The sequence below is a fragment of the Vicia villosa genome, linkage group LG5, assembly GCF_029867415.1.
Source record: "Vicia villosa cultivar HV-30 ecotype Madison, WI linkage group LG5, Vvil1.0, whole genome shotgun sequence".
NCBI lineage: Eukaryota > Viridiplantae > Streptophyta > Magnoliopsida > Fabales > Fabaceae > Vicia > Vicia villosa.
Window position 1 is genome coordinate 67166383 of NC_081184.1, and position 72089 is coordinate 67238471.

The following is a 72089-nucleotide window of genomic DNA, read 5'->3' on the forward strand; positions in this document are numbered from 1 at the left end:
CAATGAGGATGGATTATCCGACGTAGTGACTTGCAAAGTTGTACATTGAGAAGATTCTGAGTTTGTATGATATTCTGTCGAGTATTATTTCGGATAGAGATCTAAGGTTTAGTTCTAGATTTTGGGAAGGTTTTCAAAGTGCTTTGGGTACTAAGTTGCGTTTGAGTTCGGCTTATCATTTGCAAATTGATGGTCAGACTAAGAGGATGATTCAGTCACTTGAGGATCTTTTGAGGGTTTGTGTTTTGGAACAAGGAGGGGCTTGGGATAGTTAATTGTCGTTAATTAAGTTCATGTATAATAACAGTTTCCATTCTATTATTGGAATGGCACCTTTTGAAGATTTGTATGGTCGAAGATGTAGGACTCCTTTATGTTGGTATGAATCTAGAGAGAGTGTTGTGGTTGGCACCTTTATTTCCTTATTTAATTATTAGGTGTTTATGTTATTAATTATTATTTGTGTGATAATTAATTATTTGTTATATTTTGGTGGTTAATCGAATATGTGTGTTATTTAATTAATTAAGTGAGATGTGAATACTAGTATATATTTAGCAATGGGCTTAATTAATTAGAATATAGAATTAGGTGGGTTAAGCCCAATATGTTAAAATGAGTTAGTAAGGGAAACGAGGATTTTAGAGACATAACAATTTTGGGGAAAAAGAAAGAAAAGAGGCTAGAGAGAAAGAGAAGAGAAGAAAAAAGAGAAAAGAGAGGAAATTGGATATTCTTGAAGAAGAAGGACTAGAGATTCAAGGTAAGGGTGTGAATCCAAGTGATTATAGGTAGATATAATTGGGTAATGTGTGAGGTTAGAAAATGCATGAATTTAGGATTTGGGAGATTACTATTTCATGAGTTTTATTGTGGAATTGGTATGTTAATCCATAAATGATGGGAAATCTAACTTATTATAATGACTCTATGTATTATTCTTTAAATGGGTATGAAGATAGCATATGATTTGATGGATGTATGATGAATTTGAGAAAAACCCTAACTTTTGAGTTTGTGTAGAAATCCATGAAATTATTGATAATTGGTGTGTTAAATGTGTTAGAATGAGTACCCATATGTTAGAATGATAAGATGTAATTAGAAACTATGTGTATGATGATTTGTGGTGATGTATGATGTTTCTAAGAAGGAACTTCGTATGGAAATGGATTAGAAGTGCAGAAATTCTGCATATGCTATGTAGCGGTCAACCGCTACAGCAGGCAGGGTCAGCGCGTGCTAACCCGAGAGGGCAAGGATTCTGGAAATTTATGCGAGCGGTCGATGACGAATCTATGTGTGTTTGTAGTTGTTGTTTCTACTTTAAAAATGTTGTTACGTTGAAATGTTGTTAAGTGGTTGCTATGTTTGTTAACCGTTATGTCGCAAAGATGCCAGATGAATAACATGTTTTTTTGGTTGAATCATGTTGTGTTATCGTTATGTCTGGATGAGTGGTAATCGAAGTGTTGCCTAACATGAATTTGAAGGTCAGAGAGTAGGATGCGAGAGTAGTATCCAAAGATGTTTGTATGAGGTGAATTTTCGAGGATGAAAATATTCTAATTGGGGGAGAGTTATAATGCCCATTTATTCTAATTAACTATTTAATTAATTGATTGTGAATTATTTGATGAATTTGTGATGTATTTGCGAATTATTGGTATTTATACTATTTTAGTATATTGTTGAATAATAATAATAAAATAATTGAGTAAATAGTTAGTTGGGCCTATGATGTGTTAGAATAAGAATTAGTAGGGGTGTTGTTGAGCCCATTAGTGTGACAGAAGTTAGTGAATGGTTAACTAAAATAAGAGAAAAAGAGAGAATTAGGAAAATTAGGGATAACGTAAAAACAGAGAACGTAAAAGAGGAGAAGAGGCACGAAAAGGCTAAGGCAAAGATTCTGTTGTAGGAGGATAGAATCATTAATCCAAGGTAAGGGTGGGGTTCTAACTCTATAATATTGGGTATGATGATTTGTATGTAAGAATGAGGGTTTTGGGTTTGTATTGATAACTTAGGTTTTGAAAAGAAATTCCCATAAAATTGATAAATGGATGAATGTTTGATGATGATTTTTATTGCTATATGTTGTATGTGTATTGTATGGCTTATATTGCATGAATTATGGCTTTGTTGTTGTGTCTCATGAAAATTGGTGTTTTGACCGTAAATTTGGTGTCGAAAGTGATGTCGTGGAATTGCGATTTTATGATCCCAAAAGATGTTATATGATTGGAGGAGCATGAATATATAATCCTTTCGTAAAAAAGGACTATCTAAGATGGATTATTGGTGGAATTAGTTGTTGTGGTAGTAGCGAACTGATAACACGTAAATGTATTGCATTTGTAGCTTGATTTACTTAAATTATTTTTCATTTTTAATCTAAATTTAATTGCTTTGTATTGGTATTACACTGGTATTTGTCTTATTTTGCAGGTATCTATTTAATTAAAGACTTTATGAGGAAATGAAGAAAAGGGGTACAAAAATAGCAAAAAGGAACAAAAGAACAAAACAAGCAGCCCAAGCCCAATGGAGTGAGCACGTGGCCCACTTGAAGAAGCTTGTGACGAACGTAACGAGTCCTTGAAGGGAGGCATAGCATTGCTTGACGAACGGCACGAGGGATTGAGACGCCCATCTCCTACCCTTGAGGGCCACATCATGAATCAATTGAGACTTCTTCAAATCTCACGTTAATTCATTCGCTACATTTTAGGAAGACTAAGACCATGACTTCCTACAATTTGTTAGAACAAGAAATGTTCTGATCAATATTCTTAGTTTTGATGATAACATTATGTATGAATTTTGTATAAGACAATGTGGTACTCTAATCCTTTAAGTTTTCCATTTTAGGAAATACATAAAGAGTATGCACAAATCAGCGTTCAGAAGCAACTGACCCAGAAAGTTCTGGATGGCTTCATCAAAACGTGCTATGGCAAGACATCAGAAGATGGTCCTGCAGAATCAAAACATGAACTGGAAAGCATCAGAAGATGGAATTCAGAAGTACAAGCTTTGAAGCTCTGATGGTATCACGCTCAAAGCTCTTTAAAGCCAGAAGACAGAAGATGCTCTGCACCAAGCTGATGACTCTGATATTCAAACGTTGTTATCTACAAATCTGAGTCCAGAAGAAAGTACAAGATGAAAGGTTGTAACGTCAAATCTCGGACTGACAAAAGGAACGTTAGAAGCTACAAAAGGCAAAGTCAATAAAAGCAGCAAAAGCGTGGCTCGAGGTAGTTGACAATAGTGTGAAACATTAAATGCAACATTGTACTATTCACGCAAAGCATTAAATGCTCCCAACGGTCATTTCCTCTCAAGCACCTATATATAGAAGTTCTAATCAGAAGCAGCTAACAACACTTGCGCAAATCTTACAGAAACGCTGTCAAATTCAAAAGCTAAAGAACTTCATCTTCAACCACACAAACATTGTAATATCTTAGTGAGTGTTAAGAATAGAACTTAAGAGAAATATCACAGTTGTGATTACAGCTTTATTAGAAGCAAATCTAAACTCTTGTAAACATTTATTTTACATTGATTGTAAAAGGATTCCTAGAGTGATCAAGTTGTGATCTATAGACTATAGAAGACTTAGAGGGTATCTAGGTGGAAAACCATTGTAATCAGTTGGATTAGTGGATTAAATCCTTAGTTGAGGTAAATCACCTTGTCAGGGGTGAATTGGAGTAGTTTGGTTAACAACGAACCAGGATAAAAATAATTGTGTTCATTGTTTTTATCTTCCAATTTTTTGAGTTACACTTATTCAATCCCCCCTTTCTAAGTGTTTTTCTATCCTTCAATTAGCATCAGAGCGCCGGTTCCAGGTGCAAACACTTAACCGTGTTAGATAAAAGATTCAGGGAGAAAAACACAAAATGGTTTATCCAATTATTCCAACTACTTCTACTGAGCAAAACAGTAATGGTAACAATGGAAGCAGTAGCTTCAATGGTTATAATAGACCACCAGTCTTTGATGGATAAAATTTTGAGTATTAGAAAGATAGACTTGAAAGTTATTTTCTATGTCAAGATGGTGATCTATGGGATCTAGTGTTGGATGGTTACACACATCCTGTAAATGCTCGTGGAGTCAAGATTTCAAGACAAGCTATGAGTGATGGCCAAAAGAAAGAGTTCAAGAATCATCACAAGTCAAGAACTATATTGTTAAATGCTATCTCTCATGCTGAGTATGAGAAGATAACAAACAGAGAAACAGCTCATGACATCTTTGAATCTCTAAAGATGACTCATGAGGGAAATGCTCAAGTTAAGGAGACAAAGGCCTTAGCTCTAATCCAGAAGTATGAAGCATTCAAGATGGAGGAATATGAGAACATTGAAGCAATGTTTTCAAGGTTCCAGACTCTGACTGTTGGATTAAGAGTGCTTGACAAAGGCTACACCAAAGTTGATCATGTAAAAAAGATCATCAAAACCTTACCCAGAAGATGGGGACCCATGGTGACTGCATTCAAGATTGCAAGAACTTGAATGAAGTGTCTCTTGAGGAGCTGATTAGTGCCTTGAGAAGTCAAGAGATTGAGCTGGATGCAAATGAGCCTCAAAAGAAAGGTAAGTCTATTGCATTAAAATCTAATAATAAAAAATGCACTAACGCTTTTCAGCCTGAAGAAGAAGATTATGACAAGTCAAAATCAGAAGAATAAGAAGAAGAAGAAGAAGAAGAAGATGAATTGTCTCTAATATCCAGAAGAGTAAATCAACTCTGGAAAAGCAAGCAGAGAAAGTTCAAGAACTTCAAGAACTTCAAAAGACCTGAAAAGGGAGAATCTTCTGGACACAGAAGATCTGACAAGAAGAAGGTGACGTGCTATGAATGTAAAGAGCCTGGACACTACAAGAATGAATGTCCAAATCTTCAGAAGGAAAAGCCCAAGAAAAGATTTGAAAAGAAGAAAGGCTTAATGGCTACTTGGGATGACTCAGATTCTTCTGATCAAGAGTCGGACTCTGAAGATGAGCATGCAAACATAGCACTGATGGCTACTATTGATAAAGAATCAGAATCTACATCAGACTCAGATTCTGAAGAGGTATTTTCTGAACTTTCTAGAGATGAGTTAGTTTCCATCTTAACTGAACTTCTAGAAATCAAGGGTCAACTTAGTATCAAATACAAAAAGCTGAAAAAGCTCTTTGCATCTGAAACTAAGAGACTTAAAATAGAAAATTCTGAACTTAAGGAAAATGTTTTAAAACTAACTAAAGGTGATGAATCATCTTCAAGTTCAGGAAAGTCTATTCCAAGCATTAACAATATTCTGAAGGAATATGACTTGAGTTTCAGAAAGTTTCTATCTAGAGGTATAGGCAGAAGTCAGCTAGCCTCTATGATATATGGTGTAAGTGGAAACAAGAGAATAGGCATAGGCTTTGAGGGTGAAACCCCATATAAACTTGAACCTATTGATGAGATGATTATCACATACAAACCTTTGAGAGAACAGTTCAAGTATGACCATTCTCATGATATTAGGCACACATCACATGCTAAGAGTTTCCACATAACACACACAAGGAAACATGCCATTACACATTCTGGAAAATATTATGTGAAACCTCATCTAAATCTCAGTTCAACCAGGACTTGAGAAGGACTAACCCAAAAGGACCCAAAAGAATGTGGGTACCTAAGGAAAAGATAATTCCTGTTGCAGATCTCCTTCAAGGCTCAAAAGACAAAGGTAAACATGTCATGGTACCTGGACTCTGGATGCTCATGTCATATGACGGGAAGAAAGTCTATGTTTCAAGACCTGGTACTTAAGCCTGCTGGAGAAGTAAAGTTTGGAGGGAATCAGAAGGGAAAAATCATTGGCTCAGGAACCATTTGTATTGGTAACTCTCCCTCTATAACTAATGTTCTTTTAGTAGATGGATTAGCTCATAACTTATTGTCCATAAGTCAATTAAATGACAATGGTTATGACATAATCTTTAATCAAAAGTCTTGTAAAGTTATTAGTCAGAAGGATGGCTCAATCCTATTTACAGGCAAGAGAAAGAATAACATCTATAAGATTGATCTTTCAGATCTTAAGAATCAAAAGGTTACTTGCCTTCTGTCTGTTAGTGAAGAGCAGTGGGTCTGGCACAGAAGATTGGGTCATGCTAGTTTGAGAAAGATCTCTCAGATTAACAAACTCAATCTGGTCAGAGGACTCCCTAATCTGAAATATAAATCAGATGCTCTTTGCGAAGCATGTCAGATAGGGAAGTTTTCAAAACATGCATTCAAGTCTAAAAATGTTGTCTCTTCCTCTAGGCCGCTAGAACTTCTGCACATTGATCTTTTTGGCCCAGTCAAAATAGCATCAATCAGATGGAAGAAATATGGATTAGTCATTGTAGACGACTATAGCTGATGGACATGGGTAAAGTTCTTGAAACACAAGGATGAGTCACATACTATGTTCTTTGACTTCTGCACTCAGATTCAATCTGAGAAGGAATGCAAAATCATAAAGGTAAGAAGTGATCATGGTGGTGAATTTGAGAATAGGTTCTTTGAAATTTATTTCAAAGAAAATGGTATTGCCCATGATTTCTCTTGTCCTAGAACTCTACAGCAAAAAGGAGTTGTAGAACGAAAGAATAGGACTCTACAAGAAATGGCCAGAACCATGATCAATGAAACCAATATGGCTAAGCATTTTTGGGCAGAAGCAATTAACACTGCATGTTATATTCAGAATAGAATCTCCATAAGACCTATTCTAAGTAAGACTCCTTATGAATTGTGGAAGAACAGTGTAACAACGTGGGAGAACTGACTTTTAGAAAATGTTACAGATAGCATGAGTTGCCACCGACTTTTATTTTATCCAATAAGAAAGGCTAAAAGAACGGAAAAAACCCTTTTAAAAAACTTTGAGTTCAGGGGGTAGGTTATACAAAGGGAAGGTGTAAGCACCCTTTGTATCCATGGTTATCCATGGGCTCTTAATTGCTTAACTCACTTGTCTTCAAAATGTTTGAAGTGTAGTGTGTGAATAAGAAAATGTTTGAATAAGAACTTTATCTTGTAAATAAGCGTAGTCTTTTTGAAAAGATTTTTTGAAAAGAAGTGGGAAAAGATTTTGAATTTTGAATTTGAATTTGAATAGAGCAAGCAATCAGGAGCACCTATCCTAAGTTAGAAAAATTGTTCTTTTAGCTTTTCAGTTTGAAAGGGCTATCCATACCATAGGAGGGTAGGAAGTCCTTTCATTGGATGTAAAGGGTCATCGAGGAAGTATCGTTCGCCATAAAACTGTCCATTAAACAAGGCTTGCACTCCCTAGGATTACTAACCACGCAGTTAAAAATAAAGGCAGAAATAAAAGTTCCTACGCTATTATAATAAACACCTGTGGGCAGAAAAATAAAGGCAAGAAAATAAAACCTACAACTATTACAAGAAAACTTATTGCGACCTATACATATTTTCTAATATTTTAAATGGCAAAAATTAAAATAAATTAAAATAAAGGCAGGTAATTAAATAAAAAGGCAAAAATAAAAATACAAAATTAAAAAGGCAAAATATTTAACAGAAGACATTCGACAATCACAGAGTATGGGATGAGGAAAGAATTCGCGCATAAAATACCTCAACAATTATAAGGTAATAGATAAAAAATTAAAAGGGTTAGGGAAAACAGTGATTAATAGTCATGATGAAAAAATAGCTAGCCAACAATAAAACCAGGGTTTGAAAACCTAAAAATAATTAATTAGCCTAAAATTAAATTATTACCCTAAAAATAGAAACGAGGTTAAATATTACAAACCTAAAAGTTAAACTAATTAGCCTAAAAACCCTAATTTGATTAAATTAACCTAAGTATAAAAATGTTATTGTTGAATTAACCTAAATTTAAAAAATTAATTATTTAAACCTAAAAATAAATATTACTCTAAATTATTAATTTAAATTAAAAAACAAATTAATTTTATAAAAAAAAGATTTTAGAGTGATTTATGAAAATAACATGAATTTTATGATTTGAGAAAAAAAGATTAAGGTTTTAGTGAAAATTTAAATAATAAAACAATAAACCAATAATTAAAAAAATGAATTAAAGAAAAACCAGGATTTAATCTGATATGGTGTGGCTGGAGGTCCATGGGATGCCAATGGGATTTTCGAAGAGGCAAAAGCTTTATGCCCTAACAATGGTAAATTCAGGGTGCAGTTACCGTGCATAGATAAAAATCTATGCACCATGCATAGATTATTATGGACCCTTGGATCAAATTCTAGACATCAATTGTTATTACTCAATACTCAATACTCAATACTCAATACTGGATTAAAAACATGATCAAATGACTTATGTAGGCTTATGCATGGTGCATAAGTAAATCCTTATGCATATTAGCCAATGTCGTAAATTCAGATTCCTGCACCGCTCCTCTTTAGCCAAAAGAAGTACATGCAAAAATAGGATAATAATAAGAATAAGAATAAGAATAATAATAGTAATAATAATATAATAAAAATAATAATAGTATAATAGTAATAATAACAATAATATAATAATAATAGAAGCAATTAACAAAAATATTACTAATAATAATAATTATAATAAAAAAATAATAATAATTATAATAAAAAAAAGTTTAGTAATGATAATAGTTATAATATATATATATATATATATATATATATATATATATATATATATATATATATATATATATATATATATATATATATATTATGAAAAGGGTTTGTCCTCATATAATCTACAATTTCACTAAGAAATAAAGAAAAGTTCAGAAAGTTACATCAGAGTTAAAAGGGTAAAAATCCCCAAAATAATTGCATTATATTATAGAACAACAAATTTTCTTATATTATAGCAGTATGTTACAATTGAATAAGTAATACACTTTATCCGTGTATATATATATATATATATATATATATATATATATATATATATATATATATATATATATATATATATATATATATATATATATATATATATATATATATATATATATATATATCCTATTTAGATTGATAACATATATTTGTGAAATGACATCAATAACTAATAATTTTTCTAATATTTATTTATGCAAACATTATTTTAATTGTATAAAATTCATTAATGACATATATTAATATAATAATATTTTGAATTATATAAATTAAAGTTAATGATAAGTGACACACATTTTGGTATTTTTAAATTCATTTTAATTGAAATATTTTTTTAACTAAAAATATTATTATTTTCTTAAAAAAATATTGTATCTTAAAATAAAAATTATTTCAAATTATATTTCTTCGTTATTAATATTCAATTACTAAAGTTAATTTTTAAAAATTAAATACTATTTTAAATGTAAATTAAAAATCATTTAAAATGATCATTATAATATTTTTATCAAAAAATAATTTATTGGAATATTTTGATTAATAAATTATTAAAAATAATAATAATAATAATAATAATAATAATAATAATAATAATGTAATAAAAAAGTGAAAGGTGAAAATTGAAAAGTGAGTTGGAAAAGTAAAAAGCAAAAAGTAAAAATTGAGTTGGAAAGTGAAAAGTGAGTTGGAAAAAACCAACAAATGACATTTTTTGCCCTCAAATTTATAATTTAGACTAAGATAACAAAAAGGTATTTTTGTGATTTCCAGACCAACAAATTTTCTTATATTATAGATAAATAGATACATATAAAAAAAACATTTATAGGATAAAGCAATAAAATCTCATCATATTGGGATAATTATTATAATATAATAATATATCATATCAGAGGACAAAATAGATCTAATTAATTCAAATAAAATTAATAATATTTTTATGATCATGTCTATTAGGCAATATAAGATTGTACAAATTAAAGAGAAAATATAAATTATTAAATTGGCGAGTGTAAACCAGAAAATAAAATGACAAGATTACACTGTCTTTAACAACAAGGGACTGAAAGAAAAAGTTCCTTATTGTTACACCACAAAAGTAAGTTTTTTCTTCCAATTTCAAAGAAAGAAAAATAAAGCCTTTCTCTATATGTTATATACTCTTATAATTATCTTTGCCAAAATTTATATATTTTTCAATTCACTTTTATATACTATTATCTAATTATACGGGAATAATTTTGTTAAATGATAACACCAACAACACACAAGAATTATGTTAACATTAACAACACACACCAAGAACTAGAAGCATACATTAAGAATCATGTTAACATTAACAAGACACACCTTAACTTCATAAAACTTACAATTCATTTAGTTTCTTTAGAGGAAGAAAACTTAAATTTGACAAGAATCGCAACGATATGAAGAAATGTATATAACTTTCGAATAAGTTTAATCACATAGCTATTCAAATTACTTAATCGCTCTCGATTATTTTTTTTTATGGCAAACATATTTCATTAAGAACCAGAAACAGAAGAAATACAAGCAGGGCTACCAAAACTTGGTATATGCCCAGTCCAAGTCCTAGATCCCATAGCCTTACCAATACCTACCATTCTATGGGCATCAACATTAATAGATCTACTAATAAACATGATTGAAACATTACAGAAATTAGAAATTGAAATTCTGCAGTCATTAGCAATAGGTTCCAAGTCAGAGTTGGTCGACACGCCATTGATACAGTCAACCACTGCCATAGCGTCGGACTGAACGACAAAGTTTTGAAGGCTCAAATCTTTTGCGAGTTGAAGAGACCACCGGATAGCCAACATCTCAGCCGTAGATGGAGAAGCCACGCTCTCAATTCGCTTGGTGGCTGCTAAGAAAATGCTAGCAGTAGGATCCTTAATAATGCAACCAAACGCTATCGTTCCATCATCATAACAACCTGCATCAGTTTGGATAATCCACCCTGCCTGCTTTTGCGTACCTGTATCAGCTCTATTGCAATCCGTATCCACACATAATAAGCCCACAGTCTCTTCATCGATGGTGCGACGTAATTCAGCAGCCACAACCTCCATCATTGGCTTGACTCCTTTAAAGACCACGCAGTTTCGTAACTGCCAGATTTTCCACCAACAAATCGCAAAGATTTGACCAAGCATCATGTCCTTTCGGGAGAAAATGTCGCTCAACAGATCCTCAACGCCACCATTTGAAGGGATACGAATTCCCAAGGAGCAAGAGAATAAAGTTCTTCTAACAAATTCACAGCGAAGAAAAAGATGGGTGGAATTTTCTAACTCTTGTTGGCACAGAGGACAGAGGCCATCACTAGGCAAACCTTTTTTCAAAAGATTACTCTTTGTGGGCAGGATATCTCTAAGGACTCGCCACAGAAAGTTCTTAACTCTAGGATTCACCTGCAATTTCCAAACTTGCTTCCAGATTCGCGGTCTCCCATTAGTCGAGGGTCCAGGATTTAATTTGCGACGTTGCTCCCCTAACCAGTGGTATGCCGATTTAACCGAATATAAGCCATCAATTTCGTGGTGCCAAACCAATTTGTCTTCAGGGGGTTATGAGAAAGAGTAATGCTACTGATATGAAGGACTTCGATAGGGCTGAAGTTTTCCCGCAGCATATCCAAATTCCAACAGGCCAAATCTGCATTGATGAGGGCGAAACCATGAGCGATTGAGATTATTAAAATAAATTAAATCCATAAAATAAATTCCAATGAAATTGAAAAAGAAGAACTTTCTAATTTATGAAGAGAGAAAATATAGAGAACGAAACCATGAGCGATTGAGTGAGAGAAACTTCTGCGAGCAATCAATTGAGAGCGAGAAAAACTTTAGAGAATAATCAAAAGAGAGCGAAGCAAAATAGATCATGCGAGAGAACAAAATCTTGTGCCTTTTAGGGAGATCATGAGAGAGCATGGCGTTTCAGGATGAAGAGGTTAGTCTTCTTAATCAAGCAAAAGATATGGAGAGTTGAATTTAAGTCTTGTTGTGAGAGTTAAATTCATGTCGTGAGCTGAATTTGTTTTACGTTTTTGTCTCTAGTATTTCTTCTTTTTTATTTTATGTCTTTTCTGTTAGAACATAGTTTGGTTCTAATCATATTTTAGTGTTTTGATGATAACAATCAGAACTTGACAAATATGCAAAGCTGGAGAAACTCAAGAGATACTCAAGTCTTAAGGCAACTTCTGATACTGCACCAAACCGCTGTGAACACATCTATAACAGAAGCTGAAATGCAAGGCTGAACAGAAGATCACGAAGACTGATTCAAAATAATGTCGTTAAAGACATAATCATTAGTAAAACGGCTGCAACACTCCAAAAGTGCAATTCATAAGGTTGATTGAAGAAGCTATCCACATGCAAATCCTTGGAGAAAACAAAAGCTAAGATAACACGCAAACCATTTAATGTTGCGTACAAGAGTTGAAGTTAACGGGCAAAAATCTTGAAGTTATATATATTCATGATCTTTTGAATCAAACAACAGCTATCACACACGAGAACATCATTACTCTGAAAAAAATCATCAAGGGTGAAGAAAACTCTCTGAAGCAAAAACTCTCATATTCATATTCTTAGTTCATAACTTTGAACTTAATCTTAGTGAAATATCACAGTGGTGATTACAACTTTTTATAAGCAACCCTATACACTGTCATCAGAAGTTACGTAGTAACTGAGTTCTTGAGAGACCGGTTGGGTTAGAAGTCTCAAGAAGTCTATGACTAGTTGAGTCTTAGAAGTCAGTTAGTCACAAACGGTTGGTTTGTGCATGATTGTTAGTCACCAGCAGTTTGGCTCGTGCACTGTATTGTGAGTCACGACGGTTGGTCGTGCAAGTGTAATCAGGTTCTGATTATAGTGAATTAAGGTCTCGTTGAGAGAGGCAAATCACCTTGTTGAGGGTGGAATGGAGGTAGCCTTATTGAGAAGGTGAACCAAGATAAAAATAACCGTGTTCTGTCTATCTTTCCTTCAAACGAAAAAGAATCACTTATTCAACCCCTTCTAAGTGTTTTCTCAACCTTCATTTTCATTCTTTTTTAAATTATCTCTACTTTTTATTTTATTTTAGTCTTTCGCATTTTTTAATTTTTAATTTTAATAATATTTGTCAATTATGAATATAATTTTTATCCGAAACATTTAATAGTTTTTTGTTTGTAATGTGTGGAGGTAAAGTGAAGTAGAAAAAACGTATATCTAAATTGTACCAAAGGCCTAAGCCGTATTTTAAGAAGATTTATTTAAATTTGTCACATTTACCTGCAATTTAACAACGATTAAACCATCTATATTTAAAATATTACTGACACACCAAAACCGTGGGTAAAACTTGTGGATAATTTTTTTAACCAAAACCGTGTGTAAAACTTGTGGATAATTTTTTTTTGTAGTGTAACACACTTAAATGAAATTTGAGAACACAAAAAGAAGTAATGAAATGTACACAAATTTCATAATTATAAGTTTTTTTTTTGACAAAAGCAAGCTCAACGCATTTCATTCAAGATAATAGATTGAATACAAGGAGGATTCACGTTTGTAACACTACATCTAGACCAAGAATTGGCCACCTTCACAAGGGAGTGGGCAACCGAATTCACTTGACGCTTAACGAACTTCACCTCAAAGTTTGAAGAAATATGTAACAAGTTTCTAATATACATAATAATTAAACTAAACTCAGAATCACCCTTATGATTAGAGTGGATGGCTTGAACCACATGCCGAGCGTCGCTTTCAAAGATGACATTTTCCAAATGCAAAGCTATAGCACTTTCAATAGCTTCTTTAATGGCTGAAGCTTCCGCTTCAAGAATGGAGAGAGTACCAATATCCCAAGCAACTCCTGCAACAACAAAATTTCCACTTTTATCCCGCACACACCAACCTCCGTTAGTTGTCCCCCACTGTTTATTAAACCTCGCATCCACATTGCACTTTAACCATCCTTTCGGTGGCGGGTTCCAACTAGTGACATTCTGAAGATTTTCATTTCTCTCCTGATTTCTTTGAGCCATAAACCAATCATGCCAATTATGAAACGCAATCAAGCCCAACTTGGATGCTTCCTCCTTCTCATTATGCCAAATAAGATCATTTTTATTCTTCCAAATTACATTCATCACAACTGCAAATCTCCCTGCAACCTTCCTATCCTCCAAGCTACAAAAATCAAGAATAAGGGATTTTGCATCGTTAAAATATCGAAGTCTAGGGTTGAGGAGATTGGACAAACCTACTGCCCTTCAACACCGGATAGAAGTATCACACTCAAAGAAAATATGCCAATCATCTTCATCGTGATTCTCACAAAACTAACACGCTGACGGGCAAGGGATGAAATGTTGACGAAGTTTGATACGCGTTGGTAAGCAACCCCTACATATTCTTCACAACAAATGTTTTGCTCTAGCGGGAGCTTTTATGTTCCAAAGACTACTCCAATCCTCCTTTATACTGTCATTATTATGTCTCACAAAAGACCTCCTCCACAATCTGTATCCCGAACAAACACTATACACACCATTTTGTTCTTCTTTCCAAATCAACCTATCCTTCACTACCTCCTTCAACAAAGGGACCTGTAAGATGTCTTCATAAGCTACATGATCAAATAAATCTCTTATCAGTCGCATATCCCATTGTTTCTCATTTAGCAACATCAACTTTTTAACGGTAATATCATACGTACCTTGCTTTTGGGGTCCAATAAGACAACCTTCTCTTCTTCCCCTAAGCCAAGGTTCATTCATTGCCATAATTTGACTACCATCTCCTATACTCCACCTGCAACCCAACATTAAGACTTCTCTAGCCTTCCACAAACTTCTCCAAACAAAACTAGGATTAAACCCGATATTTGCATCGAAAAAAGAAGTATTAGGGTAATACCTTGCTTTGAAATTTTTTGAGACAAGCGTGTGTGGTTTGCTTATCAAGTTCCATCCTTGTTTTGCTACCATAGCCATATTGAAAGCTTTCAGATATCTAAAACCCAATCCACCTTCCTTCTTTGTATTTGTTAATTTATCCCACGACATCCATCTTATACCCCTAGTATTATTATTTCCTCCTCCCCACCAGAAAGAATTCAACATCTCACTACAACACGGAAGGGCTTTTAAAGCGCTATTTATGGGCTTTAAGAGCGCTTAAAAGCGCTGTGAAAGCCAGCGCTGGCGTAGGTAACAAAAGCGCTTCAAAAAGCGCTCTGGTAGGCCCCCCCTTTAAGAGCGCTTTTTCAAGAAAAGCGCTCTGATACCCCCCCTATGAGAGCGCTTTTTCTGGAAAAAGCGCTCTGATAGCCACCCCTATAAGAGCGCTTTTCCAAAAGCGCTTTCGTATGTTGCGTTTTTTTTTATGCTTTTTATTATTTCTAAACCTGCACTTTTGGCAGCAATATTTCAGAACCTGTAATTTACTATTTTTTGGCAGTATTTTTTCATGAACCTATAATTTATCATTTCAAATCGATATATACCATTATAATCGATATCGATTATATACAAAAAAAGTATTATATTATATACCATTAATGTAAATCAAAATACATATATACATATTTCTAAACCAAAACAACTAAACCAATTCACATATTTCTAAACCAAAACAACTAAATGGGAAACAACTTCCGAGTTCTTATGCAACCAATGTACGCTTCCTGTATTATCTGGAGCTATGTTGTATTGATGCTTTAGTGGAGAACCAGTAGTCACCTGAGCTATGTTGTATTGTGTCACAGAATATGAATCAAATAACTGTACCCCGAACGATCCTGCCACAGAAGACTTCGGGGTACATTACTTGATTCATATTCTGTGGAACATAATCGGCAGGGGCACATTGTGTTCTATCCTTTACCAGTCCATCCACTGTTTGAAGCTCAACCTACAATAGAAAAACGTGATTATTTACACAACATTCACATTCTCAATATTTTCTCTATCAACCAAAAATTTCCTCATCTCCGAACAAAAGACAAAATAGTTAATAAAAATAGTGCTATACCAGAACAACAACCAATTTATAAGAAATCAATTAACAACCACATGCACATAAAAATAGTTTTTGATAAAAGAACAAGTCAATTGAGCCAACAACCAAAAACCCTAAAAAAAATCAGCCGTAGAGCCGTAGAGCCAACAACCAAAAACCCTAAAAAAAATTCTGTTCATCATCTTCGAAAAACCTCTCCAGAAACTATAAATACATTGTTCATATTCATCCAACAACAATCACAATACACAGCCGCAAACACTAACCAAAACCCTAATTGTTCATCTTTCTCATACACGCAAACCATTCATCAGAAACAAAACCATTCACAAATCATCATCAAACATAACCAGACAAACACTCATCAAACCCAAACATTTGTTCATCACTTTCCTAATCAAACAAACCCTTCAGAAATTTGAGAGAGGAAGAGAGAATAAGAAATAAACTCAGAAAGGTCTCACCCGGTTTTGGTTTGTAGATTCAGAATCGAAACCGAACTCAACAACAACACGAACCTCAACTCACCATAAACTCGTGTGTTTTGGATCTGAAAGGAAGAAGAACGGCGGAGGTTGCTAGGGTTTCGGAGAGAGGACGGCGGAGCAACGAAGGAAGAAGAAAGATCTGAAACAAAACGCGTGTGTTTGTAAAATATATAATTTTTTAAATGGGCTACCAGAGCGCTTTTCAAAAGCGCTTTAATAACACCCCCTACCAGAGCGCTTTTATCCCAAAAGCGCTTTCGTAGCACCCACCCTATAAGAGCGCTTTTAAAAGCGCTTTCATAACCCCCTACCAGAGCGCTTTTTAAAAGCGCTCTCATACCCCCCCTACCAGAGCGCTTTTTAAAAGCGCTCTCATAACTCCCCCTACTAGAGCGCTTTTTTTGCATCATTTTTCCTTGTTTATTAATTTTGTTTTTAGCGAGCCCTACGAGAGCGCTTTTGCTAAAAGCGCTTTAGTAGCTGCGCTGCTACAGCTTAAATTTGGCGTAGTGTCTTCTAAATATCATTGATGGTTGCATCTGGTAAAATGAAAATGCTCATAACATATGCTAGAATAGATTGAAGCACAAATTTTATCATGATTTCCTTTCCTACTTTTGATAAAGATCTTCCTCTCCACGAGTTAATCCTCTTCCAAATTCGGTCCTTGATAAAAGAAAATGTTGCCTTCTTGCTTCTACCAATCATCGATGGTAATCCTAAGTAATTCTTGGTCCCCATGACATGATGGACTCCCATAATTTTTGCAATGTCTTCTTGCGCCGGTTTGCTCATGTTACGACTAAAGAACACTTCAGACTTATTCAAGTTAATCTCCTGTCCTGATGCATCAGCGTATGTCCTGAGCAAACCCATGAGGTGAGTTACCTCCGATAAGTTAGCCCTGTAAAATAAAAAACAGTCGTCAGCAAAAAGCAGATGGGACACACTTGGTGCCCCTCTGCAAACCTGGATCCCGTAGATATCGCCCTGTGCCACCGCTCCCTTCATTAAGGCTGAAAGACCCTCTGATATAAGAATAAAGAGGTAAGGGGATAGAGGATCCCCTTGCCTGAGTCCTCTTCCTGGTTCGATTGGTCCAACACGATCTAAGTTAACAAGAACAGAATAGTGTACCGAAGTAACGCACATCATAACCCAATGGATCCATTTCTCCGCAAATCCCATTCTAGTGAGCACACCCCTCAAGAATCCCCAATCAACTCTATCATATGCCTTGCTAATATCAATTTTGAGAGCCATCTGAGCCTTGTTACCTCTGGTTTTCCTTTTCAGGGTATGAATAACTTCCATAGCTATCATTGCATTATCAAGGATTGACCTTCCCTCTACAAAAGCCGACTGTTCCTCATATACACACTTTTCCAACAAAACTTTTAATCTATTCGCAAGAGCTTTTGACACAATTTTGTAGGCCACATTACACAAGGAGATGGGACGGTAATTCTTAATATGGTGCGGTTGATTACCTTTGGGAATCAAACAAATGTTGGTATCATTTAGAGAAGGAGGGAAAAATCCTCGTTCTAACCAGTTCGAGGCTGCATTCCATATATCATTCCCACATAACTTCCAGAACCTATGAAAAAAAGCAGGGTTGAAACCGTCGGGTCCCGACGATTTATCAGGATGCATTTCAAAGGCCGCTGCTTGAAGCTCAGCTTTCGAAATAGGCAGCAACAGTCTAATATTTTCTTCAGCAGTAATATAAGGTTTAATAATATTAATCACTGGATCATACACTCCGTTTTTGCTAGCATAAATATTCTCAAAGTAATTTCTAGCTATATCACACATCCCTGCCTGATCTCTAGTTTCATCTCCCTGAGCATTAACCAACATATCAATCTTCTGCTTGTTTTTCCGAACCGTAGCGGATAAATGGAAGAATTTTGTATTACGGTCACCCTCTCGCAACCAGTGCATTTTAGCTCTTTGTTTCCAGTAAGTGTCTTCACGGATGAGAGCCTTGTTATACTGAGATTGTGCTTCGAAAAAACGGGACGTCGATGCGGGGTCCTGCTCTCCTCTATACTGTTCCATAATGCGTTTATAATTCTGAAGCTCATCCTTATTCTTTCTGTTATGGTTCCTGTTCCATTCACCCAGGTCCTCAGCACAATAAGATAAACGTTGTTGCACATCATGGGTTTCTCCTCCCTGCCATCCATGAACAACAACATCATTAATACCTTCTTCATTCAGCCAGAAATTTTCGAAAACCCACAAACAACAACACATGGCAAAAGACAACACAAGAACAATCATTAACACATGCATATAATATAGTACAAGAAATTTGTCCAAGCGATACTTAAATTATCAAATTTGACATAATTATACTTTTTAAATAACTATCGATAGAATGACATTGTAGAATAAACAACCAACTGATATTTTGTAATCAAGTATGTTTAGAGTAATTTTAAGTTCAAAATCCCTATTTGAATGTATTTGGATTAGATTTTTTAAATTTAAAAAATACTTCACAAAATTAATCAAACAAAACAAAAATAAAACCTAAAAGCAAGCAATAGAACAAAGGGTAAGCATTGTAAAAAAACAAACAAACAAAGGGTTAGCAACATAAATGGCCAAGGAGAGCACATCTCATCAAAAATTTACCATAAAAAATTAAAACCCAATTTTTAGAATTATAGGTTAAAGAAAATATCACAAACCTTAATGTGTGTAATGTTTGTAATTTCACTTAGCGAAGAATTTCATATTTCACATGACGAATTTGATAAATTTTCAACCTTACACACACATCACTTTTCTTGCTCAGCACGAACCATGTGTCACTCAAAATTTTGGGAGCTTGCCATGCAATCATAAATGACACATGCTTTTGGATTTCGAGAGAAATAACATTTAGTTAGCAAGTGACTTTTTAAAAACTATAAATGTGAATATTTCCTATCACATTTTCTAATTTTAACCAAAATTCTTTCTTTATCTCTAAAACAACAATCTTAAGACTATATCTCTCAGGAAATTTAAGTTTTCTTACAAAAATATCTCTATCGAAACACGTTTAATTATAATTGAGGTGTTGTCAGTAATTCACTATAAGTTAGAGCTTTGATCCAATAAGCAAGTAATGATTTTTTCCTCTTAAAAAGATATTGTTACCATAACTTCATTCTATCTATTTATTGTTTCCAAATTATTTTAAATCATCTACTAAGTCACTAACGCTCGCTTTACATTCTAATATTCAATAATAGTTTCTAACGTGCATGAGCTACACGAGGGTTCAATAGCTAAAATATATTATGGTTCTCGGTAAGTCTCACACTCTCTCACTTACCATACATATGTGTAGTAAAACTTATGATTTTCTATTTAAATAAAAATTAATCGCCAATGTTTTATCATGTCATATTTTCTATACTTCTTGATTTTTAATCTCAAGATAAATTTATATTATTTTTACTTTAAGTTACATTTTTCCACTCTTTGAAAACAAAAGTGTAACAAGGAGTCAATAATACATATAATCCACTACAAGAAAAACACTCGCTAGCCACGTGAAGTTGTGACGTGTTTATCATGTGGGTAAAAAAAGCCACTTGCGACGTGATAATCACGTCACTAATTTTTTTAATATTAAAATAATATACCTAACGTAAACATTATGGGTGTCAGAACTTTGTTTCTTTAAAAAAAAATTGCGGCGTGGGAATCACGTCGCAACCATAAAATAAAAATAAAAATATTAAAAAGACAATGACGTTCACATGGGGGGAGTTTGAAAATTTTCAAAATTTTAGTTGTGACGTGGAATTCACGTCGCAACAATTTAAGAGGGAAATGGTCTGACTTGAGCAGGTGAGAGAAGCAACTTTTGCAGGTGAGAGAATATTAATTATGACTGTTGAGATGGTTGCGACGTGAATATCACGTGGCAAAGTTGTGACATGATATTCACGTCACTGATTGGCTTATATACAAATCATGTTTCACTTTCCCCCTAAGCTATTCATTCCCATTTTTTCCCTCTTCTCTTCTTCTCTTCCAATCTCATACCCACCATATCTATACATTCAAATCTAATTTTTTTTCCACAAATTTCTTCCAATCTTGTATCAAAGGTAAATTACATCTATTAATTTTTATAATTTCGTTTTTATAATTGCATCAATTAATATTTTTGATTGTTAATTTAGGATTTTTTTAAGGTTTTGAAGAGAAGAATATTGAAGAAGAGTTGAAGGAGAAGAAGGTTGAAGGAGATTGAAGGTTGAAGGAGATTGGAGAAGAGGTATTTTTGACAATATTTTTTATAAATTTAATAAAATAATTGATATTTTTGTTAAAATATTATGTTTTGTTTTGTTATAGATTAATTTAATACAAAATTATATAATTTTTTTGTTATAGACTAGGCTTTTAATTTATATTTTGTAAAAAAAAAAGAAAAATAAAATAGAATATGATAAAGAAAATAAATGGTATAAAAATATTATATAAGATAATTTTTTTTAATGAAACTGTATATATTTTGTAAAACTATTGTGATTTATTTTATTTAAAATTTAATTTTCAAATAATAATAGTTTAATATATATTAGTTTCGTTGTCAAACATACATTTATATATATTAGCTGTCAAACATGACATTGTTATTAGTTAGTATGTGATCATGATATCAAATAATATTTAAAAAATACCAATATTAAAAACACTTTACTGTGCATCTATCATTCTTTTTTACTACAACAAAATCAAAAGCTTTATAATACAACAAAATGACTTCAAAATTTATTTATAGTATATTTAGTTTATAAAATTATTAATTTATATATTTTGAGTATATTTATTTTATTATTTTAATTTATTAATTTAATTGATATATTTTAATATATTTAGTTTATTAATTTAATGTATGAATTTAATTTATATATATAAATTATTAAATGGGTTTCAGAAATTATTAAAAAAAAAAAAGAAATTAGTGACGTGATTTACATGTCACTAATTAGTGACATGGAAATCACGTCGCAACTTATCAATTATTACAAAACTATAATTATTACAAAACGTTTGAATTTAAAACTATAATTATTAGTGACATGATTTTCATGTCACTAATTAGTGACATGAAAACCACGTGGCAAATAAAGCTGTTTTTCTGAACTCCATCTGCTGCGCCTGCTCTGACTTAAATGTTGAGAATCTCTATGCAAACATTTGCGACGTGATTTTCATGTCACTAATTAGTGAAGTGAAAATCACGTCACAACTTAGTTGCCACCCGCTCTCCAGCGACGTAATTAGTCACGTCGCAAAAAACAGTTTGTGAAGTGATTTTACTTGTTGTGGCATGAAATTCACGTCACTAATGAGCATTTTTTTTGTAGTGATCGTTTACATTATTTTTTGAATGGTTGAAGTCCACAAATGTATATTAAAAAATGGAGAAAGAATTATCTACCTTTACTATTCTACACCTTTGATGCCTTTAGTGCATTTTGAAACATTATTAAGAGAGATAGAGATTTAGAAACACAGTTAAGAGATAGATAGAGAAAAAGTATATAAAATATGAAAAACTAAAGCTAGTTAATCTTGGTCCTAAAAAATGTCATTTCCAAACTTCTTTCCTTCTTATCTTCTTATCAAGAGATAACTTCTTTTTTTTAATAAAAAGGGGCAAAAACCCATGAAATATAAGAAGAAGGAAGGTACAAAAATGAGGGGGACAAAAACCAGACCTCAGACCTATCTAATTTTATAATTTGGTAAACCTATCAAATTTTTGTTTAAATCCAACATAACATCTGGGTGAACCTCGTTCCACCAAGTAAAGCTAGAAATTCTAAGACCGATATTTGCTAATTTATCAGCACAATGATTACCCTCCCTAAATATGCGAGAAGCGAAAAATTGAAATTATGCAACTTAACCAAACAATTATCTCAAGCAGAGACAACTAAAGAGGAGTGAGATTCCAACCACAAATTAGACCAATTCTTACCGATAGTTATCTCCATGGCCAGAATGATCCCACAAGTCCAGCAAAAAGAGATTTCCATATCCCAAACAACAATCAAAACTTCCAAGATGCTCCCTTAGATTGTTCCAGTATATGCCACCGCATGCAGCCAACAAAGGCATGCCGCCAAAAGCCACATCAATGTTGACCTTAATCCAACCAAACCGGGGAGGCGACCACAAAACTTCCTGGACCGAAAGAGGGCGAGGGGATGAAGATTAACCTCGAACTTTTCAACAAGACAAAATCAGAGAACTTGAAATATGTCGGGTCCACACAATTTTATTTTATATACAACAGTTTTATATTATTCTAAAATTCAAATTGAAGAAGTTCTCCTCTCTCGCGTAAAAATAAATTCTCTCATGTTTTTTTTATCATGATGATCGCAATTGACCATCTAATCTTTGAAGATAATTTTGATATGTTTTTTTTATATATATAATTTAAAGAAACTAAATTAAAACAATTCTTAATTTATTTTACTTTCATTTTTGTCAAACAACTAAACTCACACAATTAGTTATTATTAAAAAAAAAAAAAACACATAGTTTGAATATAAATAAGTCACGCACAATTAGTTTATCCTGTACCATTTACTTATTTACAAAAGACACAAAAAGTTCATATTTTTTTTTGTGGTGTAAAAAAAAAGGTCACACTTACTTTGCAGTGTATATATTTAGTTTTCTACATACCTGGATTTATCACTAGGGGTGGAAATAGGTCAGGCAAGCCTACAGGGGCTTATGACCTAGCCTATATAAGGTCAGATCAGACTTATTTAACAAAAAAATCAGACTTAGGTTTTTTTAAAAGCCTATTTAATAAAACAGGTCAGACTTGGGCTATTAAAAAAACGTATGAAGCCTTATAGGCCGATCTATATTTTCATGTATATTAAAAATAGGTTAAATATATCGGCCTATATTTGCATGTATATTAGAAAAAAGACTTAATAGGCAAGCCTATATATGCATATATATTAGAACAAAGGCGAAATATGACGGCCTATATATGCATATATAGAACGACTTATAAGGTTTCTTAAATAATATGGATTAATTGAAAACCATAATGAAAAATAGGCTTTTAAATAGACTTTTAGACCATACCAGAATTTTAAAAAGGCCAGACCAAAAAAGACAACCTATTATAAGCCACAGACATTTCAAATTTATCTTAAGCCATACCCAAACCTTATAAAGCTTAACCTAGTCTATTTTCACTCGTATTCATACATCCAAATATTGATCTTTTTTCTATAAGCCTCTTTCCGTCTTTTTTTTCTATACCCCTATTAAGGAAACACGTACCAGAAAAAAATCCAAAGAGTAATGTAAAACAATATTTTCAAGATATTGCAGTAAAAATCATAATACAAAAGTAATCATTGAGAATATATTCATCAAGAAATACAAATAATATTTACTATACATATTAATTTCATAAAAACCTGTTTTCCGGAAATAAAATAGTTACTTAAAATAAAATTTAAATTAATTGAACGATTCTTTAAAAATGATATTTTTTTACTCATATTTATAAATATAATATATGTAATTATCATTTACTTTTTATAAACCAGTATTTTTAATATTTAATATTAAGGATTGAATAGAATAACTTTTCATAAGGAAGGAGATTTAAAATTCAAATTCCATATTAAAAATTGAATATAAAAAGAATAAAATTCGATTAAATTAATCATATTTATAGTTGGTTCATATTAATATGAATTTAATTGAAATAGTGTAAAAAAATATTATATTTCAATTAATCACATCTGTTAATTAATTTGAAATATTTGATTTTTATTCTATTTTTTTTAAAATAATACATTTAAATAATTATAATGTATGGATGAAGTAATTTTTTTTACATGTATATTAATTAAATTTTATTAATAATTTCGATAAAAAAAAGTTGACACATCAACTCATTTTATATTGAACTCGGTCATTTTCCGATCAAATAATTTTATTTAATTTCATATTATTTTATTTTAAATTTACAAACTATTTCAGTTGAAGATTCATAATCTTATTAAAAAATAGTATTAACAAATAAAATATAAAATAGAAAAATTTCTTTTAGTCAAATAGTCTAGAAATTAAAATTCATCTCTTAAATATAAATAAATAAAATATTGCAAAATCAAATTTTTACTTTTCGATTTGATTGTTTTGCATAGCTATCACTGAAAATTGATCCAATGACACATATATCGAAAATCTTTAAAGATAATAAATTATAATTTTGGTAATCCAAATATTAAAATTGTTGAATAGGATAGACTCACCACATGAATAAGTGTAGAAGTCTTTAGTAGGCTTTTGAGGTATGAGTCTTACTTTTTCGAAGGCTTGGTTAGCCAGTTAGCCTTCATAAAAGCTTATTTGTTTTAGATATGTAAATAAACAATTAAAATAATGTTTCAATAGACTAACTAACTAAAAGACTAAAAATTTATTTGCATTGACTTATTTTAACTTATCTATTAGCATAAATTTTGTGAGACTATTTATTTAAAAAACTTATAAAAACAATGTCTATTAGATATTTTCATATTATTTTCACAAATTCTTCAAGATAACCAAGTTTTATTTATGTATTTTAATTAAGTATACAAAACATAACTTAATGATAATACAAAATTATTATTATTTATTTTAAAAAGTTTTTTTTGAGGCGTGAGGAGTGAGACATAGCCTTTTTAACTGAACATGCTTATAAAAAAGTCTATACTTTTTCTATTTAAAAAAAATGTATAGCCTGACTTAAACCTATATAAACTAACCTATAGGTCTCTGTTATCGGCCTTATCTATTTTCACTAAATGCCTTAATTAACCTGATTTCCAAATTAATAATAAAAAAAATGAGGAAATCTATTAAATACTAGCTGAACGCCCTAAAGTAAAAAAAAAAAAAAAAAAAGAAACTGATGCTAAATGTATGTAATGAATAAAAAACACAAAAGGTTTCGTTCTGTTAAAGCCCACAAGCGAACTTGCAAAGCGGGAGAGGAAACACGAAGATATATCATATCATATATATTCAGAGAGAGAAGAAGAAGCTTCACATACAAACGATTTTTCTCCTTCTATTGATTCGTCAAAAAAGAGTCTCTTAAACACACAATTTTCTTCTCCACCCATACTTTTCTCGATCTGTCTCCGCTCCGATTACCACCACCGTCTTCGATTTTTCTCCGATCCGTACTTTTCCTTTTCTCATTTATTTCTCGGTAATTTTCTTCTCTTTCTTCTTCTTCTTCCGCGTCGCTCTTTTTTACTCTTCCGTTAATTTTCTTATCGGGAGCGAGAAACTTCTGTTTTTGACGTTTGCGAATGTGTTGGAGGTTACTCGTGTTTCGATAAAACCCTACATTCGGTTTAATTGACTAGTTTTTTCTTCTTGTTGTGAATTTATGGAATTTAGGGTTTTGAGTTGGAGCTGCGGGATTGAGGAAGGAGAATGAGCATTAATAGTCCTGGCGAACGTATTGATTAGGGTTTTCTAGGTTGATATTCTGGAGTCCAAGATTGCAATGGGTGATGGAGGCGTGGCGTGTATGCCTCTACAGCAGCAGCAGCAACAGCGTGTTATTGAGAAGTTGCCGAGTGCGGCGGAGGAGACGATTTGTGGAGGGAAGAGTGAGAATGGTGTCAGTTCTGAGTTGGTTAAGGTTCCTGAGAAGAAGAAGGTGATTAAAGTGAAGAAGGTGAAGAAGATTGTGAAGAAAGTTAAGAAGAAAATAGTGCCTGTGAAGAAGAAGGAGAATGTGAACGTGAAAAAAGAATTGGCGTTGGATATAGTGAGCAGCAATGGTGTTGAGAGTGGTGAAATATGTGGGCAGAAGGAAGAAGTTGAAGAGGGTGAATTGGGGACTTTGAAGTGGCCGAGGAATGAATTGGAGAATGGAGAGTTTGTGCCTGAGAAGCTGCTGCCGTTGTCATCCTCACCACCACCACCACCACGGAGTAATGAAATTGAGAATGGGGATATTGCCACTGAGAGGTGGAAAAAAATGCAGGTGGAGAAGGGCGAAGTTGACATATGGAGAAAAAAGGAAATAATTTCTGAGAAGGGCTGGAAAGGTGAAAATGAGAAAGGGGCATATGGGTCATGGAGAGGTGGTATAAGCAGTGATGTTGAGAAGGGAGAATTCATTCCGGATAGGTGGCATAAAGGAGACACAGGTCAGGATGACTATGGGTACAGTAGAATCAACAGGTACGAGTCATGTCGGGACAAAGGGTGGAAAACTGAACGTGACTGGGAGTGTACACCATCTTCTGGGAGGTATGCAGGTAATGATTTTTATAGGAAGAAGGAATTTAATAGAAGTGGGAGTCAGCATGTTAAAAGTGCACCTAGGTGGGAAGGTGGACAAGAGAGAAATATAAGGATCAGTTCAAAGATTGCGGATGAGGAGAAAAATGAATACAATGGTAGGATACATGCACGGGAATATTCTTCTGGAAGTCGTTTGAAGAGGCATGGCAATGATTCAGACGGCTGGGAGCGGAAGCAGTATGGAGATTATGCTGGTTTCAAAAGTCGAAGACTATGTGACGATGGCTCACACCATGTCTATTCTGATCACCATGTTTATTCAGAGAATCATTCTCGCCATTCTGTGGAGAGATCCTACAGAAACAGTTCTTCGAAGTTGTCTGCCGATAAGTATTCTTCTAGGCATCATGAATCTTCTTTGCCTACCAGATTAGCTTATGATAAACATGGATGCAGTCCCCGTCATTCTGAACGATCTCCACACGATCGAGCTAGATATTATGATAATAAAGATCACACTTCTGCCCGTCGGTCACCCTATGGCCGTGATAGATCACCCTATGACCGTGATAGATCACCCTATGGCCGTGATAGATCTCCGTATAGCCGTGAAAGATCTCCATATAGCCGTGACAGATCTCCATATAGCCGTGAGAGATCTCCATATAACCGTGAGAAATCTCTGCATGGTCGTGAAAGATCTCCATATAGCCGTGAGAGATCTCCATATAACCGTGAAAAATCTCTACATGGTCGTGAAAGATCCCCATGTGATAGGAATTGGGATAGAAGTCGTAACCGTGATCTCAAATTAAGAAGTCCCATTCACGCTGAGCGGTCCCCACAAAATCGTGGTCGGCATCATGGCTACAGGGACCGAACTCCAAACTTGATAGAGCAATTCCCATTTGATCGAACTAGACAAAATAATGATCGAGAAACAAGTAATAAAACCTTATCAACTGAAAAACATAATTCACAACATAGCTGTAAGAATCCTGAAAACAAAAATATTCAAAAGGAGCCAACTCTTTCAGGTAAAGAATTGATAGGGGAAAGAAGTGTTCACGATGCCAATGGGCCTGTTGTGAAAGGTGTCTGCAATGAACCTGAAAAGGAACAAGAGTCCTGCAGGCCAGCTATAAACTGCCAAGATTCTCCTTGCTTGCTCCTACCTACTGAGGAGCAGCCTTCTATGGAAGAAGATATGGACATATGTGATACTCCCCCACATGTTCCTGTGTTTGCTGATTCATCATCAGGAAAATGGTTTTACCTTGATTATTGTGGTTTGGAACATGGTCCTTCTAAATTATCTGACATCAAGGTTCTTGTTGACGAGGGTGTATTAATGTCGGATCATTTTATTAAACACATTGACAGTGACAGATGGTTAACTGTTGAGAATGCAGCATCACCACTGGTAGCTCAGAGTTTTCCATTGATTGTGTCAGACTCCATAACCCAGCTTGTAAATCCTCCAGAAGCTTCCGGTAATCTTTTGTCAGATACTGGAGATATTCTTCAATCTGGACCCAAGAATGATCAGGAAAGGCAAGCCCCTTTCCTGAAGTCAATGTTATACCCTGATGACAATATGCTTGCACCTGAGCCGTTGGATGACCTCCATTTTGATGAAAGGGTCGGTGTTCTGTTAGAGGGTTATGATGTCATTCCTGGAAGGGAGCTTGAGGCAATAACAGGTCTCTGCTTCTGTTAATGATATTTTTATGGATTTCTTTTACAAAATAAAAATAATTTTTTTTAAATCAAGCTGTTCATTTTTCCTTATTTACTGCTATATCTTATCTTTCCAATCTTGTTTTCTTATTGTCTTGTAGAAGCCCTGCAAATGAATTTTGAATATGCAGAGTGGGACGATTTGGGAGCCTACAAAGGTATGTAGTTGCTGGACCGCCTAATGGTTCACTTAGGAGTTATGATTGGGATTTTTTTTATCTAATGCTGTTATGTGGCAATTAACAAGTTTTACTTTTAGCTTTGATTGGACGCGTTAAATGGTATGATATTTAAAAGAATGGTTTTTATTTTAATATTATTTTTTAATTGTTTTGGCCCACCTAGTGAGGAAAGGCTTTCATTTTTGTTTTTTTAATTAATTTGGCATTTTTGGTATTGTTAGTTGATACTTGCCAAATATTGACGTTTGTTGAGCGTTATTCTTTACTGATGTCTTGGCTTGATTATCAGAAGGTGTCTTCTTGTAGTTTTTTAGCTGGTTTCACACTGAGTTGACTCAGCCCCCTCCTCTGACATTGAGAAAAAAAGTAGAACTTTTCTAGATGCATCAATTAGATGCACACTATAATTTTGAGGTAGTATATTTACAAATAAATAATGCATGTGGAGTATATGGAGTTGATATCTGTTGTGGAAACTGATTTAAATGGTCTCTATAACACTCTACTGGTCAATTATATGGTAGTGTACAAATAATTTGTTTTAACTCCACTATCCTCTTGTATGCTTGCATGAGTTAAACTATTTCTTTCAGTTGAACTAACAATTTGAATTGTGCTCAATCTGTCATCTTATGTGATTTAGTGTTCTGCTTCAGCTTTACAAGTAATATGGTGGTTGCATAAACTTCTGTACATTTTTATACTGTATGTGGATCATGTGCATAATAAGATAACATGTTTTGACTTATTTTTAAAATAATGTATTTTGATGTAAACTGATGATAGCTTAAAATGGTGATTTCATTCATCTTGTTATGTTTCCAAAACTAGTTCCTCCATTGATGTTTATTACTTTGAGGTGTACGTTTCATGACAAGTATTCTCCTCTTGTTTTCTTTAGGTTTTCCTGAGCCCGATACTTGCCTGAGCATGGACCATGATTCAAAAGTTGATTTTGCATCAAATGAGCAAGACTTCGACAAGGATAACGGCTTTACCCTTGGCGTTCCTGATGACTGGTTTTCTGCTCAATGGTCATGCAAAGGCGGTGACTGGAAGAGGAATGAGGAATCCCAAGATAGATATTCTAAAAAGAAACTGGTCCTAAATGATGGGTTTCCTCTATGTCAAATGCCTAACTATGGATGTGAAGATCCTCGGTGGGCTAGGAAAGAAGACTTGTATTATCCATCTCACAATAGAAAGCTTGACATTCCTCTTTGGGCTTTTTGTACTGATGAGTTGGTTGATTGCAGTGGTACTGTGAGCAGACCAGTTCAAAGCAAGTTTATTTCTGTTAGAGGAGTAAAAGGAAATGTTCACTCAGTGGTCAGGATAAATTCATGCGTGGTCAAGGACCAGGGATCATTGGTCTCTGAGTCACACCACAAGACCCAAGGCAAGGATAGATATCATTCAAGGTCAGCCCGACCTTTATCATCAACCAGGGATAGCAAGAGATCATCATCTGAAGAAGATTCACAGTTTAAAACTGTTATTGATCAAGGTTCTCAAGGCTATTGCAAGAGTGTAGAATCCATTAATATTTCTCAAGATCATCTCTGTGCCGTCCATGACTTGCAGTTGCATTTGGGCGACTGGTATTATCTTGATGGTTCGGGGCGAGAAAGAGGACCTTCGTCGTTTTCAGATCTACAGTCTTTAGTAGACCAAGGAATTATAAAGAAGTATAGCAGTGTGTTCAGGAAATGTGATAAACTCTGGGTTCCTGTTACATCTTCAACAGAAACTTTGGATGTCCATCACAAGAGCCACCAAGAAAGCAGTTCAGCGTCTAGTGAATTTTCAGAACATCAAGGTGTTTCATTTGGTGAACCCCATTCTAAGTCAAATATGTTTAACAGCATATACCCCCAGTTTGTTGGTTATACTCGCGGGAAACTACATGAATTAGTAATTAAATCATATAAGAGCCGGGAATTTGCTGCAGTAATAAATGAGGTTTTAGATCCTTGGATCAATGCAAGACAACCAAAGAAGGAAGTTGAGAAACAAATATATTGGAAATCAGGTAACAATTTATTTTTTAAAATTTACAGCTATTCCTGTTTTTGTTTCAACCAGCTATGATATGATATGTGCATTGTCTTCTCTTACCTTGAGTAATTTTTGTCTCCTTAACCTTTGAATAATTTAAAGGTGCACTGTTTAGATGTGTTCTCACCCCCTTTTTTCTCTCTGTATATTTTTATCATGTTTCTTCATTTCATTTCGTTCAAACTTCAAAGAAATCTCTTATCATGTAAACCACTTGATTTAACATTTTCCTCACCAGCTATGGATCCACTGGTACCTTTAAATCATTGTTGTAACCTTAGAACTGGGTAATCTCGTACAGGTACTTCTTGGGATGGGTTCATCCAAATATTTGTGTTTTTCCCTATGTTGTTGTTAAGAAATGTGGTTGGGCCTAACTCAACCCTACAAAACCGGCTTGTAGGGTGAGGATTGCCCCCCACTTATAAGGACATGTTCAGGCCATATATTGTCCGATGTGGGACTCTTAACACACCCCCTCACGCCCAGGACTAGACAACTGGAGCGTGGAAATAAATGGTGGGTGGCCCGATAGCGGAAACCATAGAAGGTGGCCCACCGGATCTTAAACGAGGCTCTGATACCATTTTAAGAAATGTGGTTGGGCCTAACTCAACCCTACAAAACCGGCTTGTAGGGTGAGGATTGCCCCCCACTTATAAGCACATGTTCAGGCCATATATTGTCCGATGTGGGACTCTTAACAGTTGTCAATAGCAGCCTGTAGCACATCGATAGTGGCAGAGCTAAGTGGAATGGAGGCTGTCCACTTCCATAAGCGATGCTATGTCGCAGAAGGGAGTAGCAACAATCACAGAAGGATTTTCTGTTTCGGTTTATGGTGCTCGTAGAGTGCCATGCAATTTTTCTGACGAATCTGCATTTTTCGGATTCAACGTTGTGTTTTCTGGCCAGATCTGAAATTTTCGGCAACAGAGATCTAAGTTTTCTGGCCACTGCTACGTTTTCCAGCATGAAGCTTTTATCTCGAGCTTAGAACACATAAATCAGTGTTTTCCATGTGCCCGTTACAATGTTGGTTGTGGGTGGCTGTTACAGTGCTACTATACTTCTCTTGTTTAGATGCTGTCTCAGTTTATGTGTTTAGCGGTGCTCCTAGAGTGCCATGCAATTTTGCTAACAAATCTGCATTTTTCGGATACAACGTTGTGTGTTTTCTGGCCAGATCTGAAATTTTCGGCAACAGAGATCTAAGTTTTCTGGCCAGATCTGAAATTTTTCGGCAACAGATATCTATGTTTTCTGGCCAAAGCTGTGTTTTCCAGCATTTATCTCGAGCTTAGAACACACATAAATCTGTGTTTTCCATGTGTCCGTTACAATGTTGGTTGTTACAGTGCTGCTATGCTTCTGTTGTTTAGATGCTAGGTTTAGGGAGAAGAATATTTGGGCCGTTAAGGGCTACGGCAGACAAAATGTAACTAAAACAGGCTGTATCACAAAATTTGGGCCTTTGACCTCTTGAGTCTTTTAAAATAAAGTAACACAGTAGTAGTAATAAACCAATAATAAAATAATAAGATAATAAAATATTAAAATATAATTCTCATAAATATAATATTTAATAATAATAATATATTATTTTATGAATAATAGTAGTAAAAATAGATCAGTAATCAAATAAAAAAGTAACGTAATAGATATCTCATAAAAATATACTTTTTGATAAAAAAAAACTAATAGTAAAAATAAATCATTAATCAAATTATAGTTTCATGTAGTAAAGTCTCATAAAATGAACATTTAGTAGTTAGATATATTTATAAAAAAACTACTTATCTATATTTAAAAAAATTCAAGTAGCAGTCACCCTGCTATCCTAGTTTTGGGGTTAGCTGCCCTTGGCAACTATGGTTTTTCCTTCCAAATTTTAACATAAAATTTATTTTCAGTACAAAGTGATGCAGCATTGCAATGAACAAATATATCTGAACACTAGAGTACACAGGTCAAATCATGCTAAATTGTGAAAGTAGATACTAAGCTGTTTGATTAGCTACTAAATGAAATAAACCGCTGCCTCACACCTTTAAATCTTGTGTGCAATTTTGGTATTTTTGGTTATTATTTTGTATACTTCATATAGTTAAGTTGGAAACTCATTTATTGGAAAATATATGTAATATAGTTTTAGTTGGTCCTACTTTATACAATTGTATATCATTAGGCCTCATGTGCATTACCATACTCTTAAAATTTCTGTTCTTTGGAATTGTATTCATACTACTCAGAAATAAAGCATTTCTTGAAGGATCTTCCCTTCAGTGATTCACCTCTTTCACTCTATCTGGTTCCAGATCTGTCTATCACTAGTTCTATTTTGATTAACGACATCTAGTTGGTGGTATGTGTTAATTTTCTTAATATGATTGATAAAATGATATGGAGAATTGATTGCTGCACTATGCATCATTATTCATGTCAATATGCTTTATTGAGAATCTTTCGGTGCTATCATTTTATCATGTCTTCTAAACCAGTCTAGTCAAAATCACAAGTTTCGTTGTTTTCAAGCCCTTGAGTAATTCAGATTGAGAATCACAAACTTTCAGATCGTGTAGAATCAGTAATCTTACGCGTATAATTTGAAGGGACTGTTGAGCTACAACAATTCTAGGTCCTATTGGGCCTTTCTTTCGCTTGGCAACCTGGTTCAAAATAATCAGTTTACTGGGAAAAAAACTCAACCAGCCAAGCAATTTCTGATGCATGTCTCTCCCATGAGATTCTCTTTTCTGTTCCTCAATGATCTCTACTTGCTTAAAGAATCTGACAACCTCTTCGATTCAGTATTCTCAACTTCTTGTATGCCTCTTTTTAACATCTTGCCCGCAACTTTGTTCTGATTCTGGTTTTTGCAGCTTGTACACTTCTTTTCAGTGCTTCTCTCTACCCCTCCTCTATCCAATTTTGGATTTGTTCGAAACATTGTTGTGCACACTGATTCATTCTGCTTGTCGGTAGTCTTCCCCCCTCCCCAAACTCTTCACCCATTCGAGACTTGCTTAGTCTATGTTCAGTTGGGTGCTTTTTCTTGTTTCTGAAGCTTACTTGGTGGGCTCTGTCTTGGGCTTCCTCATGAAATACATTATCCATCTAAATCTAATCCTATGCTTCTCATTATGAACCAACCTATTTCATTAGGATAATTGTTTCTTTTCATGATCACTTTTAAACATGAGGTAGAGCCTTGGCACCATAGTAAGGTTGCTTCCTTGTGACATGGAATTCAGTCATGCACTAAAATCCTGGAAACAGCCTCTCCGCGCAGAATTAGGTTTCATACATCTACGGTCTACCCTCTTTAGACCATAGACCCTGCCTTGTGTAAGCCTTATGCACCACCTGTTTATAATCACTGTTAAATAAAATTTTAATATTAAAATATTGGTAGTAAATAGTATTAGAAGAATATCTATATTCTTGAAACTTATTTGTATTATCATACTATTAATTACTTGAAATATTGACATGTGTTGGGTCATATTTATTTCAGAAGGTGATGCGCATGCTTCCAAAAGAATCCGGGTGCTGGTTGAAGATAGTGAAGAAGAGAGTGATTTTGAAGATGACAGCTTTATTATTGAGAATGATAAATCCACTCTTGAGGCCCTGTCTGGTGATGTTACTTTCTCTGCTGAAGAGAACGGCGTTACTGTTTCCAAGGAGGAAAGGTGGGGCTTATTGGACGGTCGAATGTTGGCACGAGTCTTCCACTTCTTGAGGTCTGATTTGAAGTCTCTCGTCTTTGCGTCCATGACATGCAAGCATTGGAAAGCGTCTGTAAAGTTTTACAAAGAAGTTTCGAAAAATGTCAACTTGTCATCCCTTGGCCATTTTTGCACCGATTCCATACTTTGGAATATTATGGTAGGTTTGGTATATATTTTTCATTTAACATTGTCAGAAATATTTCATTGTTTTCCCATCTAACCTGATTGTTTGCTTGCAGAATGCCTATGAAAAAGACAAAATCAAATCTATGATTCTAATGGGTTGCACCAATATTACTGCTGACATGCTAGAGAAAGTGTTTCTCTTATTTCCTGGTTTATCTACTGTAGATATCAGAGGGTGCAATCAGTTTGAGGAGCTCACTCCTAAATTTTCCAATGTGAAATGGATCAAGAGCCGAAATTCACGCATAACTAAAATTGCAGATGAGCCACATAAAATCAGAAGCCTCAAACAGATTACTGATCAATCTTTGTCCGTTTCTAAAGCCAGTAGTTTTGGTATTAGGGATAATTTTGGTGAGCTGAAGGTTTATTTTGATAGTGTGGACAAGAGAGACACGGTGAAGCAATTATTCCGTCAAAATTTATACAAGCGTTCAAAATTATATGATGCAAGAAAGTCCTCTTCTATCCTCTCTAGAGATGCTCGAACAAGACGATGGTCAATTAAGAAGTCGGAAAGTGGTTACAAAAAGATGGAGGAATTTCTTGCTTCAAGACTCAGGGAAATTATGAAGGCAAATGCTTGTGACTTTTTTGTACCCAAGGTACATGAATAATTTCTGCAATAAATTCTTTTCAAGTAATTATGAAATTTTTGTTATTTAGAATTTCTAATGTATTATTATTATTTGCTTATAGGTTGCAGAAATTGAGGCTAAAATAAAAAGAGGTTATTACAGTGGGCATGGGCTGAGCTCTGTGAAGGAGGACATAAGCAGAATGTGCCGAGATGCAATGAAGTAGGTTTAAGTTTTCTTTTTTCATCTTTTTCCTTGATATGAATGCTTTTTTTGTCATATACTCCCTCGTTCCTCTGCCCCTTTGCCACTTTTCAGTTTTCACATATATTAAGCTTAGAATTGGACAATGATTTTCTGAATACTATATCAAAAGTAATTAGAGTACAACCACTAAACTGTTTAAATAGACTATGCTATACCTAATGGCCTAATTAGCCCAGCGAGTACAATCTATACAAATAATAACACAATACGTATAGAATTATATTTAAAACATTTAGAAAAGTTGATATGTAATTAATGTGTATATTTTGTGTTTTACTATTACTAAACTGTCCTTTGGGTATAAACACTTTTAATATATAGAATTTTTATCTTCCAAGATAAATTAGTAGTTTAATTAGGGGTATATTTGGAAAAAAAATTATTAAATGCATCTAGCAATTTGGAAGAGTTTAGGGATAATTTTTTCCCCAAAGGTGCTCATAAATTGGGACGGAGAGAGTTTATTTTTCTTTTTCTTTTTCTTTTTTTGATTCTATGGTTATCATATGTGGGGTATATGTGGGCACATGTGCGTGTATCTGTATGTTCTAAGAAGAATGCAAAAGATCAGAGATGGATGCACTTACGGTTTTGTGGGGGCACTCGCCTGCAATAATATTCTTTGATGCAATGCTATATGTATAAAATGTATACTTAATAACTTTGGGGTATTTTGGCTTAGTTGCTTATTTAATTGGTTTGGTTACTAGTAGATTTGGCATAAAGGCCGCTAGTTGGCTATGTTTCTGGCACTACCGACACGTTGATGGAATTGTGGTGGTTCTTTTGTATGATTGCACATAGGCTCTTGTTCAAAAAATCTCAAATAACTTTGGAAATTGTAAATTTTCTCAATTTATGTCTTATGCTAGTGGTGAAGTCTATTTATAATATTTCATGTTTTTATCTTTGGAAAAAATATCTATACACAATTACATACACAAAAGTTTCAACCCCATTGTAATGTAGTGCGGCCTATAAATTACCTAAAAACTCTCGCCTCTTAAATATTTATAATATTTCTTATTTTCATCTTTGGAAAAAATATCTATACACAGTTACATACACAAAAGTTTAAACTCCATTATAATGCAGTGCGGCCCATAATTTACGTAAAAACTCTCACCTCTTTAATATTTGTCCCTCATAGCCAATTTATGAAAAGTATAATTAAATTTATATTGCATCTTTTAGATCATAATAATTTTAGAATTGCAATTTTCTTGTCTTTATTATAAGAAAATTTTGATTTTTTTTATTCCTTTTATAAGAAAAAGTCACAACTTCTAAGATGCATTTATTGTTTAAAAGACTTTTTTGCCCTTCTTTAAAATGTTTGTCTTTTAATATTAGTGGGTGCATTTAATATCTCACAATTCTCGATATTTGACAAAACCTTCAAAAAGTAACAACAAATATGAGGTTCATTGGTTTTGATAGTTTTTTGTTTTTCCTTCTTGACTAGGAGTATTATGTATATTTTTTGCAAAGTTAGTATATATTTTTTATAATCGTTCATATGTTTTCAAAATTTGAAAAGTCGTCGAGAATATTATGATGTATACTTGCACTCTTAAAAACAATATATATGCATATAATATTGCCCCCACAATTTAAAATTATGGATTATTGAAAAAGAGTATGGAAAGTAATAGAACTGTGCTAAGGAGAGAATCAATTCCATTATGATATTCACAGAAATGGATTCTCTCTTCCAAGAGAAAAGTTCCTCCTTACATCCTATAGTGGCTCTGCTACAATTCTTCAGTTGGGCTGCTTTTTATTTTCTCTGTTTATTTATACTCTCCTGATTATCCACCTTGTGTAACTAGTTCCTCACTCTTGTACAGATTCTCCCTTTCCTCTACCGCCCATATTTATTTAATTAATAATTTACTTATATGCGTATTTATTACAGGGCAAAGAATCGTGGTGATGCTAATGATATGAATCATGTTATCTCATTATTTATTCAGCTTGCAACACGGTTGGAGGAAAGTTCTAAATATGTGAATGATAGAGATGCGCAATTGAAGTTATCGGGAAATGACTTACCGTTGGCATTCTGTTCTACTTCCTCTAAGTACAAGAAGAATAGATTAGTGACTGAGAGAAAGTATAGGAGTGATGGAATACATGGTGGTTTGGATAATGGAGAGTATGCTTCTGATAGAGAAATCAGAAGGCGTTTATCAAAATTGAATAAGAAATCTATGGACTCAGAGAGTGAGACATCTGATGACCTTGATAGGTCTTCTGAAGATGGCAATAGTGACGGTGATACTTCAACCTCCAATACTGATAGTGACCAAGAAGCTCATCTAGAGAGACGAACCAGAGAATCAAAGGGAAATGGATACTTCACACCTAGTGATGGGTTGGATTTCATTACAGATGAACGTGAATGGGGAGCTCGTATGACGAAAGCAAGTTTGGTTCCTCCTGTTACTCGGAAATATGATGTCATTGATCAATATGTCATTGTAGCTGATGAGGATGATGTGCAAAGGAAGATGCGGGTTTCATTACCAGATGACTATGCAGAGAAGTTGGCTGCACAAAAGAATGGCACTGAGGAGTCTGATATGGAACTTCCTGAAGTCAAGGATTACAAACCTAGAAAAAGGCTTGAAAATGAGGTTATTGAGCAAGAGGTTTATGGAATCGATCCCTATACACACAATCTTTTACTTGATTCTATGCCTGAGGGGTTAGATTGGTCTCTTCAAGAGAAGCATGTGTTTATAGAAGAGACACTCCTTCGGACATTGAATATGCAAGTTAGGCATTTTACCGGAACTGGAAGCACTCCAATGAGCTACCCTTTGCAGCCTGTTATCCAAGAGATTGAAAGGTGTGCAGAGGAGCACCGTGACGCAAGAATGATTGGTATGTGCCAAGGTATCCTAAAAGCCATAGGCAGACGTCCTGATGATAAATATGTAGCTTATAGAAAGGTATACTCTTTATGAATTTGTTCATGCATACATACATACACGCATGCTTGTATTTATGAAACACTAAAATTCAATGGTTAGCTTCCATTGGTTCTCTCTGTCCTAGGTGATTCAATTCAGTACTAAATTCAGTTTGTTTCCTTCTTTGAGCTGCCTATAACTGTCAATTGATCTGGATCATGCAGGGGCTTGGTGTTGTTTGCAATAAGGAAGAGGGCTTTGGCGAAGATGATTTTGTCGTGGAGTTTCTTGGAGAGGTATGGCTACCTATTTATATTGATATTTTATTTATACTTCTTTATTCACGTTTCTTTTCAGGTATAAATATGCAAGTTATATAATCTCAATATCTATCTATCCTATAATGTATATACTGATGAGAGTAGACAATATAGTAGTTTCATATTTTCCATCATCAAACTATTTATGATTGATTGCTGCAAATTTTGACACGTTTTAAATTTGAAATACACATGAATTATTAAATTATTAGTTTTGTGACGTTCGCCTATAAAATTGTGATCTTGATCTTTATTCCTATTTGCTTTATAACATTTTTTAACATTCTGTTTTCTAGTTTGCCTCATTGAATATTTACCATTTCTGGCTGTGCCATCTTGTAGTTTTGCACAGAATGTCACATGGACAGTATATGCTTATACATGATGTTTGTTATCCTCTTCAATTGGTGTGCTGTGTTATTTAGAAACTTAGTCTTAATATGATGGCTGCGAATTTTTATTTCACATATTTACATAGTTTTTATTTTTATCAGGTGTATCCTGTATGGAAGTGGTTTGAGAAACAAGATGGGATACGATCTCTGCAAAAAAATAGCAAAGATCCAGCACCAGAATTTTATAACATATACCTCGAGAGGCCAAAGGTGCCTGATGCTTCAGAAAAGAAATTTGTTGTTTTAACTTGATTTTGTTTGTCAATCTATCAACTTTGTGGACTAGCCTAATCTTCATTTACATGACAGGGTGATGCTGATGGTTATGACTTGGTTGTTGTTGATGCCATGCATAAGGCTAACTATGCCAGTCGAATATGTCATTCATGCCGACCTAATTGTGAAGCAAAGTAAGTACATTTGTCTTCTATTGTTGTTTCCAATATGTTTTTGACTTGTTAACAACTTGATGTTGGTCCTGTTTATTTTAAAACAGTTGTTAACTTTTTCAGTGCATAGCTTGTATATTTTGGGAAATTCATATGCTTAAAAGATTCTGTGCACCCATTACCTACTTCAATCGTGATAGTTTTTGCATACACAACATAATATCTGTGGTTGGGAAGCACAGGTTCTTGCAAACTGTGGGTCCACCCCTGGCTTCCTTTAAATGTTGTCAGCCTGTTTGAGTAAGCTTTATATGCTTGGTGAAGATTCAATTTTAACCGAAGTTGCTCCTTACAAGCTTTGGTCAAACATTCATTGAAACTGTAAAATTTTGCCATTTCCATTGGAAAAGCCGAAAAGCTTAACCATACATGCTGTATTGCACCTTTTAATACCCTTCTCTCGCCTCTCATTTTTATTCTTTAAAGTTCCACCTCCCCTCCAAATCCCTCTTTTGGAAATCTCTTTTTCTTCATGTCTATCCATCCAGTCAAAATTCTCATTTCGATGTCCTTAACTTAATGATCTTCCTGTAGCTCAAGAAGGCTGTAAAGTTTAACCCCCTAATTATTTATTCCTCAACATTCCTCCTCCCTTCCAAATCCCTATTTCCTGTTCCTGAAATTACTCTCTGCATTGATTCCAGTCAAAATTCTCCTGCCCCATCCTTCTTGGTTCTTTTATGCTGTATTGTAATATGTCTTCCTTTTGGTTGACGAATTAAGCATTGAGTCTGGGATCAACTCAAAAACTCCCATATTTAATCTTTAATTATATCATTGAAAGTGTCTTTTTGGAGTATTATTTAAAAGCAGATGATTATAATAAATGGGTGTAATTAACTAATTCTTTTGAACTTACTTGAATGGGATATGATTTTTGTATTTAACCATTATCTTATTCTCTTATATTTTCAGAGTTACTGCTGTTGGCGGTCATTATCAAATTGGTATATATAGTGTTCGTAAAATTCAACATGGCGAGGAGATCACTTTTGATTACAACTCTGTTACAGAGGTTTGTCCAGTTGCTTGTCAAGCTTTTGCATTCTTAAAGTAAAATGTATCCCCTTTATATTTTTTTTCTAATGAATACCTGTTTCATCTCACTGCAGAGCAAGGAGGAATATGAAGCATCAGTCTGTTTATGTGGAAGCCAAGTTTGCCGAGGAAGCTATCTAAATTTGACTGGTGAAGGGGCTTTCCAAAAGGTTTAACAAAATCTTTGACTTTAAAGTGCTGATAAAATATAGAAGTAGAAAATTAAAAAAGCACGTGTCAAATAGACTCCCTATCGACCTGGGCACTCATTCGACACAATTGGATACTTTTAGCTGCATTTTGCTGTCCTCTTATTTGTTTTCATACCATTATGATTACAAACGATTAATAAATTATACGACTAGGAAATGTAGATACCATACCAGACAGTCTGACCTAAGGATAAATTAAAAGAAATAATTTTTTGCATTACAATCAACCAAATGAATGCCTTGTATATCCTGAAATATGGACTTGCAGATCATTGGCATAAATTTCTCTTGACATTATAGGCCCGGGCCCGTTTGTTTTATTTGTATTTTCAAAAATGATTTTTATAAAAACATTTTAAAAAAATTTGAAGTTTTTTTAAATTAATTTTTTATAAATTAAAAGACTAATTTTGACATCTTATAGCATAAATATACATTATTGACGATTAAAACGTGATCAAAATCATAATTTTTTCATAAAGATGTATCTCAAATAATTTTTATGAAAAGCTATTTGAAATAGCTTCAAATTTAAATGATTTTTTTTGAAATTTTGATCATTTTAGCTGCTGACTGGAGTACTTTTGGTCCTTTCAGGTACTGAAAGAGTGGCATGGAATTCTTGACTGTCATTATTTGATGCTAGAAGCCTGTGAATTAAACTCCGTTTCTGAAGAGGACTACAATGACTTGGGAAGAGCTGGTTTAGGCAATTGTTTGCTTGGAGGCTTGCCAGATTGGCTAGTTGCTTATGCGGCTCGCCTTGTATGTGCCTTGCTTCCTCTGTGTTGTGTTGATGTTTTTTACTTTCTATATTCTTTTATTCTTTATTTTTTTGTGACACATTGTGCTGGTGTAGGTGAGATTTATTAATTTTGAAAGAACTAAACTTCCTGAGGCAATTCTAAAGCATAATTTGGAAGAAAAAAGAAAATATTTTTCAGATATATGTCTTGAAGTTGAGAGGAGTGACGCAGAGGTTCAGGTGTGCTCTTGTTTCTCTACCTGTAACTTATTATCAACCTAAGACTAGTTTAAAGAATATTTATTTCCTTTCCTATGTCTCTTTATGAGTCAGGCTGAGGGTGTATACAACCAGAGGCTTCAGAATCTTGCTGTCACGCTTGATAAGGTGATTGTACTTCCATTTTGCTATGTATTTTCCAGCTTTATTATTCTAGTTTTTAATGAAGGTAAGGGCTTCACATTTAAAATATTATCCTAAAAGAGTGATGGTAATTGGCAAATAGTGTTTTTAGGGTCAGGATCACTGCTAACAAATACCACTGGGCCAATATTTTTTTAAAGATAAGTTGCATGACACTGCATTCTATAGATGGTCAACAATTTTAGATCTTTTATTCTAGGTAGCATTTTATGCTATCTAACTACACTCTTTGCTGTAATGTGAAGTGGATGGTATAATTTTTGCTCTGTACTTTCAGATCTCAGTGTGTAGCTGTATTTTTTTAAGTAAACTTTGTTTCCTGTTTGAATATTATTTTAATCTTTGAGTTACATTACAGGTAAGGTATGTTATGAGATGTGTTTTTGGTGATCCAATGAAAGCTCCACCTCCTCTTGAGAAGCTCAGTCCTGAAGCAGTTGTTTCGCTCCTCTGGAAAGGAGAGGATTCGTTTGTTGAGGAGCTTCTTCAATGCCTGACTCCTCACGTGGAAGAGTCTACCTTGAATGATCTCAAGTCCAAAACTCGTGCTCGCGATCCTCTGAATTCTAAAGATATTCAGAAAGCTATTCAGAAATCTCTGTTGTGGTAAGTGCTTGCACTCCTAATTTGTGTGTATTTCGTCCTGGTTGAACTTGCCATCTTTACCTTATGTTACTTTTCCTCTTTTTGAAGGTTGAGAGACGAGGTTCGAAATCTTCCTTGTACATACAAATGTCGGCATGATGCTGCTGCTGACTTAATCCATATTTATGCTTATACCAAGTACTTCTTTAGAGTACTGGTATGTTCTTGTATTGTTAATGTCAGTTTTTCAAAATGGTGCTTTTGCACTTCCAGTTTTTGTTTAAAAAAGTTTTAGTTTGAATTGTAGTTATTTGTGTGTGCAGGATTATAAAACTACTACTTCACCACCTGTCTATATTAGTCCACTTGACTTAGGTCCTAAGTATGCTGACAAGTTGGGAGCAGGATTTCAGGAGTATCGGAAGATATATGGTCAAAATTATTGTTTAGGGCAACTGATATTTTGGCATAATCAGAGTGATGGGGAGCCTGATTGTACCCTGGCTAGAGCTAGCAAGGGAAGCTTGTCATTGCCAGACATCAGTTCCTTCTATGCTAAGGCTCATAAGCCTTCACGGCAACGTGTTTATGGTCCAAAGACTGTCAGATCCATGTTGGCAAGAATGGTTAGTTTTCTTCATGCACATTTATGTACTTATATTGTATATTTTGCTTGTCAGTATAAATTTGTTTTCTGTTTGGTAATTACATATTTTTGAACCATAGTTGGAGTTAGTCGAAAAGGAAAATTGATATTACATAGCTGTCACCATACGAGATTCAAATCTGATTTTATAGGCAGTTTTACTGTCATTTCACGACTAAAAACTGTAATCTTTTATTCACACAACAGCAATGCCAACTGGTGTGTCAAGACATCCCCATCTAGGTGGAATTAATTGAGCTCTGAAACATGGTAATTACTGGGTGTTTGCAGATTAAATTTTAGCCGTTGGTTGTGGCCAAATTTGGTAATCTAGAAGAAATTCTGGACTATATCTTATTCGAGCATTTCAGATTTATTTTTCCTTTATGCTGCCATTACAGCTGTAAATATAATGTAGGAAAGTACTACCTATCTGATCATGGTATTTAATTTGTGATGATCATGCGTGATATAAATAGTTTATGCTGCCATTACAGCTGTAACTAAGTTTCTGGGATTTAGTTAGTAATACTAACTGTTACATGCCAGGCCATTGTATGCTTCTGGGTTCTTTGTTGCTGATGAGTGATGATTGAGCATACTTTTTCTTTTCTTTTTTTATCCAGGAGAAGCATCCGCAGAGACCTTGGCCCAAAGACCAGATCTGGTCATTCAAAAATAGTCCTAAATTTTTTGGTAGCCCAATGCTAGACGCTGTAATTAACAATACTCCACTGGATAGGGAGATGGTTCACTGGTTGAAGCACAGACCTGCAATATTCCAGGCCATGTGGGACCAGTAAAATTTTGCTTGCTTTTGCTGAAGAAGACTTCCATACTGGTCAAACCTTTGTGGTTCATCATTCAGAACTGCCTGCCTCTTTTAGCGTGGGGAGTCTGTAAATTATTAGTCTAAAGCATAATTCTCTGGTCTGCTTTTTCTGTCATTGTTGTGTACAGTTAGTTTTTTTTAACCATTGATTTGTAATTCATTTGGTTGTAGGACATTTAGTCTTCATAGAAAATGAAATGAAATGAAGGAAAAAAAAGTTTAATTCAAGGAATTTGCTGTCTTCTCATCTTGTCCGTTAAAACTGAACTGAGTAAATCTTTCCATTACAGGTTGGTGCACTTGCATCTCAGTGATGACTACAAAATTTCAGATTTGTAATTTTAGATTATCTGAAACTGCCTTTGAACATTTAGGATGCATCGATCTTATAGTTAAATGAGCATGAAGAGGATTAATAACTTCCAAAGTGTTTTAGAGGCTTGCTTTTAAGTAGTCGGTGAATGATAATGAAGTTTCTATCTTGATTCACTTTGCTCAAGAAAAGTAAAGGAAAAGGGTTTCTAGGAAACCTGAGCTGATGTACAGGTTGGTGCACTACAAGTGATACAATATTCAACTACGAGTGGGTGATCCTACTATAGTTGATCATGCGTGATATAAATACACTATGTTGTAAAAACATAGTACCTGTTGTACTAATAGATGGTGCTTGGTTACTTCCCAATTTCAACTTTCCAGTCATAAAAACATTCACGAGATTTTTGTATCTCATCTTAATATGGTACCTATTGTACTATCACTGTCGTGGAAACCGGCTGGACATTCCATTATTGTTACCATTCCTCTTCTAAGATTATAAGGCCTTCATGAAGGAGTTTAGAACCACTCTTCATGAAGCTAGTAAAATCTAATAATTTTGGTTTTGTTTTAAAGCTTTATTTCCCTTGATTCCGTATCAAGATGTTGTAGAGGACCCCTGGAACGGTAGTAAAAGAAATCTAGCCAAAGCTTTGCCAACCGTCTAAGAAAAGCAAGAAAAATAACTGTCTAAATATTGTTTGAAGGCATTTAGAGAGCTATACAAACTACTGATTCTTAGTACCTTCTTTATCTTGAGCCAAATTGAGGTATTCATACAACTTGATTTTCTTTCAAGAGGAGTTTCATTGGTACAAATAATCCAATGAGGAATGGGTGAAGTTTGCTCAATCTATAATTAGAAGAAAAAGTACAATGTTCATGGCCTAAATTTGCCGGAAGAACTATAGTGTAGATTATAATTGGACGTTGATCATTACACCCTATTTCATGTAATGATTACACATCCTATAAAAATTCTAAAATATTCTTTGTATTATTTGGATTTTAAAATCTGAATATGTTTATTATACACCAAATCACTTTATTAGATTGACATTTCATTTTTGCCAAAAAAAATCTCTATTTTAATCTCCGAATTAATCTTGTATGTGTATTTTTTGTGTTTCCTTACAATTGAGAAAATAGAAGAACTAGTGCGTATATTTGAATGTCAAAATGGCAACATCATTCCCATAACGAACCATAAAACAAAATGACAAAATATAAAAATACAAAGTAAAAGACAACTACTGCATATATTTGATGCCCATGTTCCTCATCTGCCTTCTATACTACAACGCATTTCAAGCATATGGTGAGATGAGTTGTAGGGTGGTCATCTAAGGAGTGTCTTCCTCAAACTCACCACTAGCTAGGACCTTACTCTAAATAGTCATAATAGTGACATATCAACAACACATCAGCGACATGGTCCATCCTTGTCTGTTCGTCTTCTAAGATCTCATAATGATTCAGTCTCAAGGGATCTCCTTATGCATATGGTGTCATTTAAGGATGTGGCACTCTATAAAAATATTAGATGTAGCCGTATATCGTACTCCATGGACGAGGAGTTAACACACGACGTGCATCCTTCAAGAGCATATGTCATAATACTCCACATATATCTCATCAACATTCCCGCACAAGACAATGGCAGGAATAATAATTATGGGGTCTCTAGGTTTATCCTACATATACTCGAACTACAACAATACTCACTTAGGTAGATGAGGCTACATAATTCGAGACCCACACACCATTTAGAGTACAAGGCTATCACTTTCAAAGATTGTGCCTCATTGTGATCGACATACAACATAAAACAAATATCACCCGACCCAATGCAGTCTAGAGCAACTCATAATGACTTGGTCGCCCGATTTTCTCTGTCAAAGTAGTCAAGAGCAACTCAGAATGACTCGGTCGCCCGATTTTCTCCGAGTAGGATGATTGAGCACACATGTGAAAATGCTAGTGGATCCATGCTTGAAAATGGTTTAGATGAAATATTATTAACAATGTAGCACAAGTATTATAAAATTAAAATCAGTAAGGTGGCAAAAAATTACTGTAAATAGACAATTGTTTCTTGTCAACTATTTCGTCTTCCATATGTGAGGGCAAAGCTCTACAATAAAGTGTTTCAATGATGTCAAAACATGTCTCCTTAGTTTGGATATGTTACTAGTCGATAGGATGAACAAGGAAGCATGAAGGATCATAAAAATTTGCGTTTTTGGTTTTTTTTGGGGCTCAGGTCGACTCACAAAGAGGCTCAGGTCGACTCATGCTGAAAGCAAGATTTTGGACTAGCCTCGGGAATGCTCAGGCCGACCTATAGGTCGACGTAACCTGGGAACCAATTTTGCAAACAATGCGTCGACGCATGGCCCTGTATATGTCAACGCATGGATGTTTAGACCACCCTCGGGAATGCTCAGGTCGACCCATAGGTCGACGCATGGCTTAATAATTTTGCCTCATGTCACCTTCGAGAATGCTCAGGTCGTTTGCCTCAGATGCTCAGGTTGACCGCTCGCGCAGAAAATCAGTTTTTCAGCTTATTAGTTGGTGCTTTGTCTTAGATAACATATAAAGTTATGTTTGGTTCTACCATTTTGGTTTTCAACAAGAAAAGTGAAATAGAAACACAAGTCTCTCATCATCTTCAACCTCTCACTCATCCATTGACAACTACACATAATCATTTTTGTCGATCAAGGTACGGAGCATGTGTTGATAACATCCGATAGTAGAAGATTGTGATCTTGTTCGGGTTGAGAGATCGTGGGTTTTTCTTGAATAAAATCTTAGGGTTTTATCCTCCAAGATCATTGTAATTTTGGGATTTTTGACAAGTATTTGCTTCATCCATATTCAGCCGTGCTCAAGGGATTTAGGAATCGTGGGTTCGTTCAACAAGGTAGCAACAATCGGAGGATAGGGAAGGAAGAATTGGGGTCACGATCTTGGGATACAATCAACCGAGCAAAAGGTTTGAGAAACGAATTGGGTTCTCAACAAGGTAGATACAACCGGAGGTTTATCAAAGATCAGTGACACACTTGGTTCAACTCGAATCAAGGGAAGAGAGGAGCTTAGTTTTCAATTCAACTATTTGGGTGTGAATTATGGTGACTAATTTCTATCTCTAGTAAACTTTTGCAATCATAATAGCAAACTATCCTAATTTTAATTTTGGAATTAGGGGCAGACGTAACCTACGCGAGGACGACAAGGGGAACTGCCTAAACAAATCATTGTTGTTTCTCTTTCTCGCATTTTACTTTCATTCAACATAATCTGTGTGATTGTAAGCTGTTAGAATTTGGTTTATTTTGCACACCAAATGTTGGACAAATTAACAAACACACAAATTATTGTCATTACTTTGAAACAGATCGTTAGTAGTAATAAACACTAAGTGACAAAGTTAAGCTAAGTGATAAACTAAAGTATTGAATCACTTTTTATCAACCATTCGGTTTCACATATCCGGTCTGAAGGATAGAAAAACACTTAGAAAGGGGGGGGGGGGGTTTGAATAAGTGTAGCTTTAAAACTTATAAGATAAAAACAATTTGCACAATGATTTTTATCCTGGTTCGTTGTTAACTAAACTACTCCAGTCCACCCCCTTGGAGTGATTTATCTCACCTGAGGATTTAATCCACTAATCACACAAGATTACAATGGTTTTCCACTTAGACAACTTCTAAGTCTTCTAGAGTATACTGATCACAACCTGATCACTCTAGGAACAAACTGCTTAGATACCCTCTAAGACTTTCTAGAGTATACTAATCAACAACCTGATCACTCTAGTTCTTACAACTTAATATAAACAAATTCTAAGAGTTACAATGCTTCTTATAAAGCTATTATCACAACTGTGATTTTCTTTTAAGTTTAAGCTTAATCTCACTAATATATTACAACAGTAATGTAGTGAGGTTGAAGATGAAGTTTGAGAGCTTTTTGAATTTGACAGCGTTTCTGTATATTACTCAGAGTTGGTTCCAAAGTTCGTAACCTAGCTTCTCATCAGAACTTCATATTTATAGGCGTTTGAGAAGATGACCGTTAGGAGCATTTAATGCTTTGCGTGATCCGTACAACATTGCATTTAATGTTTCACTCTTTTGTCAACTACCTCGAGCCTTGCTTTCGTTGTGTCTACTGACGTTGCCTTTAATAGCTTTCAACGTTCCTTTTGTCAGTCAGCGTAGCCTGCCAGCTAGTACTTGCTTCTGATCTGATGTTTGTGTAAACGACGTTTGAATATCATCAGAGTCAAACAGCTTGGTGCAAAGCATATTCTTGTCTTCTGACCTTGAAGTGCTTCTTAGCGTGATACCATGAGAACTTCAGTGCTTCTGCTTCTGATCTCAAGTTCTTCTGATGCTTCCATAGACCATGTTCTGATTCTGCTTGACCATCTTCTGATGTCTTGCCAGACCATGTTCTGATGTTGCATGCTGAACCTTCTGAGTCAGTGCTTCTTGCGCTGATTTTGTGCATACTCTTTATATAATTCCTGAAATGGAAATTGCATAGTATTAGAGTACCACATTATTTCATACAAAATTCATATACATTGTTATCATCAAAACTAAGAATATTGATCAGAACAAATCTTGTTCTAACAATCTCCCCCTTTTTGATGATGACAAAAACATATATAAATGATATGAATTTGCAATCAGAATATCAGACGGCTAAAGACAATTACACAGCTATATCATAAGCATATAAACATAGTGTGTGAATATGTCTCCCCCTGAGATTAACAATCTCCCCCTGAGATAAATAATCTCCCCCTGAAATAAATACTGGAAGAAATTTATAAATAAAGGACTTCCCTGAGTATTTTCCATTTCAGTTGAGACGATCACATATGCTTAGATCTTCAGAACATTCATAGCTTCTGATTCTTGCTTCCATAGGACAGCTTCAGAGCTTGAATTTCTTTTTGAATCATTGCATGCTAGATTGTATCAAAACATTGTTGAATGTACCAGAGCATCATCAGAGCATCTCTACATCCTGAAATGTTACAGAACAAACTAAACGACAAAAGTCAGAGCATGAATGAATCAGAACATAATATATGTATCAGAACATATAATACGTATCAGAGCATAAACAATAATGTTTCAGAGCATATTTAGAACAAAAACATGCATCAGAACATATAAGGAATAAGAATGTGTTAGAGCATATTCTATCATCAGAATATCATAACATTCTCCCTTCTTGCTTCTGATCTTGAAGCTTCATAGCACTCAGCTTGCTTCAATTTCCATGAGCTTGATTCCATACAGAATTGCTTTTCCCCATGTCTTTTCTTCTCATGTTGAGCTTTTAAGAATATCTTCACTTCCTGCAAAACACTCAAAGACATAGAACTTGCAAATTCTTGTTAGAAATGTGGAGACTTTCTCCCAGCAACTGATAATATAAATCAGATCAATTATCACATTTTCTCCCCCTTTTTTGTCATAACATCAAAAACACAAAAGATTCAGATGAAAAACAAAACAATATGAGAGAAAAGAAGGATAATTTTCATTGATAGCAAAGGAGAATTATCAGAAAGTACAAGGAAGATGCATAGAAGACAGATGCAAAAAACAAAGAAAAACTACTAAGACACAAAAGGACTAAGACGACCCTAGCTTAGACATAATCTTGGCCAGCATGTCATGAATCCCAGCATTGCTCTCAGTCTGCCTCTCCATGAAAGAGCGGAACTCAGCATTGGTGTCTGCTTGCTTGTCCATACAAGAAGCTAGCTCAGCTTGGTTCTTCTGAATAACCTCTAGAGTCTTAACCAGAAGATAGGGTTCACCAGAAGAAGCTTCACAACTTCTGTCCAGAGGGACAACATTCTCAACTGCAGCTTCCATTGTGAGATCATCATCTTAATTTTCCTCAACAGGAATAGACTCAGCAGGATGATCTTCAGCATCAGCTTCTCCCATATCAGCATCTTCTTCATACACAGGAGCAGAAAGATCAGAATCTCCATTCTCAAGAGCTTGAAGAATAGCAGCAAGATTCCTTGGAGCAGAAGGACCTTCAACTTCTAGAGGGTCAACAACTTCTGGAATGACCATATTGGGGTCTTCCTCAGAAGGATTTTCCCTCAGAAAGTCCAACAATGACTTGAAGTCTCCAGTCAGAACTGGATACTTAGGTCTCCAGACCACAATATCCCTGCAAGGATTGTCCAGCAACTCATCAACAAACATCTTCTCCTCAAGAATTCTCCTGTTTCTGATGGGATGAAAATATACACCATTATCAACTTCAAGAAGATATCCAGCATAACCAGGTGCAACAGCCACTAGTCTCTTCTGAACAGCCATAGCTCCCACCTGAAAATCTTGGCGAAAGCTTCTCCATAGGTTTCTAGTAGAAACATCATCAAGGTCACTGAAGAAGGCATCTTTCAAGAGATCCAGCCTACTGATAACTTCTTGTCTGAACAACTCCAGGTAGATATGAGGTTCAGGTTCAGGAGGATTGAAGGTGAATTTGTAGTCAGGGTAGAGAAGGCAGTATGGGTTGGATTTTCTGGTAGGAAAGGGATGGGATAGAGAAGGTGGAGCTGCTGTGGTTGAAGAGGATGGAATATCTGTGGAGATGGTTGATGAGGATGGTATATCAGTGGGTGTGGGAGGACAGACATTTAGTGGAGTGGGGTTCAAAACAGGTGTAGAAAGAGATGGTTGAGGAGGATTTGGAATGGTGAAGGTGTTGTGAGGTTCAGAAGGAGAAGGTTGGATAGAAGATTAAGGTTCAGAAGGAGGTGGTTGGTATACTGGCCTGGGAAAATTTGTAGTTCTTACAGTACGGAAAGATTCCCTGATGCGCTGATCTTGAAATTCTTGAGAGTTTACTTTGACAGGATCAAAGGCGACCCTTTGCTTCTTGGCTTTCTTGGCTTCTTCTTCTTGAGCCTTTCTCTTCAGCCTTGCTTCTTGCTTCTTCTGATCCTTCTTCTGAAGGTCAGCCAGAGAAGGAAGCACTCTTCCACGAATCCACGCAGGATCAACAGAAGATTGAGTTCTTACAAAAGCTTCCATATATTGCTTAACAACCTTGTGAAGTTCTGCTTGGAACAAGGTAGCAAAGCCTTCAACCGGAATCCTTCTGGTCAGAATATTTGGGGAGATTACAGGAACCGAAGTTACCTTCGTGATAAGTTCCAGTCTTAGCAGATAAAAAGCATTGATGACATGCCCTTGAATGGCTCCAAAGAATTTGAACGTTCTTATAGTCCTTAGAGAGTCCATCAAATCACTTTCTATCAGAATGTCTGAGATCATTCTGGCGAAAGGAATAGTATTTCTTTGAAGATGAGGATACTTCTCACGTTCTTCATCTCTTGACTCTTCAATAGCCATCTTCAGATTCTGAAACAGAATGTTGGAGATGTTCAGTTCAATTCTTCTTCCAATGCAGAAGAGAGTATATTTGTGATCAGGACTAATGTACATGGAGGATAATGATCTTCTTCTATGATGAAGAGATCCCAGAATGATTTCAGCCCAAACTTGATAGAATGCCCTCAATGTACCAGTTTGGTGAGATTGAAGACCAGTAGCATAAGATATTTGTCCTTCAACCTGTGGCCAACTAACTCTGGCAGGAAGTGGACCAGTACATCCTTCTTCATCATCCATGTTGTACAGCTTCCTTATCAATTTCTCAGTAATCACAACTGAAGGATAGAAAAACACTTAGAAAGGGGGGGGGGGGGTTGAATAAGTGTAGTCTAAAAACTTGAACGATAAAAACAAATTGCACAGTTATTTTTATCCTGGTTCGTTGTTAACTAAACTACTCCAGTCCACCCCCTTGGAGTGATTTACCTCACCTGAGGATTTAATCCACTAATCTCAACAGATTACAATGGTTTTTCACTTAGCCCGCGACTAAGTCTTCTAGAGTATCCTGATCACAACCTGATCACTCTAGGAACAATTGCTTAGACACAAGCTAAGACTTTCTAGAGTATCCTGACCATCACGTGATCACTCTAGTTACAACTGCTTAGACACAAGCTAAGACTTCCTAGAGTATCCTGATCACACTTGATCACTCTTGTTACTTATAAATTAATGTAATCAATTCTAAGAGTATTACAATGCTTCTGAAAAGCTATAATCACAACAGTGATATTTCTCTTAAGGTTTAAGCTTAATCTCACTAATATATTACAACAGCAATGTAGTGAGCTTTGATGAAGATGAAGTTTGTGAGCTTTGATTTGAACAGCGTTTCAGCAAGTTTGTATTCACAGAATTCGTCAGAATCGGTAACCTTGCTTCTCATCAGAACTTCATATTTATAGGCACTTGAGAAGATGACCGTTGGGAGCATTTAATGCTTTGCGTATTCCGTACAACATTGCATTTAATGTTTCACTCTTTTGTCAACTACCTCGAGCCTTGTTTACGCTGTGTCTACTGACGTTGCCTTTAATAGCTTCTAACGTTCCTTTTGTCAGTCAGCGTAGCCTGCCATCTTGTACTTGCTTCTGATCTGATGTTTGTGTATACAACGTTTGAATATCATCAGAGTCAAACAGCTTGGTGCAGAGCATATTCTTGTCTTCTGACCTTGAAGTGCTTCTGAGCGTGATACCATGAGAACTTCAGTGCTTCTGCTTCTGATCTCAAGTTCTTCTGATGCTTCCATAGACCCATGTTTTGATTATGCTTTGACCATCTTCTGATGTCTTGCCAGACCATGTTCTGATGTTGCATGCTGAACCTTCTGAGTCAAAGCTTCTGAGCGCTGATTTGTGCATACTCTTTATATATTTCCTGAAAGGGAAATTGCAGTGTATTAGAGTACCACATTATCTCATCCAAAATTCATATCCTTGTTATCATCAAAACTAAGAATATTGATCAGAACAAATCTTGTTCTAACAATCTCCCCCTTTTTGATGATGACAAAAACATATATAAATGATATGAATTTGCGATCAAAAAGAGCAGACGGCTAAAGACAATTACACAGCTAAAGCATAAGCATGTGAATATGTCTCCCCCTGAGATTTATAATCTCCCCCTGAGATAGATAATCTCCCCCTGAAATAAATACTAGAAGAATTTTAATAATAAAAGACTTCCCTGAGTATTTCAGTAGAGACGTTCACATATGCTTGATCTTCAGAATATTCATGACTTCTGATTCTTGCTTCCATAGGACAGCTTCAGAACTCGAATTTCTTTGATCTTCAGAACATTCACAGCTTCTGATTCTTGCTTCCATCAGACAGCTTCAAAACTTGAATTTCTTTGATCTTCAGAACATTCACAGCTTCTGATTCTTGCTTCCATCAGAACAGCTTCAGAGCTTGAATTTCTTCTTATATCACTTCATGCTAGATTGTATCAGAACATTGTTGAATGTACCAGAGCATCATCAGAGCATCTCTACATCCTGAAATGTTACAAAACAAAGCTAAACGACAAAAGTCAGCATGAATGAGTCAGAACACATAATATGTATCAGAGCCACATAATATGTATCAGAACAAATAAACATAATGTTTCAGAGCATATTCTATCATCAGAATATCTGAACATTCTTGCTTCTGATTCTGAAGCTTCATAGCACTCAGCTTGCTTCAAGAATCCAAGAGCTTGATTCTTTAGACTTGCTTCTCCTTGAAGAGGATCTTCAATTCCTGCAATAACAAAACTTAAAGCATAGAACTTTGCAAGTTCTGTTAGAAATGTGGGGCCTTTTTACTCGGTAACTGATAATATTAATCAGATCATTTATCACATTTTCTCCCCCTTTTTGTCATAACATCAAAAAGAATATAAAATATTCAGATGTAGAAAAACAAAAGACAGTAGGAATGAAACAAAATTAAAGTTTTTCATTGATTTGAAGGAGAAAGTACACAAAAAAAATGCAGAATAAGCGGATGCAACAAGGAAAGAAAACTACAACGACCAAAGACTAAGACCCTAGCCTAGACAAAATCTGCGCCAGTATGTCATGAATCCCATCAGTGCTTGCAGTTTGCCTTGCCATGAAGGAGCGAAACTCAGCATTGGTTGCTTCTTGCATGTCCAAACGAGAAGCTAGCATGGCTTGATTTTGATGTAGAGCTTCCAAAGTGTTCATCAGAGCTGAGGGTTCACCAGAAGAAGAAGCGCCAGAACTTCTGCCAACAGGGACAGCAATCTCAGCAGGACGATCTTCTGGAAGGTCTTCAGCTTCTGCACCTTCCATCTCAACATCTGAGTCTGACTCAGAAGCAGCCTCAGCATATTCTGGTTCAGGCAACTCAGAAGCTCCAACTTCCAACGCCTGAAGAATAGCTGCTAGGTTTGTTGGAGGAGTTGGACCAGCAACTTCTGCAGGATAAACCACTTCTGGAAAGACCATGTGAGGAGCGCTTTCAGAAGGGTTCATTCTGAACCAATTAAACAACCATTGAAAATCACCAGTCAGCACTGGATTCCTTGGTCTCCATACCACGATGTCTCTGCAGGGATTTTCTTCTTCCATCTCATCTGCAAGTATCCTCTCTTCAAGAACTCTTCTGTTCCTGATAAGATGGTGATAGCTGCTTTCACCAGCTTCCAAAAGAAGACCACGAGCACCAGGTGCTTCAGTCATGATCCTTCTCTGGACATCCATAGCCCTAACCAGAAAATCCTGGCGAAAAGCTTCCCAGAGGTTGCAGGTAGCAGGCTCATCCAGATGGTTAAGGTGTGCAGCACCCAGAATCTCCAACCAGCTATTTACATCTGAGTGTAAAAGCTCTAGATAGGTAGGAGTGGTAGGTGTTGCAGGGTTGACTGTGAATCTGGAATCAGGATACACACAGCTGTAGGGGTTAGGTGTTCTGGTGGGAAAAGGGTGTGGGAGAGATGAGGAGATATCTGTGAGATGGGTTGAGGGGGAAGAGATATCAGACGGTGATGATGGTGGTTGCAGAGAGATGAGTGAAGAGGAAGAGGTGGTGGAGGTCTATGAAGAGGGAGGTGATTGAGGGATACCTTCAATAGGTTTAAACACACGTCTATAGTAGTTTCCAGACATCATAGCTTCAAAAGGATTCACCTTGAGAGGATCGTAGGTGATCCTTATCCTTTTTGGTTTGTTTTCAGATTCTTTGGTTGCCTTTCTCTTTTGTTTACGATCAGTTGCTTGATTTGATGAGCTTGATGAAGGATTCATGGTGACGTTGCAGATAGTGAAAACCGCTAGGGTTTATGATATGAATGCAGAGAGAGAGAGAGCAAACGATGAAACTGAATGCAAGAGAGAGAAATATAAGAGGGTGTTGCGCGCTCGGTTTTTTGCCATACCTCTCGCGGAGAGATACGCGAACTGACTCTTTTTGTTTCTGCTTTTGTGTTTGAAAATCAGAGAGTCGCCACCGACCTTTTATTTTATCCAATTAAGGAAAGGTTTATAAAAGAAACAGAAAAAAGACCTTTAAGAAATTCTGGGTAAGGGGGTAGGTTATACAAAGGGAAGGTGTTAGCACCCTTTGTATCCATGGTTATCCATGGGCTCTTTAATTTGCTTAGCTCACTTGTTTTCAATTACTTTTCGATTGCCTTGAAATGCTCGTATGTGGTTCCAAATACCTTTGTAAATTGACTCTGTAATGATCCTTGTGCGGATGTATACAAAGTGTTTTTATCTTTCAAAAGATGTTTTTTGAAAAAAGAACGTTAACTTCGTAATGATCCTCGTTTGGATATATACAAAGTATTGTCTTTTTTTAAAAGTTTTATTTTGAAAAACAATAATATATGAGAGATTTGTTTGTTTTGATTTGAGCAAGCAAATTAGGAGGTCTACCCTGAGTTATAAGGTCTTTATCCTATTTCCTTTAAAAATCTATCCTTTCACCGGATATAAACAAAAGTTCGATTTTGCGTTTGAAATAATAGAATTTGATTTTGATTTTGAAAAGAATGAGAAAGGGATTACCCTAAGAGGTGCAAGTGTGATTGTGTTTGGATTCAAATATTTTATCTTTGAAGTTAGTGATCTAACGATTCAATTTTATCTTTGGCATACACGCAGTTTATATGTGTTGGAATTTAAAATGCGGAAATGTAAAATGCGGAAAGTAAATCTACGCTATTACATCGATTGTGCAGGAAATGTAAACTACGCTATTTACATGAATTTGACAACCTATACATTTATCTAGGAATTTAAATTGCAAGAAAATAAAAGAAGTGTTTTTGGTTTTTTATGATTGTTTTTAATTATAATTAATGCATGATTAATTAAATTAAAATGAGGAAAAAAGATGAAAATAAATTTCAAACCTAAAAATTAAGTTCAAAATATGTTCAAAATGCTTGTTAATTAATTTTAAAACAAAACTAATTTTTTTGGGATTTTTGAAATTGATTTGAAATTTATTAAGTTAATTAACACATAATTATATAAATAATTACACAAATAATTAAAACTTAAAGAGAAAATTATTCTAAATATGTACAAAATTAGCCTATAATATATAAACTATATTTAATATAAAGAACAAAATTTTTTATGATTTTTTGATTGGTTGAAATAATTAAAAAGCAAATATATAAATATAAACTAATTAATTATGCAAAATATTTAAATTATGAAGAAAAATAAAATATTTTTATATCAGAAAATAAAATATTATTTTAGAAGCCTAAAAATATTTTTTGTGTATTTTTTGGATTTTTAGAATTATTTAAACTAATTTTGCAAAGAAATTAAAATGAAAATAGAAAATAGAAAACAAAATAATCAGGTGTGGTATTTAAATGAGGTCCATGTTATGGAGAGTGTTTTGATGCGTTGGATTGAGAGTTAATGAGATCAGATGGCTCAGATATTGAGGGCACATGGAAAGATGATGGAAAGCGCACATGGGAACCCAGGATTCAAAAATACTGGCGCGCGCGTTCTATCCAATGAGGTGAGGACACCTCATCATCTTCAACCTCCAGCCAGCACATTTAACAGCGTTTTTATGAGAAAAGCGCTATAATAGATGTGTTCTAAACCTGCAAAATAGCGAATAGGGTTAAACCATAACATAAATTTTTCGCGACATGCTCTTTTGACTGGGTTTTCTCTCCTGAATTCGAATATGGCCTTAGTTTCTTCTAATTTTGCTTGTAACGAAAATCCCTAAATAGGATCTAAGAACCCTAAAAATGGTAACCTCGTATACAAGCATCCAAAACTTAATTAAACTTCCAGAAATGATCAACACATCAAACTAAACTCAAATATATGTCTACATCTTGCTAAGCATGCGTGTATGATCAAATACGAGTTGATTTATGTTTGAACAAACCGTGGCTTGTGGGGCTCGATTTGTGAGGTTTTGATACTTTAAATTTACTTGGACAAGTTCAATGAAGTTCAGAGATGATGTTTGAATGCTTAGTTTGTATTGAAAATGACTTAAACTTAAAATTCGAATTTCAAGTTTCTTTGAATTTTTACAAGTTGTTACAAGAGTGATATATGCCTATGGGAGCTTCTAAATTCGTCCTCCCTTTTTTGCTGAAGTGATATAGCCTTTATATAAGCATTGAAGTGCTTATAAACTAAGCTAAGAAGCATTTATGTCTTTGTTGAATTCTTGATTTCTTTAATATATCAAGCTTGAATTTTAAGCAACCATGGCTTAATTTTCCACACCTCTTGCCCTAGGCCTGCTGTACTTGCTTCTTGCTGCAGAATTGAGTCAATTGTGGAGGCTTTAGCTTAAGATTAAAGCTACATCATTATCCTTCCATTTTCCATTTTCAATTTAATTTTAAATGGGATAAAATTAAACCAAAAATGAATAAAAATGATGTGGGCTTTGTCTTGGTCGTGGGAGGCCCATTATATCATGGCAAACATGTTTGAACTATGAAAACTTGGTCCCATTTGGAAAAAATACATTTTTGAGCAATGTTGGTTTTATGCATTTTCCCAAAATTTAGCCAACTTCAACAAGGTGTAAATCCCTCAATTTTTGTCATATGAAGGAGATCTTGCACTTTTTGGAAACCTCAAAGAGTCCTCTAACCAATGTCTTTGGTCTCATGTCAAAATGATTTTTGATGCTCCTTGTGTATCCTTTTGAAAAAAGTGTCTTTTTGTTGACTTTGAAAATGACCTGTAATGTCTTGGTTCATATTTTTCAAATGGTGAACCTAATGACCATGGGACCAATTGCATTTGAAAGATAATTTAATTTCCTTCAAAATGAGCTTTGGTTTGAATTTTTTGGATGAAGGATGAGAGAGTTATGACCAGTCAAAGTTCAGTTGACTTTTTAGGAGAAAACCCTAATTTTGAATCTTAGGGTTTGGTTGATTTTTGATCTTTCCTTGATGAATTATGATCATCCAATGATCAAATGATGAATCCTTTGACAAAATATGGATGTTGACAAAAAATTTCATTTTTGACTGTCTGTTGACTTTTTTGGTCAAACGGGTCGTCTGTTGACTGTTTGAGCTGCTGACGGTGCGTCTGAGTGAATTGAAGTTTGAAAATTTGTATGATGGTACTTTGAGATGTATGGAGGTCCATGAAATCCATTTGAGGTCTCAAAAACTTGTTTCTCCTGAAAAAACAATAAACCCTAATCAGGGACTGTTTGTGTAGGAGACAGTTAAGCGTACCTGATTTTTGTGCAGTGCTGAGTCTCTGCTAATCATGTGATATTCATAAGACTTCTAGGACAAAAATCTTGGAATTTTGAAATGCAAAAGTTTGATTTGATTGATGGTACAAAACACGGAGAATTGTACTGTCAGCAGTTTGACTGTCAACTGACTATTCAGGCATGTAACAGTTAGAGTGAAAAATCAACCGTCAAAGTTAATTTTCTTTTTGTTGTTTTTGTTTTATGTGAAATATGAAAGTTTATTTACATGACTTGTTAAAAAACACAGACATAATGAATAATTATTATTTACTGTACGCGAGCAAAATTACCGATAATAACCCTAAAAATCATTTAATGCACAGAAACATAAATATTTGACTGGCAGAAAACACACAAAATATTATCTGAATAATTAAGCAACAATATGACAAATAGTACAACATTTAATACTGACAGTACAAACATTACATACTATAATGAACAGTACGACGAATAAACAGTACATTTAAGAAAATAAGAGATACGGCAAACTTTAAGAATGACGATTAATAACCCATGCTATGACCAACAGAAAATAGATGATCGGGAGTGTAACCATCGCAGGTCCACATTTTTCAAGACTATGTAGACAGAAGAAGGACATGATCACCGTAGCAATGGTGATGACCATAAGAAAACACGTTTCCATCCGCTTCGCCATTTTGCCGGGGAGGAAGAGAGAATGGATATGAAGTAGAAATTTGAGAAATGATTTAGAATTTGATGTGAGATTTTATGGAAAAAATGAGAGGTATTTATAGAATGAAAATAAGGATAGAGACGTTGGGGAATGAAGTGATTCCGTACAAAAGGAAAATTTGAGTGGAAGTAAGATTTGAAAGAAAGTGTATGATAGTGTTGGGAAAAAGAGAGATGTGTAGAATAAAGTTAAGATTTGATTTTTGAAAAAGAGATTTGAAAAGAGATTTTGAAAATAATGGAATATAGTACAAAAGTTAGTGGGAAACAAAAATTAGTAATAATTTACTTGTTTACCAGTACAGTCTGAATCCCGGACTCTGCGCCTGCAAAAGATTTAATTCTGTACCAATTGCATCAGTACTATTTATCTGTAAACAAATATCAAATAAATAGCGTGTGTGAAGCAATAAACAGTACTTGGCGTTTGCGTAAGAATAAATTCAACAGCAAGCCAAAATACTGTATAAGAAAAAATTCTAAAAATCAAGTATTCATAAATCAGGATGTGAAAATCCAAGATTATATGAAACTCTTAAGTTTTAGATTGAAGTTTTCTTGAAAAAGGATGCGGCTTTTGGGGTATAACAGTTGCCCCTATTCAATCTTCTTAAACCTGAAGAGATTGTCTGAAATCTGAAGGTGGAAGATGATTGAATATTTTAGATGCCCTGAAAATTTGCACTTACCTCCATCGGGAGTGATGTTGGAATTTGTCTTTGAATGTTGTCTGAGAAATGTGGTTGGAAGATTGAAACATTACCTGGGATGGGCTTTCAGATGCCCCCTGGAAAATGTGTTTGATGGTTTGTTCATCAGAATGAATCCATTGATTATATCTTGATGAAGGATTTGAAAGTCTTTGTGTTGACTGTTTCGGAACCGTCCAAGGTTACCGCTTTAAGTCTAGGAGGATGATTGTTACGGAACTGTCCAAAGTTTTTCCGCTTTAGATTTTGAAAGTTGATCGTTGTGGAACCGTCTGAGATATCAGCTTTAGATCTTCGATGGTAGATCGTTCTGGAACCGTCTGAGGTATCAGCTTTAGATCTTTGATGGTAGATCGTTCTGGAACCGTCTGAGGTATCAGCTTTAGATCTTCGATGGTAGATCGTTCTGGAACCGTCTGAGGTATCAGCTTTAGATCTTTGATGGTAGATCGTTCTGGAACCGTCTGAGGTATCGGCTTTAGATCTGCATTGCTTGTTTTTTGAGTTGATAAGTAATTTGAAAAGGAGAGATCTCTTCAGAATGAATCCTTGGCTTGATTATATCTGAGAGGACTGCTTATTTGAATAGAGTTCAAGGGGAACACTGTATGTGATTGAGAACATCTTTGTTGAAGACATCCGTCTGCCTGAAAAATCAAGTTAGTGATATGCAATGTTTATGATGTATGTAATGGATGTGTTGAGATTCTCGAACTAAAGGAGAAATATGCATGTTATGTTGTGTATGAATATGTGTATGAATATGATGTATGATGTATGATGCATGGTGTATGATGTATGATGTATGATGTATGATTTTGAGCATATCAAGCTTCTAGTTGGGAGAATAAATCCCTGCTAGTCATCTGGACGTGAAGGCATTGTGATCGTTGATGATTTTTGCCGTCTTGTTTGAGTACCCTCGGCTGGGAACCTTCTTTGAGAACCATGGTACTCTGTTGAAGGATCTTCGACTACTGCTCGGGGATGAAAGGTAATTTGAAAGTTCTGATTTTGATGCCCTTTAAAGTGGGAATGAGGAAGATGCATAATCCTCCGATGCACTATTTGACCAAGTCCTGGTGTGGAGACCACACCTTCTGGAGATAGTAATCTGGAACAGCCCTGCTGGGGGATAAGATTTCTCGAATCACTTCGTTTGGAGAGAAAAATCTTATCGAGGAATTTGCTGAGAAATGCATCTCTGTTGGAGAATTTCTTCTGATGCTGATTTTGGGATAATGTCCAAATGATTGGGACATTACTTGAATGCTGTTCCTGTTTTTTTTTGTTGGTAAACATCAATCATATTCAAATGCACATGTTCATTCAAAATTATCATTGGGACGTTTACGTATTCAAAACAGAAAAAGTGAAAACATTGATTTTGAGCCTAAGCTGCATTGATTTTTGAAAAAGAGCCATGATAGGCTGATTAGTTCAAGGAAACAAAAATCCTAGTAGTAGAAAATTGTCATAAAGCTTTGGAAAATATTTATAAAGATAAATAGCTATGTGAAAACAATCCAATCAAGTTTCAATTCTGCTATTGCCAATCTGTCTTCCAACATCTCATCCCTCGCTTGTTGGAAGAAAGTGATTGGACTGATCGACGTCTTCGATATGTTGAATCTTGATGGTGGGTAGGCAGCTGAACTGAACATAGTTGTACGCTTTATTCCCTAACTTTTGCCTAGGCTGCCTTTTCAGGTTTTCAGCCTACCGGGATAGTATTATTTAGTCTCTAATTTTTGCCTGGACCGCCCTTTCGGGTTTTCAATCCACCGAGACGCTCATTTTTTGTCTAAGTTGCCCTTTCAGGTTTTCAACTTAGCGAGCTTTTCTTTTCAAGCGATGTATTTTTTGACTATGTCCGCATTCACAGGGTGTGGGAAATCCTCGCCATCCATGGTGGTAAGCAACATGGCACCGCCGGAGAATATTTTCTTGATTACAAATGGTCCCTCATAAGTGGGAGTCCATTTTCCCCTGGGATCACCTTGTGGTAAGATGATGCGTTTGACAACCAAGCCACCAGTTTGGTATGCCTGACTTTTGACTTTCTTGTTGAAGGCTTTGATCATACGCTTTTGGTACAATTGACCATGACAAATAGCTGCGAGCCTCTTCTCATCAATCAAGTTTATCTGGTCCAACCGGGTCTGAATCCAATCGTCTTCGTCTAGATCGGCTTCTTTCATAATCCTTAGGGAAGGGATTTGAATTTCAATTGGAAGAACTGCCTCCATACCATTGACTAAGGAGAATGGAGTTGCCCCTGTTGAAGTACGCGCAGATGTGCGATAACCATGAAGAGCAAAAGGTAACATCTCATGCCAGTCTTTGTAGGTTACTGTCATTTTTTGTATGATTTTCTTGATGTTTTTATTGGCAGCTTCCACTGCGCCATTCATCTTTGGTCGATATGGAGAAGAATTATGATGTTTGATCTGGAATTGTGTGCAGAGTTCAGTAATCATTCTGTTGTTTAGATTTGTGCCATTGTACGTGATGATCCTTTCGGGAATGCCATACCGACAAATGAGATTGTGCTTGATAAATCGGGCCACCACATTCTTGGTGACAGAAGCAAATGAAGCTGCTTCTACCCATTTTGTGAAGTAGTCAATGGCGACCAGGATAAAGCGATGTCCGTTGGAGGCAGTAGGCTTGATTTCTCCAATCATATCAATACCCCACATTGCAAAAGGCCAAGGAGCTTTCAGGACGTTTAACGGGACTGGAGGTACATGTACCTTGTCTGCATATATCTGACATTTGTGACAGGTTCGAGAATGATGATGACAGTTCGTCTCCATGGTAGACCAGTAATAACCTGCTCTGAGGATCTTTTTAGCCATTGTATGTCCACTTGAATGAGTACCAAAGGCACCATCGTGTATGTCTTCCATAATCTGTTCTGCTTCCTTCTTGTTTACACAACAAAGTAAAGTCGAGTCATGGTTGCGTTTGTATAGGGTTCCATTACTTAGAAAGAATTTGGCGGCAAACCTCCTTAGAAACTTTCTGTCGTTGATGGACGCCCCTTCAGGGTACTCCTGAGTTTCGAGATATCTTTTTACTTCATGGAACCATGGTTTTTCTCCCGTTCCTTCGGCATTGATCTCATTGCAGTAGGATGGTTCATCTTGTCTGTAAATGGTGATCATCGGCGCCTCATTGTCCCACCTGACTTTGAACATGGATGACATGGTAGCCAAGGCATCAGCTAGTTGATTTTCCTCGCGTGGGATGTCTTCAAAAGTGATTTCTTCAAAATAAGGAATCAGACTCAGCACAGATTCTTTGTAAGGAATTAGATTCGGGTGCTTCGTGTCCCATTCCCCTTTGACTTGGTAAATTACCAAGGCCGAGTCTCCGTAGACCTTCAGGAACTTGAGTCTTAGATCGATTGCAGCTTTGAGACCCAGAATACATGCTTCGTACTCGGCTATATTGTTAGTGCAGTTGAAGCATAATCTGGCAGTGAATGGTGTATAACCTCCTGCAGGAGAAATGATCACAGCTCCGATGCCATTGCCAAGTGCGTTAGAAGCTCCGTCAAAAACCATAGTCCACCGGGATCCTGGCTCGGGTCCTTCTTCTGGTCCTGGTTGTTTGTAGTCATTGACTAGCATAATGTCCTCGTCTGGGAAGTCAAAGTTCAATGCTTGATAATCATCCACTGCTTGATGAGCCAGATGATCAGCTACCACACTTCCTTTGATTGCTTTTTGTGAAGTGTATTGAATGTCATATTCTGTTAGGATCATTTGCCATCTTGCTATTCTTCCAGAGAGAGCAGGTTTTTCGAACACGTACTTGATAGGATCCATTTTGGAGATTAGGAAAGTGGTGTGATTTAGCATATACTGTCTTAGTCGGCAAGCCGCCCATGCTAAGGCACAACAAGTTTTTTCGAGTAGTGAGTATCTTGTTTCACAATCGGTAAACTTTTTGCTAAGATAGTAGATTGCATGCTCCTTTCGGCCGGACTCGTCATGTTGCCCCAGTACACACCCCATTGAATCTTCTAACACAATTAGGTACATTATCAGGGGTCTTCCTTCCACAGGTGGTAACAAGATTGGCGGTTTTTGGAGATACTCTTTGATTTTGTCAAAGGCTAACTGGCATTTGTCATTCCACCTTTCCACTTGATCTTTCTTCAACAGTTTGAAGATCGGCACACAAGTAGTGGTCATGTGGGCAATAAATCGGGCGATGTAATTCAGACGTCCCAAGAATCCTCTGACTTGTTTCTCGGTACGGGGTATATGCATTTCTTGAATGGCTTTGATCGTGGCCGGATCAACCTCAATACCTTTGCTACTGACGATGAAACCTAAGAGTTTGCCGGATCTTACTCCAAAGGTACACTTATTTGGATTCAATCGCAACCTGTATTTCTCGAGTCTGTCAAACAGCTTGTGTAGATGACCCAGATGTTCTTCTTCGGTGTTGGACTTTGCAATCATATCATCGACATACACCTCTATCTCCTGATGAATCATATCATGAAATAGAGCTACCATTGCACGTTGATAGGTTGCTCCTGCGTTCTTTAAACCAAAGGGCATTACTTTGTAACAAAAGGTTCCCCAGGGTGTTGTGAAGGTTGTTTTTTCCATGTCTTCGGGTGCCATCTTGATTTGATTGTACCCTGAGAATCCATCCATAAAGGAGAATACCTTGCATTGTGCGGTATTATCAACCAGTACATCGATGTGAGGTAAAGGGAAATCATCTTTGGGGCTTGCCCGGTTTAGATCTCTGTAGTCTACACACATTCTGACTTTCCCGTCTTTTTTAGGTACGGGCACGATGTTAGCTATCCAAGGAGGATAACTTACAACTTTCAGGAAGCCGGCATTGAATTGCTTTTCAACCTCGTCTTTGATCTTTTTTGACATATCAGGCCTACTCCTTCGTAGTTTCTGCTTGACTGGAGTGCTACCTTCTTTGATTGGCAGGCGATGAACCACAATGTCCGTGTCAAGGCCTGGCATATCTTCATAGGACCAGGCGAATATCTCGACGTAGTCTTGCAACATTTGAATCAGTCTTTGCTTGACACTGTTTTCTAAATCAGCCCCTATTTTGACTTCTTTCTTTTCTTCGTTGCTGCCCAAGTTGATAACCTCAATTGGTTCCTCATGAGGCTGTATAGCCTTCTCTTCTTGTTCTAGCAGCCTTGCAAGTTCTCTTGGTACTTCACAATCTTCCTCACTTTCGTCCTCAGTTTGGTAGATCGGATTTTCAAAGTCATGACGGGCAATAGCAGAATCGTTATCGACTGGATCCAACGTGAATGTGAATCTGCATTTTATTTATGTGAGTGTGTGTAAGAAAACATAGCTATTTGAAAAGAAAAGAAAGAAAAAGGATCACAAAATTTGAATATGCAAACGTCCCATGATTTTATTGAATGCACATGCTCATGATATGATAAACCCTTATAAAAGGACCAGTGTGCTTCGGGCAAGGCACACGGCTTTCAAGCTCATGGTTCGATAGTACAGGAACCATTTTTATCTTTGCACAATATACACAAAGAAAACAGGAAATTGCATTTACTCCTGATCGAAGGAGATCACATCCTCAGTTTTCCAGTTGTTCAATCCATTGTTGTGAGCAGGGAGTATCCAGCTGTTCCAGTTGCAGTTGTCTTCTTCATCTCCCACAGCATTGATTTCATTGGTGGGGAAATGAGTCGGTGATCTTTCAGGATAAGTAGGATGATCTGTTGGATATGAGGATCCAGGTTGAGGTACCTCTGTTGGCTGAGCGAGATACTCGATAAGGCCGTCCCATCCAGTCGGGATGATGTCTTTGAGGGAGACCTGTGCAGTCTGCTGAGTAGTGTACTGTGACAGAAAGTAACCCTCGTTATTTGGTGTTTCCCTGGTGTTTTCAGGAGTAAAATTGTCATCATAATGTTCATCCCATCCAGTTGGGACAATGTCTTCCATGGCGATTTGTGAGCTCGGAGGAGCGGAATATTTCACCATAAAGTCATATTTGCCACTTGGCTCTCCTAGCGTATCCCAAACTTCTTTAGGTGGATTTTGATATTGCTGAGTGCTGGGACTTGTGAGACTTTTGTCATTTTCAAATTGATCACCCCATCCAGTTGGGGTAATATCTTCCATAGCAATAAAAGAATTCTGAGGTGCGGTATATTGATAATTATACCCGCTGCTTGGTTCTCCCAAAGTATCCCACATTCCCATGGAAATGGGTGGAATTTCATCTGGATATGGCTGAATGATATGGTTCAAGAACACTCCATCGTCTTCAATGGCGTTTACTCCTTGGCTGATGAAATGTGACATTAATCCTCCAGAACAAGGACTTTGATCATTCTTTTGATTTCCACTATCATAGCCCAGGCCTAGCTTGTCGGACTTGTAAGGTATATCGAGGAGCTGTCCCCATACTGTGCAATCACCTTTTTCGATCACAGCTTTGGCATCTTTGAGAGAAGCCATAGTTGTAGTTGGAGTAGCAGAAATATGCTTGGTAGTAGAGACATCTGGAGAGACCACCTCAAAAGATTGGCAGGGAGTTTCGATGAATTCGTCATCCAACTCAACATACTTGGAATTGCTCAGGTGACTAACCACATATTCCTCTTCGCCATAAACTGTGACAATCTTTCCTTTTACTGGATATTTCAACTTCTGATGCAGGGTAGAAGTTACAGCATTTGCCCCATGTATCCAAGGGCGTCCTAGTAAACAGGAATATGCTGGGTGAATTTCCATTACGTAAAAGGTAGAATCAAAGATCTGAGAGCCCACTCTGATTGGGAGATTCACCTTTCCGTACACTGTTCTTGTTGACCCATCGAAGGCTCTTACCACAACATCGCTTGGTTGTAACACAACTCCTTCGAAGTCAAGCTTTTCCAGTACTGTTTTTGGTAACACGTTCAAAGAAGAACCGTTATCTACCAGCACATGAGATAGAGTGGTGCCATTACATTCAATGGAGATATGTAGGGCTTTATTGTGATTCTTTCCAGCAGGGGTTAGATCAACATCAGAGAAACCGAGGCCATTGGTCACTGTTAGATTGGCAACACAATTTTCAAATTGATCGACTGAAATCTCTTGAGGCACATGCGCAGCTTTCAGGAACTTCATCAGAGCTTTGGCATGAGCTTCTGAATACTTTAACAGAGACAACATTGAGATTTTTGAAGCAGTGTGCCCCAGTTGTTCGACAATATTGTAATCACTCTTGCAGATGATTTTCAATATTTCCTCCATTTCTTGCTTCGATGGATCTTCAACAGTGACCTCCACCGGTATTTGAACTGGCTCAACTTGTGGCTCTTTGCCTCGAGTGTCGATATCTTGATTAGGAACTGGGACCTGGACTGGACCAGTAGCAACATTTGGAGAAATTTCTGGTGAAAAGATCCTTCCACTTCTCGTGATCTTGCTGGTACCCACAATATTATCCACAGTTGGAGCAGTTAACTTCGTGGCCTCTTCAGTCGAGGTACCCTGCTTAACTCCATGGACATAAACATTAGTGTCGTAACCCCACGGGACAGCTTTATCTGAGGAGTATGGAAATGGAGTTGGACTAGCAATGATTACTGATGCCACTTTGAGTGTAGCGGAAATTTTGAAAGGAGCCTTGGCAGAGATTTTGAATGGTAAGCTGGAGATCACTGAGACATCCTCTATTCTCATCCCGTTTGCAAAGACTTCGCATAAAACGTCCATAGAAGGGAGCCTCTCAAACATAATGATACGGCGATCCATCCATTTTTGAATTCCCATTCTCAGATTTTCACAACCATTGGGCAGGTATGAGCAATAAAAGCAATCAGGGTCACAACCTGGAAAGTAGCCAGCTTGGATTAGCTTTCCTTTGACTTCGAGGAGCGGAGTTGACAATTCGGTCACATCATAGATGTAAACAGTGTCTAGGATAGCGTTGACAGTTTTGTCATGCTTCGGCATGGGTGCCGTGATGACATTTGGAGTTTCTGGAGGATCGAACTCAATTTCCCCAGCATCTATCATGTCTTGTATTTTATTTTTCAGGGCCCAACAGTGATCTGCGTCATGTCCTGGACAGTTTGAGTGATACGCACACGTTGCATCGGGGCGATAACTCGGAGAGGAAGTGTTGACATTCTTTGGAGGATCTTTTAATGTGATCAGATCTGCTTTTAGCAAATGCTGCAATGCCTGAGAGATTGGCATATTGATTCTGGTGAAATTTCTTCTTGGCGCATCTGGTCGACGCGTATATTTTGGCTGTTGATCTTTTTGAGGTGCAGATGCGGAGATCAGAACTGCCCCCACAGATTGGTGCTGCTCACTTTTGCGACCTTTCAGACTGTGCATTGTGTTGACCTCATTTCTCCCACTGATGGGCCTTTTTGTAGTACCAGAGGAAGAGCCTATTTGAATTTTTCCATTTTGAATGCCGCTTTCGACACGTTCCCCAGTCAATATCAGGTCAGTGAAACCTGATGATGAGCTTCCCAGCAAATGACTATAGAAAGGGCCAGTTAAAGTGCCCATGAACATGTCGACCAGCTCGCGATCAGATAAGGGTGGTTGAACCCTTCCAGCCATATCTCTCCATTTTTGTGCATATCCTTTGAAACTTTCTTTTGGTGCCATGGACATGCCCCTTAGTTGAGTACGGGTTGGTGCAAGATCAGCATTGTATTGATACTGTTTGTAAAAAGCAGCAGCTAAATCTTCCCAGGTATGAACTTTGGTACTTTCCAGCTGGTAGTACCATTCGAGTTGTGTACCCGACAGACTTTCTTGGAAGAAGTGAATCCACAATTTGTTATCTGTTGTGTGAGGTTGTATCTTCCTTACATAGGACCTCAGATGTAGTTTTGGGCAAGAAACTCCATCATATTTCACAAAGACAGGAACTTTGAACTTTGGAGGGATAACAACATCTGAGATGAGTCCCAGATCATTGAAATCTAAGCCAGGTATTTTTTGTATCTCCATAGCTTTCATGCGTTCTTCCAACTGCTGATACTTGTCATCATCCTGTTCGTCTCCAGAATGATAATCTTCTTCATTAGAAGAGAGAGAGGGTTTGGCAGAACCCTGGTTGCTGTGATTGTCTCCTTGTTCACCATCACCGACTATTTCAGGGATCGGTGGCTTTTTGAACTTTTTGACTGGGATTTTGATCTTTCTTTTCAGTTGGCTCAAGCCTACAGATCCTTTGGGCTTCTTTTTCTTTTTGATTATCAGGGCTTTCAGTTCTTGTTGCCCCTTTGCCAGTTCCAGAATTGCCACTTGAACTTGGGCGTTCTGTGCTTCGAGATTCTTGATGCTTGTTTCAGATTCCATCTCTTCTGACTGAAATAAACAGCGAGGAGATGAGAAATCCGTCATGTGAACCTGTTATGCAATGTGTATGAATGCAATGTATATGCAATGAATGAAATGTATATGCAATGAATGAAATGTATATGCAATGTTTTCAAGGATCTTAGAGTTTAGATTTGTTAAAACAAAAGAAAAACAAACATTTGTTAGTCAAACAATTTATTATTATTTTTTCTTCTTTTTTTTCTTTTTTGCCTCATTCGGGCTTACAAAACAGAAATAAATAAAGAAAATGAAGGATCCCTCAGGTCTCCCATGGACGCTTTCTCTTTGCACCCAGGAATGTGTTGATCTGCTGCTCTTCTTGGAGTTGTCCGGTGAGCTCCAATAATCTTCTCTCATAGTCTTGACAGTGTGCTTTGAAGGTATCTCTTTCCTCTTTTAATTGAACCCAAGATTTTTGCAACTCTTCCAGGTCAGTTGGCATATCCGGATGTAGAATAACTTGAGGTTCGTCTCCTTCGACTTCTGGCTCAATAGTCATAGGTAGAATAGCGGGATATGGCATGATGAGTTTCTGAGCATGAGCCCGAACCCATCTGAGGTAAGGTTCCATAGGAATAGAATTCCATTGTCCCAAAGTTTTGCTTTCTATTCTATAGACACTTCCCCACGCATGTATGAACCTTCGTCGATGTCTGTGGGAATCATCCTCGTAATCAAACACAATGCCACGGATAATCATGTCATGAGGACCGTTGCTCCGTGCATATCCGAATTGGCGTAAAGCTAAAGAGGGATTGTAAGTGATGCCCCCTTTGATGCCAAGTAGTGGCACATTAGGGTACTCTCCACAATGATCAATGATAGTAATGTCTCTTTGAAAGAAGTTGTTCCACCGGATATCTGAATGAGACAAAGACATAATCCTGCGAGACCATTGCATTCTTTGTTCATTTCTCAACACTGATCGGGGAAGATGAAATGTAAACCACCTAGCCAGTAGTGGTATACAACACATGAGAGTTCCTCGTTTCTTCATGGTACGAGTGTGTAGAGAATGTAGAATGTCTCCCAGCAATGTTGGTACCGGGTTACGGGTTAGGAAAAGGTTGATGATGTGCACACTTATGAATTGGTCGGGATTAGGGAATAAAACCAACCCATAGATCAAAAGAGCCACAACCTCCTCAAAAGCTGGGTAACTTTTGTTTTCTAGTAGTAATCGAGCCTTTTCCATTAAGAACTTAGCAAGCAAACCCTTAACTCCACTCTTTGTTTCCCAATTGGACTCGATTTCTGACTTTCGCAAATGTAAGGCAGCAGCAATGGTTTCAGGTTTTGGAATCCTTTCTAAACCAGTGAAAGGTAATTGATTTCGAACAGGTAATCCAATTAGTTCAGAGAACTCTTCCAAAGTGGGTACTAACTGGTAATCAGAAAAGGTGAAGCAATGATGTTCGGGATCAAAGAACTGGAACAGGACCCGTATCATGTCTTCTTCAAATTTTGAGGTAACCAAATGGAGTAGGTGACCGTGCTTTTCGGTGAATTGAACATTCCTGGGGAATTCTGATACTAAGTTTTTCAGTTCAGATGGCACCGTTGAGATGTTGATTCGGATGTAATCTTTGGTGGCGGGAGCCATTACCTGCAATAACAAAACAAAGGTAAACTCTTTGATCCTTGAAATGATTAGTGAGAAAATGATATGCTTATGATGCTTATGATGTTATGATGTCAAACATGTGGCACACAAAAACAAATCAAACAATAGCCTTAAGTTTAAAGGCTTGCATGAAGTCCATGGGTGATACCCTCCCCACTGAAGTTGAGTTGGTTAAAACCTGTCCTAGAATAGTATTCGGGTTCTATGATCCTTGGAGGTAACATCTCAATACGGCGCTCGGACGGCCGATCAAAATATTCCTCGAGGATAACTAACTTCGATCAACTTCAAAGCTAGCCACTTAATAGGCCACAAGTCAAGTTCAACTAAAAGGTTCTAAGACAAATTAGTGTTTAATGACATTTCGGAAGCCTAATATACTCCTTGATCGTTTTCAAGGGACATCAGTATAAACCAAAGTATCGCACTAACGGTGACTACCAGATCAACCGTATCGGTACATGCCGTACAGTTTCCTTGGTCTATTGTCACATACTTAAGGTATCTCGAGATTCGGGTTAGAATCTTTCACACAAGCAAAATAC

The 72089-nt window shown here is 35.9% G+C and overlaps 2 protein-coding genes across 4 annotated transcripts; one reads left to right on the forward strand and one right to left on the reverse strand.

The window, feature by feature from the left end:
• Nucleotides 1-13483: 13483 nt before the first annotated feature.
• Nucleotides 13484-15037, reverse strand: LOC131604778 (uncharacterized). The gene is made up of 3 exons (XM_058877198.1): nucleotides 14689-15037; nucleotides 14481-14598; nucleotides 13484-14159 (listed from the first exon to the last, which is right to left on the reverse strand). Exons 1-3 carry the CDS (start codon nucleotides 15035-15037, stop codon nucleotides 13484-13486), a joined length of 1143 nt encoding a protein of 380 aa, XP_058733181.1.
• Nucleotides 15038-25489: 10452 nt separating this feature from the next.
• On the forward strand, nucleotides 25490-44344 carry LOC131601726 (histone-lysine N-methyltransferase ATXR3-like). 3 transcript variants are annotated; one of them, XM_058873598.1, is made up of 20 exons: nucleotides 25491-25752; nucleotides 25947-28507; nucleotides 28646-28702; nucleotides 29628-30758; nucleotides 34302-34675; nucleotides 34758-35309; nucleotides 35404-35504; nucleotides 37468-38506; nucleotides 38692-38763; nucleotides 39282-39392; nucleotides 39492-39592; nucleotides 40547-40646; nucleotides 40744-40839; nucleotides 41479-41646; nucleotides 41741-41866; nucleotides 41960-42013; nucleotides 42408-42655; nucleotides 42743-42851; nucleotides 42958-43260; nucleotides 43907-44344. In XM_058873598.1, exons 2-20 carry the CDS (start codon nucleotides 26056-26058, stop codon nucleotides 44081-44083), a joined length of 7371 nt encoding a protein of 2456 aa, XP_058729581.1. In that variant the 5' UTR covers nucleotides 25491-25752; nucleotides 25947-26055; the 3' UTR covers nucleotides 44084-44344. The 3 variants fall into 3 exon arrangements, with proteins under 3 accessions (XP_058729582.1, XP_058729583.1, XP_058729581.1); XM_058873599.1 differs by lacking the exons at nucleotides 42408-42655; nucleotides 42743-42851; nucleotides 42958-43260; nucleotides 43907-44344 and adding an exon at nucleotides 42141-42301 and having other exon boundaries at nucleotides 25490-25752; XM_058873600.1 differs by lacking the exons at nucleotides 42408-42655; nucleotides 42743-42851; nucleotides 42958-43260; nucleotides 43907-44344 and adding an exon at nucleotides 42132-42200 and having other exon boundaries at nucleotides 25490-25752.
• The last annotated feature ends 27745 nt before the right edge of the window (nucleotides 44345-72089 follow it).

Bases quoted from the DNA above. Each gene is read 5' to 3' on its own strand.
- LOC131604778 (XM_058877198.1), bottom strand. From the start codon at position 15,037: ATGTCGTGGGATAAATTAACAAATACAAAGAAGGAAGGTGGATTGGGT. The intron at 14,599-14,688 runs GTACGTATGATA...TTGATCATGTAG, and splicing joins TATTGGACCCCAAAAGCAAG to CTTATGAAGACATCTTACAG. The intron at 14,160-14,480 runs GTCTTTTGTGAG...TGATTTTTGTAG, and splicing joins GGATACAGATTGTGGAGGAG to CTTGGAGGATAGGAAGGTTG.
- LOC131601726 (XM_058873598.1), top strand. From the start codon at position 26,056: ATGGGTGATGGAGGCGTGGCGTGTATGCCTCTACAGCAGCAGCAGCAA. The intron at 38,507-38,691 runs GTATACTCTTTA...TGGATCATGCAG, and splicing joins AATATGTAGCTTATAGAAAG to GGGCTTGGTGTTGTTTGCAA. The intron at 41,867-41,959 runs GTGTGCTCTTGT...TTTATGAGTCAG, and splicing joins GGAGTGACGCAGAGGTTCAG to GCTGAGGGTGTATACAACCA.